This window comes from Oncorhynchus nerka, linkage group LG22 (assembly GCF_034236695.1).
Source record: "Oncorhynchus nerka isolate Pitt River linkage group LG22, Oner_Uvic_2.0, whole genome shotgun sequence".
NCBI classification, from domain to species: Eukaryota; Metazoa; Chordata; class Actinopteri; order Salmoniformes; family Salmonidae; genus Oncorhynchus; species Oncorhynchus nerka.
Window position 1 is genome coordinate 44,711,323 of NC_088417.1, and position 72,089 is coordinate 44,783,411.

Consider the following 72,089-nt stretch of genomic DNA (forward strand, 5'->3'; position numbering starts at 1 on the left):
CAACAACATTTTGTGGAAGAGACTCCTTGACAGTGAACAGCCAACCTTAAATGGGTCTCAATCAAAACATCAAAGAGGCTCTCCATCTCTGTATGTCCCAATTATTTGTTGTCAACACAAGTATGCGGGCCACCATTTTACCTTAATTTGCTTGCGTTTTGCCTATGGTAGTTTGCTCTGCTGGCATTGCTCAGATGGGCTCTACGTCACGCTCTCTGACATCCCTCACCATTGACAGCTGACAAGTTTAAGCCGGCATGAAGTGTGAATTTCACTGTTTGTGTTATTGAAATCCTTGTGCGGTTCATCTCACAGAACTCTGGTGCCAGATTCTTACCCTGACAATAGATCACGTGACCTGCCCCAGTGTTCTGAACTGTTTCGCTGTTGGATTCAGTTGGAGGCTTGAGGGCACTGTATGAATGTTTTGGGATAGTCCTGTCACTCCCAGAGCCTGGGGGAGAGTGAAACATGAGACTGACACCTAATGACAGGCTTTCAATAGGGATGTGGACAAGAGGAGCTTCTCACTGAGAGGATCAATACAACTTTCCCATGACATTGTCAGATCAGCTCATTCCAATGCTGACATCATTGACTATTAGCGTGGCATGGAAGACAATGGAAGAGACTTAAAGGTTCATCTTCTCTGGACAAGCATCCTTCATGTTGCAAAGATGAAGTACCAGTCCACTAAGGCAGGATTGCCTTATCAACAATGAGTGGTCTCAATATTTCAATTTACTGTCAATCACTACAGTGTAGTGTCTAATCTATGCCACCCTTTCCACGCCAATAGTCTGACTTGAGCTAGGCTACTTTAGCTAGGTTGGCAGTTGGCACCATACTGTATTTGAAATGGCTGTTGCTAGCAGGATGGACAGACTGACATTTGAATAACCTGCTGAATATTTCACGGGATCTTTTAGCCCAACTCTGAAACCCAGGGACAGTTGACAAAATTGCTGAATAGATGCTGGCAGACTAATGTTTTGTGATGCTTCCGGTGTGGATTACATTAGTCTGTTCCTAGGAATGTCAGAGTGGACACATTGACACATTCCACTGTAGTCATATGTTCAATTCAACTCTGGTCAGGTAGTTTTGGGATATCCAACCAATGAGGAACACAGGGCTAGAAAAGTACATGTCTACCTAGAGCTTGGAAACAAGATCAGGCAGCCAAAAAAAAACAATTATGGAAATACCTCTTTAGTCCAGAATGCGGTGTCAGGATTTAGTAGGTTCCTAAACCAATTAATTGTTCCGACCTCTCAACCTGTAATTATTTCAACAGCCTGTCTCATGACATTTGTTTTCTTCTCTCGTTTCCCAGGTCACTGGGAACTGCTAATTTGACACACTATTAAAACACACCTCTCCACACAGAGACAGGAGGAAGAGTTGCCAGTACACAACTACTACTGTAACTGTAATACGTTCTTATGAACACAGTGCCTCCAGCATGCCAGAGGTATTTGATATGGTTGACAACATCAAATTAAGCAGTAATCATTTTTTCCCTGGATCATTACTAAATTCTGTGTTGAAGCATGCACACCTAATAGGGCCAAACCTACTCTTAATTGCAGGGATTATGACCTTAAAGCCACAAAGTCTTTGCTCAATGCCGTCACTAACATGACAGTAGGGGTAAGAAGAAAAATAAACACCTCAATTACCCATTCTGAGAAATGTGGTAGAAAAGCTCGCTATTCTCTTACCCTCTAACCAGTTCATTATTATTTGGCTCACACCTCTTTCATAGCCCAAAGGACGGCCTGCTTCAAGCCAATAATTGAACACACTGCTGTGCTTTTGAGCAACTAGTATGTAGACACAGTTACCAATTGATTCAAATTACTTGATTCAATTCGCCGTGGGTTGAATTGAAAAGGGGAACTAATGTCAGATAAGATGGCCTGAGATAAATGGATTTTGATTCGCTTTGAGCAAGATTAACATGTGATGCTTTCCCAGGCACTCACTTTTATAGTGCTAAACTGTAGTAAAGTCACTCCTGGCGAGAGGGCTGTCAGAGGCACAGCTGCTTAAAGAGAGCTAAATTATAAAGCTGTGTACTCTGAGCAAGGCACAGAACCATCCCCTTCCCATTAACCAACAGTGGCCCTGACCTCTTTAAATCTGCCCCAACATTCCCTTGACACCGGCCTGTCTGGGAGAAACACAGAGCCAGGGCCCTGCACTGCGATGACTCGCTGCTGCCACTGCTGCTGATTGGACGTGCTCTGTGTGGGTCAGAACATTTCCAGCTCTAAATCACGTAAGCGATGGGATAATTGCAGGCCTTTGGGCCGCCGCTCAACCCTCTAATACTCACGGGGCTCTGCTCAGGCGCCACTCGTTGCACAAGCGTTCGCTGTGCTCGGCGGCGGAGAGAGCCACAGGCGAGGGGGATGCCCCTCGGCACTGTCAAGGTTAATCTTCTAAACACAGGGTGACAAAGCAATACTGTCGAATGAGGGGTGAGAGGAGCAAGAGAGCTACTAAAGTGGGAGAGGTATTTCTGACAGCTTTGTAAGAGTTCAGAACAATGTCACACTGCCTTGGGGGTGAACTCAAGTTTTTTTTGGCACAAAACTCAAAAGGTGTCTCTGACACAACAGTCCCCTGGAATATTAATGAACATAACATTTTCATTGAATAAATTACAAGGTATTTGCATTGTTTCTGATAATATAAAAATGTGAAAATACTTTAAATTAACTCTATATTTCCAACATTATAACAAGTGCTAATAGATATTTGAGGAATCAGGGCAGTTGTTGAGGCAGATAGGAACTTGGCGCCATTGAGCCATAAATCACATAATGTACCCAGCTAGCACATTTGGTTCCTTGGAAGTTGTGGGAATGTACATTTTTGGTTACTGACCAGTTTCCTGACGTGTTTGAAGAATACACATGATCCCCCTCTTATCATTAAATTCAATAATAACAAAGTGCAAGGTCTCTCCCGCTTTTAATCAGGGGACTCCTTGACAAACCATCTCTCCTGTCCTCCATCTGTAGAAAAACAAAGTAGAGCTGAAACACACAGCACTGATCACATTATCAATGGTTATTAGGTGAATTCCAGGAGAGACAAGTGATAGTATTCTGACCTATGACCAGATCAAATGTGACCCGATTCAGGAAACTAGGCCTATGTCGCAAGTCACGACTTCACAGGAGAAAAAATATCTATTTTCAAAATGCGTTTTTTTGCAGAAATGCCTTCTCGAACATCTGAACCTTCATGTGCCTTAATAACACACTTTGTATGCATCTGTAAATCCGAAAAAATTGTTCAATTACGAGCCTTGTTGGTTAAGCCACAGAAAGAGCCAGAAACCTTCCCACTAGCCATGATTGGCTGAAATAATGAGTGGGCTGGACATGCTGAGAGAGGAGTTCAGATTGGTCTGCCATATAGGAAGGCTTCTGTCTATTTGAGCTCATCAGTCTGTGTTGGTAATCCTGTCGAACATGGCTTTAAAAAATATATATTGTGTAGTGGCACTGCATACAGTAAGTGTTGCTCTCCACTTTCTGGAGGATCAAGTTTTGAAATCAGTGGAATTAGAGTATGATAGCTAAAGAGATGGAGAAAACAGTATTTATGCTGCAGTAGTTTATGTGTCGGGGGCTGGGGTCAGTTTGTTATATCTGGAGTACTTCTCCTGTCCTATTCGGTGTCCTGTGTGAATCTAAGTGTGCGTTCTCTAATTCTCTCCTTCTCTCTTTCTTTCTCTCTCTCGGAGGACCTGAGCCCTAGGACCATGCCCCAGGACTACCTGACATGATGACTCATTGCTGTCCCCAGTCCACCTGGCCATGCTGCTGCTCCAGTTTCAACTTCCACCTGACTGTGCTGCTGCTCCAGTTTCAACTGTTCTGCCTTATTATTATTCGACCATGCTGGTCATTTATGAACATTTGAACATTTGGCCATGTTCTGTTATAATCTCCACCTGCCACAGCCAGAAGAGGACTGGACACCCCACATAGCCTGGTTCCTCTCTAGGTTTCTTCCTAGGTTTTGGCCTTTCTAGGGAGTTTTTCCTAGCCACCGTGCTTCTACACCTGCATTGCTTGCTGTTTGGGGTTTTAGGCTGGGTTTCTGTACAGCACTTTGAGATATCAGCTGATGTACGAAGGGCTATATAAATACATTTGATTTGATTTGATTTGAAAACACCTGTCTCCGGATTACATCTTCAAACTAAGTGCAACCATGGCATGGCATTCCTGACAAGGAGACGTGTACTTCAAGCATGATGATGTATACAGGTAAGATAGTCTAGCGATAGCTAGCTACATTTTCAGATATTACACATTTTCTATTTTGACAGAAAGTGGTTTCATTTCAAACCAAAGTGTATTATTAGCTAGCTAACATTAGCTGGCTGGCTCCCTAGCTGACATTATTTGTTTCCCAGGGACATTTGCTGTTCTAGCTATCATTGAACATGGTTGGTTAGCTCTCAGCACTGTGGCATTGTTGGCACTGTTCATTGTTGTTTAACTAGCTAATGTTAGCTGGCTGGCTCCTTAGCTAATGTTACGTGATGTGTGTGAACTTACACTTTGTTTACCTAGCTATGTACATTGTTTACATAGCTAGCTAGCTATGTCTTAAGCTAAAGTGTACTGTTAGCTAGCTAACATTAGATGGCTGGCTCCCTAGCTTATCTTATTATTCATTTCCCAGAGCTGTTTGCTCTTCTAGATAGGGCCTGGATGGTTAGCTCCCAGCACTTTTATTTATTTCACCTTTATTTAACCAGGTAGGCCAGTTGAGAACAAGTTCTCATTTACAACTGCGACCTGGCCAAGATAAAGCAAAGCAATGAGACACAAACAACACAGAGTTACAGATGGGATAAACAAACGTACAGTAAATAACACAATTGAAAAATCTATATACAATGTGTGCAAATTTAGTAAGATTATGGAGGTAAGGCAATAAATAGGCCATAGTGGCAAAATAATTACAATTTAGCAATTAAACACAGGAGTGATAGAAGTGCAGAAGATGAATGTGCAAGTAGAGATACTGGGGTGCAAAGGAGCAAAAATAAATAACAACATGGGGATGAGGTAGTTGGGTGGGCTATTTACAGATGGGCTATGTACAGGTGCAATGATCGGTATGCTGCTCTGACAGCTGATGCTTAAAGTTAGTGAGGGAGATATAAGTCTCCAGCTTCAGTGATTTTTGCAATTCGTTCCAGTCATTGGCAGCAAAGAACTGGAAAGAAAGGCGGCCAAATAGGAGTTGGCTTTGGGGATGATCAGTGAAAACGTTGTTTAGAATCAATCCTCAAGGTGTTTTTCACATATCTATTCGATAATATATCAGTCGTGATAGTTGGTTTCTCATCAGAAGCAAACGGAAAAATACTGCAGCTGGAGATTACGCAATAATTGCAACGGAGGACACCAAGCGACCACCTGGTAGATGTAGGCTCTTATGGTCAATCTTCCAATGATATGCCTACAAATACGTCACAATGCTGTCGACACCTTGGGGAAGCGACAGAAAGCCTAAGCTCATTCGTGGCCCATTCACAGCCATATAAGGAGTCATTGGCACGAGGCGGTTTCAAAAAATGTGGCACTTCCTGATTGGATTTCTATCTGGGTTTCGCCTGTAACATCAGTTCTGTGGCACATTTGTCACCAAGAAGTTAACCTCTCTGGGATAAGTGGGACGCCTGGCCAAAAGCAAGGGAAAATGCAGAGCGCCAAATTCAAATAAATTACTATAAAAATCAAACTTTCATTAAATCACACATGAAAGATAGCAAATTAAAGCGACACTTGTTGTGAATCCAGCCAACATGTCAGATTTCAAAAAGGGTTTTCGGCAAAAGCAAACGATGCTATTATCTGAGGATAGCACCATATTTCAACCCTGCAGGCATGACACAAAACGCAAAAATCTAAAATATAATTCATGCCTTACCTTTGACGAGCTTCTTTTTTTGGCACCCCAATATGTCCCATAAACATCACAAATGGTCCTTTGTTCGATTAATTCCGTCGATATATATCCAAAATGTCAATTTATTTGGCGCGTTTGATCCAGAAAAATCCGGTTCCAACTTGAACAACGTGACTACAAAATATCTCAAAAGTTACCTGTAAACTTTGCCAAAACATTTCAAACTACTTTTGTAATACAACTAGGTATTTTTTACTTTATTTTTTATATTTTTATATTTTAGGTAAATAATCAATAAAATTGAAGACGATGATCTGTGTTCAATACAGGAGGAAAACAAACTGTAGCTAGCTTTCTGGTCACGCTCCTCTATCTAACAGTACACTTCAAGTTACCATCGTTCAAGATGGCCGTACTTCTTCATTACACAAAGGAAAAACCTCAACCTATTTCTAAAGACTGGTGACATCCCGTGGAAGCGGTAGGAACTGCGAGAAGGTCCCTTAGAAATCTGTATTCCAAATGAAAGCCCCATTGAAAAGAGAGTGACCTCAAAATAAAAAAATCTGAATGGTTTGTCCTCTGGGTTTCGCCTGGTAAATACGTTCTGTTATACTCACAGACATGATCCAAACAGTTTTAGAAACTTCAGCGTGTTTTCTATCCAAAGCTACTAATAATATGCATATCTTATCTTCTGGGGATGAGTAGCAGGCAGTTGAATTTGGGCATGCATTTCATCCGGACGTGAAAATACTGCCCCCAAGTAGTTAAAGAGGGATATGACCGCGGCAGCTTTCCAATCTTTAGGGATCTCCGACGATTCGAAAGAGATGTTGAACAGGCTTGTAATAGGGGTTGCAACAATTGTGGTGGAAGATTTTAGAAAGAGAGGGTCCAGATTGTCTAGCCCAGCTGATTTGTAGGGTCCAGATTTTGCAGCTTTCAGAATATCAGCTATCTGGATTTGGGTGAAGGAGAAATGGGGGAGGCTTGGGCAAGTTGCTGTGGGGGGTGCAGAGCTGTTGACCGGGGTAGGGGTAGCCAGGTGGAAAGCATGGCCAGCCGTAGAAAAATGCTTATTAAAATTCTCAATTATCGTACATTTATCGGTGGTGACAGTGTTTCCGAGCCTCAGTGCAGTGGGCAGCTGGGAGGAGGTGCTCTTTTTCTCCATGGACTTTACAGTGTCAAAAAACTTTTTGGAGTTTGTGCTACAGGATGCAAATTTCTATTTGAAAATGCTAGCCTTTGCTTTCCTAACTGCCTGTGTATATTGGTTCCTAACTTCCCTGAAAAGTTGCATATCGTGGGGGCTATTCGATGCTAATGTAGTACGCCACAGGATGTTTTTGTGCTGTTCAAGGGCAGTCAAGTCTGGAGTTAACCAAGGGCTATATCTGTTCTTAGTTCTAAATGTTTTGAATGGGGCATGCTTATTTATTAAGATGGTGAGGAAAGCACTTTTAAAGAATAACCAGGCATCCTCTACTGACGTAATGAGGTCAATATCCTTCCAGGAAACCCAGGCCAGGTCAATTAAAAAGGCCTGCTCGCTGTAGTGTTTAAGGGAGTGTTTGACAGTGATGAGGGGTGGTCGTTTGACCGCAGGCCCATTATGGATGCAGGCAATGAGGCAGTGATCGCTATGATCCTGGTTGAAGACAGCAGAGGTGTATTTATAGTGCAGGTTGGGCAGGATGATATCTATGAGGGTGCCCATGTTTACGGATTTGGGGTTGTACTTGGTAGGTTCCTTGAGATTTTGTGTGAGATTGAGGGCAACTAGCTAATGTTAGCTGGCTGGCTCATTCACTTAACGTTCCGTGACGTGTGTACAACACCCGTTGAAATATGGCCGGTGTCAGTAAACGTCTGCAAAAAAGCGTTATGAAATTGTTGCCAGCAGAGCTGGTTAGGCTGTTTTCATGTTATCCAGAGGTAAACAAATCATCGGCCAGAGCGTCAAGTGTGCGCTCCGAGAGCGAAACGAGATGGGTGGGGCTATAGCTTAATATTAAGAGGGTGGGAACGATGCTGAATGGATGTAGACAAAGAAGAGCTCTCCACTAGACAGCAAAACATTCAAATGCGATTTTCTCAAATGTGATTATCTTTCAAAGAAGAATTACTTTCCCATTGTTCCTCAAATGTAGTGTATGATATACCATTTTGTAGATTTGAGTCTCTACTTTTATCTAATGTAAAAAACACTATTTCAAATTTTGCTACATAATACTGAATCCAGGTGGTGAGTCACAAATATGACCAACCTGGGACTGGTGCCTGGCCAGACACTGATGGACAACAAATCCACCAGCTTTTGCAAGTAGACTGTGAATGAAATAAAATATCATCACTCAATAAACATATAGCAAAAATGTCTCTAGTTTGGAAGTAATTATACTAATAGAGTGATTGTAAGTACAGAATAGATTCAGGCCAGTAACCCTGACACCATTATTATTGCCGCATTTGTTACAGGTCCAAGTTTTGGGACTGGTGCAGCGGATAATAGTTATTGTAACACAAAAATCGCATGTGCAGTTGAAGTCGGACGTTTACATACGCCTTAGCCAAATACATTTAAACTCAGTTTTTCACAATCACAATTCCTGACATTTAATACTGGTAAAAATTCCCTGTTTTAGGTCAGTCAGGATCACCACTTTATTTTAAGAATGTGAAATGTCAGAATAATAGTAGAGAGGATTATTTATTTCATCTTTTATTTCTTTCATCACATTTCCAGTGGGTCAGAAGTTTACATACACTCAATTAGTATTTGGTAGCATTGCATTTAAATTGTTTAACATGGGTCAAACATTTTAGGAAAGCTTCCATAAGCTTCCCACAATAAGTTGGGTGAATTTTGGCCCATTCCTCCTGACAGAGCTGGTGTAACTGAGTCAGGTTTATAGGCCTCCATGCTCGCACACGGTTTTTCAGTTCCGCCCACAGATTTTCTATAGGATGAGGTCAGGGCTTTGTGATGGCCACTCCAATACCTTGACTTTGTTGTCCTTAAGCCATTTTCCACAACTTTGGAAGTATGCTTGGCGTCATTGTCCATTTGGAAGACCCATTTGCGACCAATCTTTAACTTCCTGACTGATGTCTTGTGATGTTGCTTCAATATATCCACATAATTATTTTTCATCAGACCAGATGACATTTCTCCAAAAAGTACAATCTTTGTCCCCATGTGCAGTTGCAAGATGTAGTCTGGCTTTTTTAAATTGTGGTTTTGGAGCAGTGGCTTCTTCCTTGCTGAGCAGCCTTTCAGGTTATGTTGATATAGGACTAGTTTTACTGTGGATGTAGATACTTTTGCACCTGTTTCGTCCAGCATCGTCACAAGGTCCTTTGCTGTTTTTTGCACCAATATTTGTTCATCTCTAGGAGACAGAACGCGTCTCCTTTCTAAGCGGTATGATGGCTGTGTGGTCCCATGGTGTTTGTACTTGCGTACTTTTGTTTGTACAGATGAACGTGGTACCTTCAGGCATTTGGAAATTGCTCCCAAGGATGAACAAGACTTGTGGAGGTCTTACATTTTTTTTCTGGGGTCTTGGCTGATTTCTTTTGATTTTCCCATAATGGCAAGCAAAGAAGCACTGAGTTTGAAGGTAGACCTTGAAATACATCCACAGGTACAGCTCCAATTGACTCAAATTAAATGGCTCCTGACATAAACCAAAACTCAAAATCTAAACCTCAAAATCTGAAAACGTATTTTTCATCAATAAACATATGTAGTGTATGTGTACAGCATGTAAGTGGGCCACATGTAAGGTGCAAGTCAGTAAGGTGGAAGAATGTAGTAAGGTCTTTCCCATACTGGTAAGTAAGTCGCACTGAATGTTACATCGAGTGTGTTAACTGTATGGTGTGATTGAGAGTGGGCGGTCTACTAGAGATAGAAGGCCAAAGCAAATGTTCACATATGAGACACTTGGTCAACCTTCAATGCAGTGTGCACATCAACTACAGGGGAGGTCCTGGGTCACTCTTCCTGCTCATGTTCTAAATGCTCCTCGTGCTCATTCTCTGGCTCTGGTTCGTTTCGATCAGGTAAGTGTTCGTTCTCAGCTTGTCTTTGTTCTTCCATTACAGGTACTCAGACTGTATCTCTTTGTATCATGGGAGGTATTGCAGGTACTTGGATTGGAGCTCTTTGTTCTGTCCTAGTCACTGGTCTCCTTAACCAATAACCTCCTGCCCATTCATCACCCGAGTCAGATGTATCCCTGTTGGGAGTGTATTCTTCCACATCACCGACTCTTGACTGTCTGTTTCTCTGCATAGATCGCTTCTCCGGTGCCAGTTTAGTTGGACACAGTGGTGGAGGTTCAACTGGTAAGTCATTCACAAGTAGGAACAAGTTTCGGGGGAGTGTTTTGGTTTTACGCCTGTCTCCAACCTCGGGATGAACTATGTATACAGAATTGTCTGCAAACCGTTCCTTCACTAAGTAGATCACTTTCTCCCAGTATGATCTTAGCTTCCTGGACCCTCCCCGCTCACTGAGGTTCCTAACCAGAACTCGATCTCCAGTTTGCAGAACTACCCCTTTCATCTTCTGGGCATAGTAGGATTTGCCTCTAGCACTTGACTGCTTTCTGTTCTTGTTTGCGATCCGATATGCTTCAGTCACTCTTCCTGCCTACTCTTCTGCATATCTCTTGTGTGACTGGGTCTACTGGAGGGCGTGGATGATGACAGTAGAGCAGATGGTAGGGTAAGTAACCAGTGGACTCATGTCGGGTGCAGTTGTATGCGTGTTCCGTCTCTACTTGTCTTTGTCTGCCAGCGTTTGCAACATCTGTAGCAAGGTGCGGTTAAATCTCTCAGCTGGGTTAGCTTGAGGATGGTATGGTGAGGTTCGGGAATGGCCAATCCCTGACAGCTGCTGGAGTGTACGGAATGGAACACCTCATTCTCATTCTCAATCTCCCAACCCTGATCATGATGCTGTTTTGAGGGGTATCCAAATCTAGTAAAATGATCAACCACCACCAGGATGTACTCATCCTCGGCTGGTCTCCAGATGTAAGTAATCAATACAGATGAACTCCACTGGTGAGCTAGATGTGATGCTACCCATAGGTGCTCGCACATGCATGGTGAGTTTCTTCCGCTTTATGCACAGACATTTCCTTGTGACATAGTTCTCGATTTCCTTCTTCATAAATGGCCAGTAGAACCTCTCTCTCGCAAGGTTGAGTACTCTTTCAGGTACCAACGTGCCCCATGTCGTCATGGAGATGTTTAAGGGCTACCGGGTCTATACTTTACAGGAAGGACGAGATGTTGTCTCTCATTGGTCCGTCTATATCGGAGCCCATTTTCCAGGTTCAATTTGCTCCACTCGTAGAACATCTTCCTTGTGACGCTGTTCACCACTTCTCTCATTTCATCAGCAAGTAGTGTAGCAGTCTCCTTAAGTTGTACAATCTCTCCAATGGCTGGGTCTTCACGTTGGGCTTTCACCAGCTCGTCATGACCTATTATTGGCAGAAGTGCACTGGGCTGTTGACTGGAGCCTACAGAGGAGATGTGGAGGGCAGCGATCCAGGCCACATCCTTCCTCTGGGCTGCTTGGCTCCCTTCCAAAGTTGCACGCACAACAAGTGTGCTCTGGTGTTCGCCTGTCCAGTCCACAGGTGTCCTGGAGGACAGCTGGGGGCCTTTGGTCTTTTCTCTGTGCGGCTGAACTTGTGGCCAGATTTCACTTGGAGCAGCTCATAGAGTTGCTTGGCTATTCCAGAGAAGTCCTGGAAGTATGATCTGTAGTAGCTGAGGAAACCAATGATCCTCTTGATGTCGCCCACTGTCTGTGGCGTCTTGATTTTCAGGGACAGCAATGCATCCAGGTCCTTAGGGTCAATCCTCACCCCTTCGGCCAGACACGAGGCACCCCACGTACCGGACCTCCCGGAAGAGGTTGCACTTCTCTGGCCGGAGTTTCACTTCATGATGTTGGAGAGCTTTGAGGACTTTGCGGATTTCATCCACATGCTCGTCAAAAGACTTTGTGTAGCAAAGGAAATCGTCCAGGTATGGAATATAGGATTTGTCCCTAAGGGAGCTCAGCACCTCTTCCATGCTCCTCTGCAATGCTGCGAGTGCGTTGGAGAGTCCAAATGGAATTCTCACCCATTTGTAGAGTCCCCAGGGGGTGATGAAGGCTGTGAGATGTCGGGAACCCTCTGCTATGAAACCTTGATGGTAGGCTTTACCCTGGTCTAAGATGCTGAACCAGGGGTAGCCACCAAGGGTGTCTATCAGGTCTTGAATTCTGGGTAATGGGTGCCTGTCAGGTACCATCTTCTGGTTTAACAGGTGGTAGTCAATACAGAGGCGCAACGTTCCATCCTTTTTACGGACGCACACAACAGGCGCGGAGTAAGGAGACTTAGATTTCACTATCCACTCCTTCATCGGAAGATATTGAATATACCCCTTAACTTATTGGAATAATGGCTTCGGGACTGGTGAGTACGCTCTCTGCACAGGAATGTCATCTTTGAGGTTGAGTGACATTTGCAGGCTTGGAATACTCCCAAGGTCATTGCTGTCTCGAGCGAACGCTACCGATCCTTCATATAACGTCTTATTGGCTGTCTCTTGCTGCCTGTCGTCTAGGTGACTGATGTCAACTGGCAGGTGCCACAGTGATGGGTTTCCATCAGCTGGTGGGGTGGTAAGACTGTTGACCTCCACATTGAACCCTAATTTGCTTTATGAGTCTGTTTCAACCACCTTCTGGATGGGCTGAATACTGACCAGAGCTGTCTTTTGTGGCAGGTGGATGCTGTGCTTTGTTTTGTTGCCTACCAGCACTGCTACATATGGCCTCCTTGGGTCCTGGATTTCTAGCCAGCCTTCACCCATATCCAGTTGCTGTAGTGGCATACTGTTTTCATCTGGCTCAAACAACACTGGGGTGTCGGATTGGTCTATACTGAGCGGAACTCTACACTTAACCCAAGCTACCTGGCCAGTGGCCTGTTGGCCAACTCTCAGGCGTTCTTGCTGAACATTCGGTTTTATGGTCTGCATACAGCTCACAATGGTCTTTGCTTTGTCAATCTGGACAGAGATGGCCCCACAGAGTAGGGTAATGAGGGTAGGTATGAGTCTCTCTTGTTGCCCTTGGACTAGTTCTTGCAATGGCCTCTCCAGTGGTAGACTACTCACTAGGAAAGGGATTTTGATTGACAGGCTGGGGTTCTCATTCCCAGGTAAGTTTACTGTTATGGTAACCCAACCATCGAAAGGAACAAGGTTTCCATTTACTGCATGCACATCTAGCTCATCACCATTAATGATATCAATGAGTGGTCTAATATCAAGATCAGGTAGGTATTTGTCTTTCAAAATACGATCTATCATGCTGAGTTGAGCTCCTGTGTCAAGCAAAGCTGCTCCTGTGTCAAGCAAAACTGCTAAGCCATTCAAGTTACATTGGGTCAGGGCTCTTTCCCTTGTGACAATGTTAATTTTTAGCAGCTGATGGATCTAGTGAGGTAAAGTGGAGATCTTACTCGGCCTACGTATCTTTTGTATGCTGACTACTTCTGGCGTGATACAGAGAGGAGTATTGGTATTACTACATGGCTCTGTAATAAGCGCAGTTCTTTGGACACTATTAGCCTGGGACGGTTGTCGGGGCCCGGTCACTGGGCCCCTGCAGTGACCGGCTCCAGTTTCCCTGGCACTTTGGGTATATTTAGACAGCCCAAGGCCCTGTGACCTTCCTCACCGCAACATAAGAAATGACTACAATTAGACGGACCCTGTTCGACACATTTTGGTACAGACATAAGGTTTCTCTCTTCCAGGCTGCATTGTTCTACTCGTAGAACATCGGCACAGATGATCTGATCGCCGTTGTGGTATTGACTGTTTAATTGAATGGATTATGCTGGTGAGTGCATCTATTTTGGCTGAATTGTATGCATGTGACGTGTGTTGAGAAGGCATGGGGCCTATCCTTCCTTGTCTCTCACTTTCCTCACTCATTATACTCATCACATCTCAATATTGTCTCGTCACTGACATCATTACCTGAGAGTAGGGGTTTTAGTTCGCTGTATTTACGCCCAAGTCCCTGGTGCACAGTGTGTAGGAAAATATCTTGAACAGTGGATGCACTGTATTTTATGCCTGCATCAGCTAATTTAGATGAGAACAGGTGTCACAAACGTTGTTGTAAGAATCGGACCAAAATGCAGCGTGGTTTGGGTTCATCATCTTTATTACGTGAACCGGCAAAAAAACAATAAAGAACCAAACAAACATGAAGCTATGCAGTGCTCAAGGCAACTATACACAAACAAGATCCCACAACAAACAGGTGGGAAAAGCTGCCTAAATATGATCCCCAATCAGAGACAACGATAGACAGCTGCCTCTGATTGGGAACCATACCAAGCCAACCTAGAAATAAAGAAACTAGAATGCCCACCCACTAAAGTTGCGGACTCCGGCCGCAAAACCTGACTCTATAGGAGAGGATTCGTTGTTTTAGTCCTATTACGCGGTAGAGGAATTGTTGTGGTGTCTCTTGCTCATCTTGTCTAGCGTACATTAACTCCTGGAATAGTTCAGTACTGTTATTTTCTCTTAAGTGGGTCTGGAGGAACCCCTTGAACTCCGCTATTGTCATTTCCTCTTTATTCATCAACATGTCTTTGAAATTTCCTGGTTTTATTATTCTGAGCATGCCTCTGACCATTTCCGAATCACTGAAGTCTTCTTTGATTCCTTACTCCATCTGCTTACACGCGCTGTTGTAGGTGATGTCTGATGTCACCGATTTGACCCCCCTGTATTTTGAAATCCCTACGGTGGAGGTAGGAGAGGTCTCTTAGGTGGAGGTAGGAGAGGTCTCTTAAGGAGATCACCTTCTCGTGTTTTGGGTGTGTCGTCAGCCCAGACTGCAGGCTTCTGCATAGCGTGTCACTGTACTGTGTTGTAGAAGGGCGGTGTGGACATCGGCTGTGAGGTAGGTATGGTAAGATGTTGGAAAGTGTCTTGCTAAGCTCCTCATAATTTGCGAGCACTCTATGTAAATCAGTATTTGGTGTCGTTTTGACTGTGCTAGCTGTGACTGCATAAGCTATTTCAGTAAGTGGAGGGATTGTTAATGTGTCACATGGCTCAATATTATCACTTGGGTCGAACAGAGGTGTTACATTATGAGTCTGTATAACAGTATCAACATTATCTTTCAAAACCAACAATTCAACCATACCCCCATCCTCTGACTCATGTAATGACTTACTGTACGTAAAGGTGCCGATGTATTCAAAGCAACCTTCATGATCACCCTCTTCGAGCTCTGACTGGTCTTTGTCTTGCACTTGACCCATGGTATTGGCAATTTGAAAAAGTTCCTTTGCTGACAGGTTGAGCAGGCTCTTCCTGACGTCCCACACCAGGCTCTTCCCCCCCACTGTCTGACATTGTAACTTCTTCCTTTTCCTTATGAACGGTTAACACAGCCCAGAATCAAGAATCTGTCTCTGCTCACATCAGACTGCCTGCAACATGGATTTCAGCAGCTGATCCGTCTTGGTCCCAGATGTTATCTATCACTGGATCAGCTCCCGCCCAACAGGTGGCGCCTATCAAGGACGAGCCCCCCAAAATTGGTTGCAGGTCCCAGATTTGGGACTGGTGCAGCAGATAATAGTTCCTGTAACACAGGATAAATGATGAAACAGGAGAACGTGGCTTCTCTTTCAAAGGTTCTCTCAATTATGAGAACACACAGTTCCAGGATCGCATATAGTCCCAGTGTGAAGCGAACACATCTCACTGCCCACTACTGGCCAACAGTAGTATAAATGCCTCACAATGGTGAAACCTTGGAGGACTGACCATACATTGTGTGTGTCACACATTCAAATCAAGGCTGATTGCTTGCTGACACATAGTTGTAGCACGTTAGTTAAAAAGACTGGTATTCAGGATAGACAAGTAACATACTTCATTTAGTTTTGTCAAATACAAAATAGAATTTTATGAGAACAGTCATGTTGTTTTTAGTACTAGTAAAGACGAAGCCTCTGAAATGCTAGCTAGTGCTAACTAACTTAGTCCTTTATAATGACTCCCAGTTCCATCACAGTAAAGCCAGATAGCCACCAGGGTCTAAGTTATCGAGGGCAAGTGTTAACCCAAACAAAATGTCTATTTTCATAAAACTAGCTAGCTACCTAACTTGCAAATCTGGGTTAGTTATACATATCTTTGTCCAAGTTTAAATGAATTGGCTAGGTAGCTAATGTTAGCTAGCATAGGGATCTTCTTAGCTAGCCAGTTAAACATTATCAATAGCAAGCTGGTCTAACGTTACATCCTATCAAACCGTATGGTCAGGGGCAACTTTAGCTATGCAAATCTGCCTGTCTATGACGTTATATCAAATTACATATTAGGGAGAGGCTATGTATTTAGCTAATTACATCACAGTTTCATAGCTAGCTGGCAAATCATTAGTCACGGTCATCATGTTGTATGTGTGTTGTATGTAATCCATTCCTGAGCAATATTGTTGAATGCATTAGAATGTGGCACCAACTTTATGGAAGCACATCTTCACTCCTTTGCTTTTCAAGTATGTGTGTGTTGTGACTTGACAAAATGTTCACAAAGCAACTGGGGGTGGACCACACCTTGTTGTCTCTGGGCATGTAACTAATCAATACCCAACCCATCATGACACACTCACTTCCAAATCTTATTTGGACTAGACTGACTTTATGACCAAAACTATCCTATTTACACTTTGTAGTACATTTTGATAGTATTGATGCCACTTATAACCAGATAAATTGGCTCTAGGAGGAAGTTCCCTTTTAATAACACTGCTAGCACAGATAGGACAAATGGAAATTCATTTGCTTAGGCATTAATCATGCAAACACAAATGTTTTCATTGTGGCACAGCATCAGTGAGAGTCGAACCTATGATTTTCTGTTCTTTATCCATGGAATTAGTCCACTGCGCCACCAGGATGGAGCTAGCATACCATGTTTTTTTTTACTTTTACAAAGCTGTTCATTTTAGTCTATTCAAACAAACCCCATTTCAAAGGAAACAAGCACTCATTAAGATCAGGTGTGGCCAATTAGTGGGCGCAGCCAACACACCTGAACACACTTAAAAAGACAGAGGAAAGAAAGAGTTTTGTTGACTCTGAGAATGGAATGTATCAGTGGTGGCTGGTGGGAGGAGCTATAAGAAGGACGAGCTCATTGTAATGGCTGGAGGGGAATTAATGGAATGGAGTTAAACATGCGGTTTCCATTTGTTTGATACGATTCCATTCCAGCCATTACAATGAGAGTCCTCCTATAGCTCCTCCCACTAGCCTCCTCTGGAATGTATATGTTTTTAAATAACATTCTCAGATTGTTTTTTTGAATGTTAGTAATGTTTTTTTGTGGTTTTAATGTTCTGGGAACATGACTTTAAATAGAATCATGAGGAAACCAGTATAGAAAACTTATGCTGAAGTACGGAAAATCCCGCAGAAGAACATTGTTTCTTAACGTTCTCTGAACTATTTGAGAACGTTCCCAATGTCAAACTAGTTGGAGAATATTCCTAGAACATTACCAAAATTGAAATGAAACGTAAACCATGTTTGAACTTTCTGTTAAATTAATGAAATGCCAAGAAAATCTATATATTTCTTTTGTCAAGTTCCTTAAATGCGCTGAGAATGTAGGACAACCAGGCTCTCACCAAGCTCTAAGAAACATATGGTTCTCAGAACGTGATGTGCTAGCTGGGTAATGATTTAAAGCCACATGAAACCATCCCTTATAGTGACACTGATTATTTAGTGATACGGAGGTGAACAGAAGGTACAGTTAATATTGACATTCCTGGAATAACCCCTCGGAAACATGTCTGCACAATCTGTTGCAAAGACAAGCAATTTTCAACTCACCTTACCTGGAATTACAACCCATTTTATTGGATTTATTTTTAAGTGCTCAAGTCGCTGTGTAGGCAGGGAGAACTCCCCTCATCCACTACAAACCCATAATGCTATCCTTTGGTAGAGTTTTATAAGGCAATGGGTGTGATTACTTGTGATCTTAAGCAAATGGAGTAACAGAAGAGACACGCACATACAGTACATTCCCTTTGCATTTAGCCCATTTATAGAGTCATTGTTTAGTGGATATGTAACGTATTGGTATACGTGGGTGTGCAAGTACGGTAGTAGTCAAATGTATAACACTAATTGTACCAGCATGATGAGTCAACCAGAACAAAGAGATTCAAACAAGGTGTCACCTCACCGCTGTTCTATAAACCTCAGTTACATTCCATATCACATCCATCTTTATTTTTCAAGTAGCATGCCACAGTGCTTTCCATTATGAGTAAGATAAAGCGCAGGTCGAACATATCAGTTTACGCAAGGACAGTTTCCTCACCACTCATCACAACTTGCACCTCCATGATATCCAATCTTCATCGATATCAGGATTATGTGCTTTTTAATGGTATAGCTAGATATGGCTGCTATTTGCATAGTGTGTCCACACTGACACCACCAGCAACAATACATTGGCTTGTTTATCACATAGGAATAGAGCACCAGAGAAGGCCCACGCCTCATTAAAATAATGGGATGTCATTACATTTATTGTCAATATCCGCTTGTTATCACAGTGGCAAGGTGTCAGGCTATTTGGAGAAATTTTTTCGCTCTCTATTTCACTCACTCACTCCTTCTCTCTGTCTCTCTCTCTCCTTCTCCATCTCTCTCTCTCCCTCTTGCTCTTTCTCACAGATTAAGCAAAGCTCCCAGGATGCTGTGTGTGTGTGTCGTGTGGAGGTAATTACCTGCACAGACATGGCACAGAACAAAGCAATCAGGGAGGGGCCCTAAATACAGGGTCTAGACTTGGTGTCTCTCTCTATTTCTCTCGCTCCTTTTCTCTCCCTCTCTCTCTCTTCTCCCCCCCCACCCCACCACACCCTCTCTCATTTTATTGTTTGGCCCTGAAAACAACTTCAAACTCAATCAACAAAAATTAGAGGAAAAAGAAATTCACAAAAAACGCTTCGCATTGTGTTCTCTTCTTTTCCGAAGAAAACATGAGAGAATATGAAATGCTCTTGGTAACCGTCAGATTATTGTATTACATATAAAGACACATCTGTTTATACGCTGAGAAGCATGAACATATCTAGCTGGCATAATGCTGAGATCAGCTAACCAAACAACTTCTCCGTCCTCCCTTTTTAACGCGCACTACAGTCAAGTCGGCTCTAAAAAAAAACTAGCCAATAGTTCTGGATGTAGAGAAACACCAGACTTCCAACACAGCATAGTCTCGCAAAGAGACAGTGGGTCTGAACTCCCGTAATAGCTTCCTTTGAAGACATTTAGATAGTGCTTGTAATCAGCCTAATTGATTGTAATAAGGCACCGGGGGCATATTGTTTTTCTGTGGGAGAGAGGCTTTGGGAATCAGATGTGTTTTGCCAGAGCTACAGTATAATTTAGTTAATGACACCCATTACTCCAAAGCCAAACAGTGTCACTCACTTAGGCCTCTTTAGGTCAGCCTGTGTAGACCATGTAATTTCACTCCAATATGTACAAACTAGGTGATTACAAGCAAATACTGTGTAAGTGCAACACAAACACTTACTACCAAGAACAGTCAAATACATGTAAGTTTTTTTTAAATCAAAAGGCAAATATTGCCCTTGGCATCGATGACTACAAGTATAGATAACTGCCGGGACACGCGGAATGACTGTTCTCATTCACAGGTCAATCTTCTATGAATTATGAATTCAAAAATCACGTTGAAACCTTTAATTGAAACCTTTAATTGTGGAGGTTAGGTTAGTCTCTCTCTCTCTCTCTCTCTCTCTCTCTCTCTCTCTCTCTCTCTCTCTCTCTCTCTCTCTCTCTCTCTCTCTCTCTCTCTCTCTCTCTCTCTCTCCTTGTTTGTGCATCTGGAGTTGATCAGCTCACTTCCTGGATAGTATTACAGTGAACAATTATGTTCAGATCAGGAGACAGCAGTACTTAAAAGGCCTGAAATTGCAGGGGGGAAACCAGTAGATGAAAAGGGGGCAGATGTGTCCTATCACCGTAATGAAATCAACCTGACTGTCCTTTAGAGGACTAACACAACACACTGTCACCACTCAGCTTTACCACAGACAGGAACGGTAATAATCACATTCACCACCAACACAAACAAACAGCCTCGCCGGCTGCCACAAAGGAAATGGATGAGACTGAACTAGCATTACATTTTATAACCTCTTCAATGCTCTGGAGAATTGAGGACCAGTTTAGAACTGCGACAAGTAGGCCAAGCAAACTTAATGAGATGAATAATGCAACTATTTGGAGAGAAGATAGCATTCATCTTAAGCTACAACAGGAACATATACAAAGGTTCCCACAGCCGTGAAATCTTAGCGCTCTCTGTGTTGGGGTCCTATGTGAGGCCGTAAAAGCAAGGCATTGGTAATTGCAGAGCTGCCAATCAATTACAGCCCCAGTGTCCCCTGTTTCAAAGGCGCGCGCCGGGGCCCTGACATTTGAACTTGTGGGCGGAGGGTCCCGGCCAGGCCCCTGTGGGGGCCGGGTGGAGACGAAAGGGGGGCGGGGTACAGGGGGGACGGGGCAGAGGGGCGTCCAGTCAACTGGGGCTGGTCCCACTGTGCCTGGCGTCTCTCTTTCTCATTAAACAGTGGAGAGTCAGAGGTGCACGTCTGCCCTGGCCAGGGGGCAGGAAGGATCGTATTAATACAGAGACGCTCTCTGTCCGGGTGTCAGATGACATGGTTTTGCACCTCATTTTGCGTCCCTTTAGTCTCTTTTATGATTGGTGCCTAAACCATTAAGATAAAATTGATGTTTTGTCTTCCTTATTTGCTGGAGTCATTTGTTTATTCTCTTAAGTGCTTTCTTTATGGTTCGGAACCACTCAGCACATGTCAAATGCCTACCTTTGGACTAAAGGAGAGCCCCCCCTCCAACCATACGGTCTAAAAATTAGGGGTTCTTTGAAGAACCTTACGGTTCTTGGCACTGAAAATGACCCCCAAAAGGTTCTTCCAAGAACCCCATAGAACGTGGGGTTCATAGAGGAACTTCCTTAGTTGGTGGGGGTTCTTGCAGGAACCTAACTGCCCAACTGAGACATTTGGATTTGAAAGGACAGCAGGTGCAGGCACCTAACTGAAAAATGTAAAGATCTGAATTTAAGGTACAGTTTGTCCCTTGTATGATCTAAACTGATGTTGTTTTATGATGACATCTATATTTTCATACGTGTGCAAATCTTTCTAAAAACTGATATGAATCAACACAGATGTAAGAATATGTACTGTAGGCTATAAGAATATGTTGAAGGCTAGCTGTATAGCGTGTAGCGACTGAACTGCTCACTTTTGTGCCTGTGTCTGCAGGTATACAGACGAGGAGGCATACAAAGGCATGTCAATTGCTATTGGTACGTTATGTTATGCAGATCCCATTTACCATCCTCCTCCCTTACGTCTTCAATGAATATCCCATAGGCCTCTACATTATGGACAAGGTATGCGTATGAAAAGCATGATCAAAACAGTGTGCGTGTTTTGTTAATCATCTGTATAACTACAATTGTTTGGACTCACAGATTTTTTTGGATTCATTTCACAGGAAACCTGTTTGATCACCACGCACTGCAAAATCATTCTGGCTATAGATACGGAGAACATCAACACATTAACATCAACATACCAGAGGATTTACCCATTGGACTTGTGGCTCTGCTGGGAGTTTACCTCGTATTTGAATTTTAAATTCTGCTTTGCAACTAAAATCACAATAAACACTGAGAACTAAAATATTGTGTTATTGTTGTTATTGTTATTATTGTTATGTGTATGATTATTAACAATAATAATAGGGGAGAGGGGGCAGTTAAAGAATTTACCCCAAAAGGTTCTTCAAAATGTTCTTCAAGGATCCATTAAAAGGGGTTCTTCATTTAAAGCGTTCTTCAAAGAACATATAGGGGTTTGCCACAGTTTCAATTTGAAGAACCCTTAAAGGATACTCCAGGAACCTTTTCATTTTAGAGTGTGGGCCAGCTGAAAACCGATAAACAGACTAGGACACTAAGCTAGGATGTTGAGACGACATCTTCTGAGCAGTCAAGGGGTATGGTTGGTTTGTCTGCTGGGAAAGTTGTGGCCCTTCAAACCATCATCCACCATCGACTTTTAACGATGCTATGATTTCTTTTTCAGAGATTCCTGCTTTGTTTTTTGTTTTTTTGTTTTAGAGGTACATTTCCCTGAAATCTGGAAACTGCCTCACCAACATTCATCCTTGCTTGCCCATTTAAAAACAATTACACCATCTCAATACCACTACAAAATAACAAGCATCGGTTTATTTTGTTTTCTACCCCTGTCGTAAATGAAGAGCCGTCACACATCATCAAGACATTGTCTCTCAGGAATCAAAGGATGTTAGAGAGAGAGAGAGGCCCCTTGGTTTACTCCTCCCTCCCCCTGGCTGACACGGAAACTGGAGTCATGAACACGGTGAGTCATAAAACCTAATGGCTCCATCAGCCGGGACGCAGCGGCTGGGCTCTGATCGTGCCCTGATTACAGAGCATGGCAGATCTCCAGGCCTTTAATATGAGGGCTCCAGCCCAGGCCCAAGGAGCTAGCTAGGGGCCCCTACCCTCCACTCCTCAACAATGTTTTTTGTTTGGAATGGGAACCCTGCTTGGGTTGACTTGAGGCCTCTTGGCACTGGCATTTCCCTCCTATAGATCTTCACTCATTCATTTTAACATTAGAACATTGTCTCTGCAGACTCTGGTAGTGGTTGCCTATCAGTCATGAGTTGCCTGTAAGGCCTACACTCGCTGAGCTCTTTGCTGTAACACCTCGAACCGGTAATTGCGATGGGTAATGACTAGTTTGTAAAGGGAAGAATGCACACCTTTTATATGTTGGACAGTGATGTTTCAGTAGATGCTCTATTTAAAGGCCCTAACTTTCTGAACCCTGTAACAATAGCTAATTTATGAAATGGTAGTAATGTCTGATAATGATGGGTTTGGAGCTGTTGGTGTGTAGTAAAGATATGGACCTTAATTGGTAGTGACTTACACAGTACCACAGTATTTTATTGTCAGGGAGAGTTCCAGAAATGATTTGAGGTGACGCTTGGCAGGAATACTATTTCCCTGAGAGAACAAGTTTGCCAAAATACTACATGAGAGCTTTTGCCACAAGTCCAATGAGAGTTACCTCTTTGTTGGCAATGTGCACTGTTTCTATATCACCTTTACAGCTATGAATAAGGCTAATATTTTTTTTTTAAACAGCTGATTGTTGCCCTGCAACCAGCAGCTGACTTAACCACAACAATGGAGCCGAGGCTAACAACAGATTACATCTTCAGATGTCATTAGCAAAGTGAGTATCCATTTTTTTTTTTTTTTTACATTGCAGAATCATTCTTTGCCTGCTGAATAGCAGTCTCCTCTGCTTGCAGCTAATAGGAGCTGGAGTCATTCACCTATTGAAGGTAGTAATTTAGGTTCATTGCAGCTAAAGCTTGTTTGAAAGACCAGGGCTCCTGAACATTAAGGTGTTAAGGAAAACAATGTGATGACAGCGATTGGCTTAACTGAGCGCCCTTCATTTAAACATGCTCTGCGAGTTTGACGAGGTGCCTTTCTGGAGAGAGAGGGCTACAACACAGGACTTGTTTTTCAGGCCAATATGCAGCATTATTGTCATGTATTATGCACCTTATATCAGGTAAATACATTTTCCGGTATGTGAGAATAAGAATGATATACTGAAAATAAGTGATATCTGGGCAAATAATGTATTCATTGTCGGTATCACGTGTAACAACACTCTTTCCATGTTATTACCACTTTATTGTGTGTCAATGTAAAGTCCCCCCTTTTTCCCCATAGTTTCAAATATTAGTTCAGGGTTATATTTTGATCTATCAAAAATCATCACTTCTTAGCTTGCAAGATGTATGTTTCTATGCAACGATAGCGACAGTAAAGTGAAGTATTTAAGTATTTGGCACAGCAACAAACCTACCAAGAGAGATGAACCTCCTAATAATATGGTACGTTCCTATTTGCACATCAGTGGAGGCTGCTGAGGGGAGAACGGGTCATAATAATGGCTGGAATGGAGTTAATGGAATGGTATCAAACACATTCCAGACATTACTATGAGCAGTCCTACCCTGAGCAGCCTCCACTGTTTCACACGTTAAAAACTATACCAATCTTCCAACATTACACATGAGTTTATCTAATGAGAATCCTTTAAAGTATCAGTATGCACTTAGTGTGCTTTTGGGTCAGAGTGTCCATAAAGTGGGCCCAATGGCTGTGAGTGCAAGAGACCCAGTTTATTACACAGTCCTTCATTTCACACATTCAAAGTGCAGACTGTAATTACAATGCTCGAGGTGTGTCCAAACATACCAACAAAACCAGAAGCTGTTTTCTGGTGTTTTTCCTCCTCCGCTTTTCAGGGAGATTGTTTCCCCCCCTTTTAAAAAAAAATCAAACCCAAAGAGATTATGTTAAAAGGAATGATTTTTCTGAGGACCGTAGGCTACCGACACTCAAGGGGATTCCTCCTGCTGAAAATCACCTTGGTCTATGTTCGGTTTGTACACGGCTTCAGTCACTCTTTTTCATTACTCGCATATCAGTTTCCACAGCATTATTGCATTGAGCTGACTATAGGCTACGTGTAGTTTACATGTCTCACTACCACTTAATCCTATGACAGGCTGTGTGTAGCAGGGCCCGGGACTGTGATCGACAAGGTGCCTGAGGGTGGGGGCGTGACCAGAGCAAGTGGGGAGGTGGCTCCTGAGTGGAGCCGCAAAACTGCAACAGTTTCTCCCCTGAGGAGCGAGGCTTTCATCTGCCCGCTTACTGGCGCCTTCGCAAACCTCAGATTATCTGTGAAATCACCCTGTTTAATAACGCACAGCCTCATGGGAACGGCGCCCTCGCTCAGTCCCAGCCCTGTAGGCCCCCAGCGCATGCATGACTGCTCTTACCAGTCAAACTGGGCAGTTGAGTTTGGGATAGACCTTGTGATTCTCAAATAGTGGCTGTTTATTTCCCGCGGAAACAATTTGCAAAGGTTTTTGTGTGGAAATGTCATGTTACATAATAAGAGCAACACATTTGATCATAGTTCATTATTGTCAGGAATTTGATTAAAGTTGTTGTTTCATCACACTAACTTAGTTGGCTATTGGAATCAGGGCTGTGAATCTTGAAAACATAACCAAAGTGACTGAGATTTTTTTTTGCACTGAGCAAATTCTGTAGTCTACTGTATTTTCATAGGTACAGCCTACTGTAGGGATCAATGATTTTTACAGAAACATTTTGTAGAAATCAGAAAGTCTGATGTAAAAAAACTAAAACAACACAAAATCTGCCTATGGTATGAATAAGTATTTTGGCAGTCTCAAAAATGTGCTTGAATAATGAAACAGTGATAAAATTGAAGTCAAAATGAAATAAGGCAATTCCATGGTGACAGAGTAATGCTGAGACTCAGATGTTTCACAAAAACCTATGATTGCAAAGTTAAACAAACCATACAACTCTATGCAAAACTCTATGCAACTCTATGCAACTCTATGACCAAAATTTCCACAGAAAATTGCACAAAAACACATCTACTTGAAGAACAGTGCAGATACAAATGATGGGACAAACAGCACAAACCGTCCTTCTGTTAACAAACTTTGCATCTGCACTGTTCTTCAAGTAAATGTGTTTTTGTCAAATGTTTATTGGACATTGCTAAAAGTAGCCATTGTGCATAGAGTTCTATGGTTGGTTTAACTCTGCAATCATTGGTTTTTGTTTGGAATACATTTGAAAGTGACAAATCTGAGTCTCAGAATCACTTTCCAATAGCAGTTTTTACTAGTAGATTAATTCAAGACTTCTCTAAAAATTGTACCCCCCAAAAAAATGTATGTGAGGGTATTCACACTTCTTCAAAGGTCATGCATATTTGATGAAGAATAACTAGGCCTACTTTGTTTAAAGCTAGAATGCTTAATTGAAACAATAAAAAAGCGTTTGAATAAAAACGCTGAGGGCTAGGCCTGGAGAAATGAAACCACACGTAATAGGCAAAGCTATGGATGCAAGGACTGACCATCCATGATATCAAAATGATAGTTATAACCATGTTATGTGGCTATAACGTGTTTTTTCTTTACATTTACATTGTTTACAAACAGTAAAATAAGCTTATATTTTGGGATCTGATTCTGATGGGGTACAACATTCTTCAAATATCAATAGTTATATATAATTGATTCAAAAGTTAAAAAAAAATGGATTTAGCAACTAAGGATTCTAGTTTTAAAGATGCACAGTGTAGAAATCGCTCCACCATTTCCTGGATGCTAACATTCTAATAGTTCCCTTAATTTTAGTTTGTGACAAAACAAGCAAGCATAGTGTAGAGAGTCATTGTACCATCTAAACTACTGTGAAATACATGATATTTTCCATAACCAGAAATATTGTATTTTCAGCTGTTTGAAACTTAAGAACAAGAAACATAGAAATATCATACATAGAACATATCACTTCCGCTTCTTAGACTTGCTTTCAATGAGAATGACAGATCTACAACTAAAATGTCTGTGTGGATTTGTTGGGGTCGCCCAAAAAGTGACATATTGCAGCTTTAAGAGAGCATGATACAGACTAGGGCTGCAAGAAATCATTTTCCCACCAAATGTGTGTATCCTGAATTGAGGCACCAACAACGTTTTGCAATCAGGAAAAGGCATATCCCAATGGAGATTGTTAATTTGTGTTTATCTCTTCCATAATTATCTGCATGGGGCCTGTGTTTACATCTCTTGAGGTTAGGTTTGAAGTTATCCGTCACAGTAAATGCATGTGATATACTACATATATTTTGAACTCTTGTGTGAGAGAGCAATCAATGACCAATCGCCTACATTTTGGCAGCGCTGCGATTGGCCGAAAGTTCCACTGGCGTCACGTGATTCTTTTACTCACCCCCACACTTGACAGCTTGGGTCCTGATATCTGAACGCCACCTGTAGCTACGACTGTCAGTCAGTCTTGCCGAGTGCCTTTGGGACATACATAGGGGGAAATGTCTACCCATGTGAGTTTGAGGGATAGCAGTTCATCGGAGGAGGACAGCCGACCCGAGCGGGAGAGCACGATGGATGACCGCAAAACTCAAGTGACTACACACCATCATCCCTTCAGTGTAGAGGCTATAATGTCGGGTAGAAAGACTCACAGTGAGTTTACAAGCAAACCCGACAATGTCTCTGTGGTTACATTTTCAAAGACTCAGAACTCTCCGTACCTGTGCAGAGAGACATACAGCCCTCCCGAGGGAATCCGAAAGCACTTTATTCCACCATCGCCCGTAAAGTCGGAGTCCTCCGAGCCGGATGACTGTGCTCCCTGGGTTATGAGCCCAAGATTCTCAGCGCAAACTCGTGAGTAACTTTTGGAGTCTCACGTGAAAGAATTTCATTTAAATTAAGATATACAAATCTGCTTCTTTTAAGTAATTGGAACACATTTGGATATGTATACACGTGTACTTCTTACCTCACTATTTATCATAAATTATTTGTTATTTAGAGATATAAAAAAAATCATATATATATATATATCATATGGTATAATACAAATCAAATCGACCCATTTGAATTGGTTGGTATGTGCTGTCTCACAATATTGCATGGCTATACATTCAATTTATTTGACAGGGTGTCAACTAAAAATATTTTTGCAAGTAATAACTGTTATGTACATGCCTAATTAATTAGGCTATATCTGAATGCTTGTGTAGAAAAAAAAGTACGATCATTTAAGTCTTGACGTTCCATTTATGAAACAATATGTGAAAAAGAAGTATTAGGAAAAACAGGCCTGGGTCTTTACAACATTAGTTGAGTTAATAAATGAGTTAATAAATGGCTTACTGTGGGTCTATCATGACACATAATCTTTCAATTTGTACTCTTTATTTGGGATAATAAGATGTATTTCTATGTATCTTTATTGGCATGTCAGGCAGGTCTTCAAACCCTTACATTGATTTGTGCGTTTTATTAATATATCCACATACATTTTTGTTTATGTGGTTTGTGTGTAATTCAAATCAAATTGTGTTTGTCACCACAGTGAAATGCTTACTTACAAGCTCTTAACCAACAATGTGGTTCAAGAAATAGAGTTAAGAAAATATTTACTAAATAAAATAAAACAAGAATTCTATTAAAAGTAACACAATAAAATAACAATAGCAAAGTTATATACGGGGTACCGAGTCAATGTGGGGGGGAACAGGTTAGTTGAGGTAATTTGTACATGTAGGTAGGGGTAAAGTGACTATGCATAGATAATAAACAGTGAGTAGCATCAGTGTAAAACAAAGGGGGGTCAATGTAAATTGTCCGTGTGGTCATTTGCTTATGGCTTGGGGGTCGAAGCTGTTAAGGAGGACTCTATGAAGTCTATGACTTGGGCCAGAGAGTCTATGACTTGGCGCAGAGAGAACAGTCTATGACTTGACTGGAGTCTTTGACATTTTTTGGGCCTTCCTCTGACACCGCCTAGTATATAGGTCCTGGATGGCAGGAAGCTCGGCCCCAGTGATGTACTGGGCCATACGCACTATCCTCTAGTGCCTTACGGTCAGATGCAGAGCAGTTGCCATACCAGGCAGTGATGTAACCGGTCAGGATACACTTGATGGTGCAGTAGATAGAACTTTTTGAGGATCTGAGGACCCATGCCAAATCTTTTCAGTCTCCTGAAGGGGGAAAAGGTGTTGTCGTGCCCTGTTCATGACTGTCTTGGTGTATTTGGACCATGATAGTTTGTTGGTGATGTGGACCCCAAAGAACTCTCGACCCGCTCCAGTACAGCCGTACCACTGTTGTGTCGTCAGCAAACTTAATGATGGTGTTGGAGTCATGCTTGGCCACGCAGTCGTGGGTGAACAGGAAGTACAGGAGGGGACTAAGCACGCACTCCTGAGGGGCCCCTGTGTTGAGCATCAGCGTGGCAGATGTGTTGTTGCCTACCCTTACCACCTGGGCCCGGCCCGTCAGTAAGTCCAGGATCCAGTTGCAGAGGGAGGTGTTTAGTCCCAGGGTCCTTCGCTTAGTGATGAGCTTTGTGGGCACTATGGTATTGAACGCTGAGCTGTAGTCAATGAACTGCATTCTCACATAGGTGTTCCTTTTGTCAAGTGGGAAAGGGCAGTGTGGAGTGCGATTGAAAGTACTTGAAATCATTCCAACAAATAACACTAATCTCCTCCATTGATATGTGTTCCCATTCCAATGTTTGACCATTTCCATTTTAAAGTCTAAACAGTCTAAACAGTTGACCGCGTCAGATATGAAATCTCTGCTCAAAATCAGTCTATTTTATGCAAAGAAGAAGTTCATTTCATGCATGGTCATTCACTTGTACAGTGCTTGGGTAAACTAGTAAGCCTACGTTTCAGAGTTTAAAATCGCTATCAGCCTCCAACCAAATAACTTTGGGCCCACTCAAACAGCTTTCTCTCTAACATTGTTAGTTTACGTATCAGAATGATACTACAGATTTTCTATCAGATTATTAGGGCTACCAGGATATTAAGTACATTTACTTTCTCACTTAAGTATCCATTTGTTACATTAAATCAGTATTGACTCTGATCCTGTCTGTCTGTCTGTCTGTCTGTCTGTCTGTCTGTCTGTCTGTCTGTCTGTCTGTCTGTCTGTCTGTCTGTCTGTCTGTCTGTCTGTCTGTCTGTCTGTCTGTCTGTCTCTCTGTCTCTCTGTCTCTCTCTCTCCAGGGCAGGTGAGTCCTACCTGTCCGCTGAGAAAGCACAAGAACAATAGAAAGCCTCGTACTCCTTTCACCACCTCCCAGCTCCTGGCTCTGGAGCGTAAGTTTCGTCAGAAGCAGTACCTGTCCATCGCAGAGCGGGCCGAGTTCTCCAGCTCTCTGACCCTGACTGAGACTCAGGTCAAGATTTGGTTCCAGAACCGCCGGGCCAAGGCCAAGAGACTACAGGAAGCCGAGCTGGAGAAGCTCAAAATGGCTGCCAAACCTGTGCTGCACCCGGGCTTTACGTTACCCATGCCCCTGGGTGCCCAACTTCACACAGCTGTCTCCCTGTATGGACAGTCCTACCCCTACCACCGACCAATGCTGCCCCTCTCACCTATGGGACTGTACGCTACGCCGCTGGGATACAGCATGTATCACCTAACATGAAAATAGAGAGGAATATAACCTTGTTCTGTTGATATTAGTGTTGGACACTTGGACATCACTCTTTATAATGCTATCTTTTTCTCCTTGCTACAAAAACAACACTGAAATGGAGATGATTTTCTTTCATAAACACACCTGAAAATACAGTGCCTCACTCACCAAAGAGCCTTAAAGACCTCAATGAATTGTTTTGCTGGTTTCTTATTTTTCTTCTGTGGATGGATAACAATTTGGCTATCCAGGCTAAGTCAACTAGTGGTTCTGTTTTACTTTATGTCATATATTCCAATGCAAATGTTCCCTTTATTCAATTGTCTCTGTGGTATTGATCAAATGTTGTTATATTACTGTCATTACACTTGTCAGTATCTAACATAGAAGATTCAGCTTACGTCTGACTTCACGTCTGCCTTGTTTGACCTCTCCTTGAAAACAGACAGATAGGTTGGATTTTAGACCACTTTCATTCCATACTGAAGGGTTGTCTTAGTTTTTTCACAATCTCAACTCAAAGTCAACTCATTCAAAATTGTTGATATTTTGACACATTCCAAATGGTTATTTTTTACATTAGATTTGACTTTAGCAACAAATTATATTCAGCACTTCTGTTTCATAAGACATGTGTAGTCTTAGTTTAATTTGTGTCTACTTATTTATTATACTTGTACTCGAAAATGTTTATGCAGGAAATGAATTTATTTGTGTGATTCATGTTTCGTATTTATAACATGTAGCTCAAATGTGGCAGAAGTTTCTGACCAAAATGTTATTTATACCTTTTATACTTTAATCTGAAGGTTCCATTGCAAGGAGCTACAGTATGTAGTTTTATAAATGTTTTTAATATCAGCAATGTATCTCATTTGCATGGACCAAAATTAAAAAGGCTTTTAAAACATGTTTGCTTTTTGAGATATCATGTTAAGTAAGAATATGTCGTTTACGTATCGACATCTTTGAAATTGAACACGACCTACATTTTGTCATGTGGTTGCATGGTGTGGTATGGTTGCATGGTTTCTAATGTTAATGTCAATATTTGACAACCCTCATGTAAGCACAAAAAAGTCAGCTATTCAGATAATTCCAGTTATTAGAACACTTTTGTAAACCATGTCAGTGAATGCCGTTTTAAAACAATGTTTGATGATATTTGCGAGGTTCTGCTCCCAGTAAGTAATATTATTGAATTCATTTCATATGACATATTGTGTTTAATGTCAGTTGAAATGGAGAACTACAGAGTCCCAAACCATAGCATGTACACTATACCAACTCTCTCCTCTCACCTCCGCCCTTCATGTTCTGAAAGCACTAAAGCACTAACTTCAGCAATAATCTGTGGAACGATAAGTAAAGCTGTACCTGTCTCATCAAACAATGCAGTTTGGGTTATTTCAATGACAAAAGTTGTTGGAAGACTGCAATTTAAACTCACCAGGTTTTAGATGGCAGTAGTAGGCCTATTACTTCCCCAGCAGCATTCTCGGGACTAATTGACCTTAATGTTATTGGTTTTAGTCAACTGTATCCGGCTTCCACAGCACTTCCAATTGTGGGAAACACCATTGGTTTGGAGAGCCAGATTGGTCATGTTTTATGGTCCTCCTTCCTGCCTTGTTATATATCAATCATCAGGGGACTAATCCCATAAAGGTAGCTGCCTTTGTGGCAATTGTAAGAGCTGCTTACAATTTCCGTGTGACTTTGATGTAATGAGGAAATCATTTATAGGCAGCACTCTATTTATGAGCTTCCCTCTAATCAAAACAAGGCAGCAGAGGCAAACCCTCAGCGCAGTCAAGCAATCAGTTTAATGAACAGCAGATTGGCAGAGATGTTCGAGGATCTGTTTGGAAATGTCAGGTTGGTGCTATATTACTTGTGAGTAGTTCTTTAGCTATTGAAACAATGCTCTATATTTGTACTAAATAAATCCAATTGTATTTGTCACATGCACCGACTACAACAGGTGTAGCCCTAACAGTGAAGCCCTTAACCAACAACGCAGTTTTAAGAAAAAAGTGTGAAGAACGTATTTACTAAAATAAACTGAAGCAAAAAAATTAAAATAAGAAATACAAGAAATTTAAAATAAGGGTTTAACCATTATTGTGATTTATTGTGATGCCATGCTCTTTTGACACGTTGACCATCAATGTAACGTTAAACAACTCTCGAGGCAGAGGATGTGTGACATTTCAATGTTTGTGAACTTGTCATTCAACCAAGGAGAGTGTATACTTATACTTCCTCTAGTGGTGGTGTTGGATATGGCACCTTGGGTGGAGTTCATGACCAAGGTTCTCGGTAGGTGGTGCTATATGATTCCAATCTAAAAGGTCAATTGAGAATGGCAACAAACACACCCACCCACACGACCCACACGCACGCACGCACTCACTCACTCTCACAAACAAAACACACTTTGCATTTGCATGTAATGTATTTCATACTGTATATGTGTGTACAAATGGCGGACCGGTTGCATTCTTGAATATTCTGATTCTATTTTTTTCTTCATAACATCACGTTAAGTCAGAAATAAGTATTTTGAAGAACTTCTAGAAGTTAGTATTGGCCGTTGCCTTGTGTTTGTTTTCATAAAAATTTTATGAGCCCATTTCTTTCCTCTTGGTGAAGAACCTCAGGAAGCTGCAAGCCCAGCATTAGGGAAACATAAGGGTGTACTCTGTTTATTAGTCTGAGAGGCACTCTTCCACACAACAGAGCACACATTGTTCCAATGTATTTTTAATGTCATCTCTCTATCTCAGGGTCGGTTCCAGGCATAAGCCCTTTCTTTGAGGCAGGGGGAACTCAGTCGGGGGTCTCAACTTACTATTGAGAATAAGAAAAGTAGAATACACCACCTGCAATTTTTAAATTTGGTTGTGTATCAGCAGTTTTTCTCTTGTTTATGTCAGTCACTGACAGTCACTAAATTATCCATGTAAGCTAACAATTGTTAGATTGGTAGTTAGTCCAGTCAGCTACATTATCTAAACTTGTACTAATTATGGCTGAATACCTACCAGGTATTCAGGGCATGTGCCCAGGGGCCCAGACCTCCGGGAGGCCCCCATTGGTTTTGTTAGTAATTTTCACTCAGATATCATATTAACATGGCATAAGTCATTACAAAATGTGTAGATTCGCAGGAAATATGCTTTAAAGCTGTAAGAATGTATCTCTGCACCATGGCAAAATGTGCAGAAATGTAGAAAAATTGCTTGAAAACTGCAACTTTTCTCTACGCCCGATGGCAAAATGTGTAGAATAACAGGAAATTAACTTTAAAAAATAAATGTTTTCCTCCTCCATCAAGAGGGGGGGCCACAAAAATTATTTACTACGAGGTGCCCCCCCCCCCCAACAAAATCTTGCTTAGGGCCTCCAAAAGGATAGAGCCCTGCTCCATCTCATTGCATCGTAGAGGAGAGGAGCTGGAGAGAGGAACAGAGAGGAGCAGAGCTAGCCTTTGTTTGAACATCACATTCTGATGAGAGGATTTCATTGGTTCCACCACTAGGGACAGAGAGAGGCAGTCTGCTTAGCAAATAAGGGGCTTTGACCAACCACATACACATTGATTTTCCACCAAGGGATTGTGTTAGCTTCTGGGAGTATTCTACATGGTACATCAGGGTTTCCCAAACTCAGTCCTCAGGACCCCAAGGGGTGCACATTTTGATTCAAATAATCAACTAATCTTCAAGCTTTGATTAATCAGCTGTGTAGTGTTAGGGCAAAACCCAAAATGTGCACCCCTTGGGGTCCCAGAACCGAGTTTGGGAAACGCTGTAGTACATCATGTAAAAGTGTGTATTGTCATGATATAATTATCTAGGCAAGGAACAAGACCTCCCATTACGCTACCAATTCATTAGTAGTATGTTCTTCGTCCTTGTGGAAGCTGATGTGAGGAATCAAGTCGTCTCTATATTATGTTTGAAATGTGTACTGAAAAATAAGAGAGTATGTCAAAAACATGTACACGCAATGTACTATTAAGCCTGTGAGACCCACGGTTGCTGCCTAAATTGCATCCTAAACGTAAAAATGAATGTCAAACACTACATACTGTAGAGCAAGGGTTCCCAAACTTTTTAGGCCCACGACCCAATTTTAGTATCTGAAAATTCTCGAGACCCCACCCATGTAATTAACAGTCCATGTTTACTTTTTTTTAAATTTGGGGCTATGGCAGTCAATTGAAAAACATTATAGCAGCATTTCTGATTGTCTTCACAACTCACCATCTCATACTGTTAATGTGGGGCAGTCAATTGTGAATTAGTCTGACATACAGAAATGTATCTTATCTTACCACTACTAATGAGATGGATGTGTTTGAAGCATTTTGCGTCAGAGCATCTCAAAGTCAGGGGGCATGATCAACAGTGCACACCTCATCTCTGCTGCCACATCCAACCTGGGTCGATATTTGGTTTTAATGTAGAAGAGAGCACTGAATCTAGTTTCACACAGATATGAGCTGGTGATGGGTAGCCTACCATGAGTTTTATGGTGTTTTCAAGACAACTGGGAACTCTGAAACATACGAGGTCAAATCATGACGTCAGTGATCTTAAGGTCGAAAGGGCAGACCTCTAGAAAGAGACCCGAATTCCCAAGTTGGATGACCTTTCAAAAGATTTTTCCCAGTCGGAGCTCATTTCTTTTCAAGTTCCTAGTTGTCTTGAACGCACTGAATTCGGAAGTAAGAGTTTTCCGAGTTCCCAGTTCCGAGTTTGCCAGTTGTTCTGAATGCAGCATTAATGCTCAGAGGAAAATGGCAGGGTATTCCATTTGAGTCAGGAAACAAAACTCCTCCATAGTGACTCGTGAATACGTTGTCTGCAGCATTCGGTCGCATAACAGCTCGATCAACTGTTCGATTTCACTTACCGGCATGTCAACTTAGCCAGGATCACAGTCAAATGGATTGGGAAGTGGGTCCGTCCCAAAGTGCTCTTCCAAACATTGGAGGTGAGCAGTCATCACTCGTGTGGGACTTACTAATGCTGTTTTCAGTTCTTTTCTTTTCATTACACAGAAAGTCCTCCATTGGGAATGCCAACAGTTCCTCTCTCAATTCGAAAACTCTTTCCAACCCTCCCCCTTAATAACCACCAAGCCTCGATGTGAAATAGAACATTGTCATGCTTAGACCCCATATATCCACATAGTTTTGCATCAGGCGTGCGTGTAGTGGATGTGGTGTACAATCGAAGTTACCTGCTGCAGTATATCTCTGATTTCTGTGTTCACTTCTTTTGCCGCCAGTTGCTCTCGGTGTATCATACAATGAATCCGTATGGCAGAAGGAGACACGTTCATTACTAGAGTGTAGCGACCTGCCCGCCGTCCCGTGATAGATGGAGCCCATCTGTGCAAAAGCCCACCATTCGATACCATAAGGAATCAGCACACATCAGCACACTAAACATCCGTTATGCCGTTTCATGATCGGGAATTGTAAGACAGAACAATATGTACTCGTTAATAGCCCCCCCGCCCCCGACATGTATAGCAAACAAAAGTCAATGCATAGACATCTTGGTCCTCATAACTAACGTCCATTTGGAGAGCATAAGCTGGGGAGTTTTTGAGTCATTCAGTTTGTCACTCTTAATTGGTTGCAATAGCATAAATTCTTTGTTAACAGCGTTATCTGACAAAGGTATTGATGTGAGTTTCTGTGCCTCTACCCCCCCACACATTGTTTGGCGATTTTAGCATGTACATCTTTGTGGGGAAAACATTCTGAAAATTGTGTGATGCATGCTAGCAAAGCCACTACACAACAGAACACAACACAACACCAAACAATACATGAATTGGACTAATACAGTGACAAACTGTTTGTGGGCACAAACTGTCCCAACAGCAGGGTCCAAACACCTTACCACAGCTACACATTGTCACACCCTGATCTGTTTCACCTGTGTTTGTGCTTGTCTCCACCCCCCTCCAAGTGTCACCCCTCTTCCCCATTGTCCCCAGTGTATTTATACCTGTGTTCTCTGTTTGTCTGTTGCCAGTTAGTTTTGTTTCGTGAAACCTACCAGCGTTTGTCCCCTTGCTCCTGTCTGTTCTTGTCCCTGTTTTCTAGTTTTTTTCCGGGTTGGACCTTTCTGCCTGCCCTGACCCTGAGCCTGCCTGCCGTTCTATACCTTGTCACACCTCTCTGGATTATTGACCCCTACCTTGGAGCTTTTTATGTCTCTATTTTGGTTTGTTCAGGGTGTGATTTGGGTGGGCATTCTATGTTCCTTTTTCTATGTTTTTGTATTTCTTTGTTTTGGCCGGGAATGGTTCTCAATCAGGAACAGCTGTCTATCGTTGTCTCTGATTGGGAACCATACTTAGGTAGCTTTTTCCCACAGGGTTTTTGTGGGTAGTTAATTTCTGTTTAGTGTTTGCACCTTACAGGACTGTTTAGATGATTCTCTTTGTTATTTTTGTTATAGTGTTCAGTTTTAATAAAGAAAGCATGAACACTTACCAAGCTGCTCTTTGGTCCGATGATTCCTCATTTTCTGCGAACTAATATCATTACACTGCCGTTCTGGACCTTTGCACCCTTTCTGGATTACTGACCTCTGCCGGCCCTTGGCCTGTTGTCTGCCTGCCCCTGTACTAGAAATATACTTTTCTTACTTCAACACTGTCTGCATCTGGGTCATACCTGAAACCTGATGCACATGGTTATCAGCAGAGCCTTGCCTGGAAGCAAAACAGTTCATTCAGCCTAATTTACTACCTTTTAAAAAACATAGCTGATATGGCTGACTTGCTTAAGCAAATGTGTTTTCTACTGAGAATTGAGATGTACAAACTATGGCATAAGGGGAAGACTAGCGGATAAGAGACAATCCATAATTTCAATTAAGACATTAATGAGCGAGCTAGGACGGACGTAGTCAGTATACCTATTTGTTCAGCACTTTAACAAATGCACGCTACAGAATTCAGAACCTGGTCCGTTCTTACAGTATTCTCCCTGTACACCAAGTCAGAACCGTAGGATAAATAAAAGGTGCATATAAGCAGACAATGAAAGCTCTTACAATATTAGATTATGAAATTTCTCTAAAACAGGGTATGGGCTACAGGTTCACCACCAAATCAGAACAGTAGGCCAAATTATGAGGGGTAAAGGGGCCAAAGTATTAGGTTGAGGCACATGGGCTTCTAACAGCTTACTACTCAACATACTCTTAGTATTACACTCTTGGCTACAGTATACATATCTTCCTGGCATATTACATCATTTATGCAACAGCTCACTTGAAAAGGAAGGTGGCGCGGCAGTCCTTCTTGTGGGTTCTAGAAAGAGGCCCGAAATCCTGACTTGGAATTCCGAGTTGGGTGACCATTCAAAATGTTTTTCTGTATTTTCCCAGTCGGAACTAGTTTTATCCAAGTTCCCAGTTGTCTTAAACTCACTGAAGTCTGAGATTTCCCAGTTCTGAGTTTCCAGTTGTTTTGAAAGAGGCAGAAGTCATGCTGGATTGACAGCATGGCCAATGTATTCAAACTCTTCTGGCCCATAGCGTTATCCCCTTTTTAATGATATCTAATTGGCAGTTACGGTTTTGTCTCATCGCTGCAACTCCCCTAGGGACTCAGCGAAGGTTGAGAGCCAAGCCGCACTGCTTCTTGACCTGGAAGCCAGCCGCACCAATGTGTTGGAAGAAACACTGTCAAACTGACTAACGAAGTCAGCTTCTTAGGCACCTGGCCCGCCACAAGGAGTCGCTAGAGTATAACGAGAAAAGGACATCCTGGCCGGCCAAACCCTCCCCTAACCTGGATGACTATGGGCCAATTGTGTGCCGCCTCATGGGTCTCCCGGTCACAGCCAGCTGTAACACAGCCTGGAATCTAAAAAGTGCATTGGCACTTTAGCACCCATTGTTAAATTTGCAATTTCCAACTTGTTGTGTAATGTTTATGTCCGATACATTTTATCTATAAGTTCTCTTCATATGACAAGGATTGAAAAGGATTTGCCAGTAGATTGCTGACTTGATACACAATGATAACTGCTTGTTTAGCTTTCTAGCTAAGATTTTGAAAGTATGAACTTGATATGATCAGTGCAATCAACGCTACAATAGATATAACGTGATTGGACGTCATTTTATCTGTGGCCAATGACCTTGAGCCTTTTTTTGGATAGGCACTTCTAATGTAAGTCTATGGCAGCACCCAAGGAGCTTGAATTTTCGAGCTCTACCCGTATACATTTTTTGGTGTGTCAGTATGATTTTGTGGCATCAGTAACCTCTGAAACATTAGAAACCTGTCCGCTCGTCTGAGGCCGCACTTGTCGCCTACACAAGCATATGTTGTTAGCCACCCATGCAAGTGCAAATGTAGGTTCTTAATCTGTCAGTTTGCACCAGCATGAAAATAATCCTGCAGCAACAGAGAATGTGAATAATTATGTGGATTATAATACATTTTTTTGTAGGGGTTGATACATTTTTTGTTAGGGCAAATCAAGTCTGAACCTTCAAAGTGGAAATTTCAAGCCTTTTAAAAACTAAAATACACTACAAGTTTGCATTTCCTACCATGCAGGAAAATTCACAGCAACAAAACAGTGATGAAATTAAGATTCTACATCTGTATATGACAAAACATTTTACCAGTCTCCTCTAAGATGTAATGATTATGAATAACAAAAGAAATTGAGAGACAAACATTCTGAGCCAGAGCTAGAGGTAGTTTTGTAAGAGTTACCAAAACGCATCATTGGGCTTAAAGGTTTTCCAAACTGAGACAAATGTCCACATTCCTATATTGATAGGAAGAGAGATTATTTCCCATCCAAATAATGTAAATATGGACAACCAAATACTTCAGGAGTAACAAATATTAAATATCTTTAAAAAAAATATGGTGGTTTATGAGGTCAGAGTATTGGCATTGACATTAAATGAAACCCGAAAGGACAACCAAATATGACAAAAAAATAATTAAATGTTCTCCATACATAGAAAACACAAAATAGTTGATCCTTTCAGAAATTTGTTTTTGAAAGTAAAATACAAATATTTTGATAGATCAAGTTAATCAATTTAGCTGTTTTTGACAAAATACGACTTAATTTCAGATGTACAGGATATACAGTACCAGTCCAACGTTTGGACACACCTACTCATTCAAGGGTTTTTCTTTATTTGTTCTATTTTCCTACATAATAATAGTGAAGACATCAAAAACTATAAAATAACACATACTGTATGGAATCATGTAGTAACCAAAAAAGTGTTCATCAAATCAAAATATATTTTATATTTGAGATTCTTTAAAGTAGCCACCCTTTGCCTTGATGACAGCTTTGCACACTCTTGGCATTCTCTCAACCAGATTAATGAGGTAGTCACCTGGAATGCATTTCAATTACCAGGTACGTTAATTAGTGGAATTTCTTTCATTCTTAACGTGATGAAGCCAATCAGTTGCGTTGTGGCTACTTTGAAGAATCTCAAATATAAAACAAAGAAAACCCCTGGAATGAGTGGGTGTCCAAACTTTCAACTGGTTCTGTATATATTATCATAATAATTATTTTGATCCCTTTGGATGTGATTTGTATAGAATTTCACCGTTTTATTACCAAATCCTACCATTGAAGCCCAAGGTGCATTTTTGTAACGTTTCCATAAAATGATTCTACAAACTTGAAATTCTAAAAAAGTATTATTTTCATAATCAGAGGTCTATTATTGGTGAAGGGTAATATATTATTTTCCTTATTTGAATCTATGCTTGGGTCTCACAGAGATGTATGGAAAACACTCATTCACAGAGATGAAGAGATGAGATGTAACAGTATAACTTTAGACCGTCCCCTCGCCCATACCCGGGTGCGAACCAGGGACACTCTGCACACATCAACAACAGTCACCCACGAAGCATCATTACCCATCGCTCCACAAAAGCCCCGGCCCTTGCAGAGCAAGGGGAACTACTACTTCAAGGTCTCAGAGCAAGTGACGTCACCGATTGAAACGCTATTTAGCGCGAACACCGCTAACAAGCTAGCCATTTCACATCCGTTACATAGGCTTGTCGTGACTTACAGGGATGTTCTGTCGATGTGTCCCCAAGCAGCTTTTGAACCTTTGGTTCTCCCACTCATCCTCCCAGCCCCAGGCTCTTTAAATCAATGCATCTGCTACTGAAATTGTCTGGTTCTCCTGGGCACCCAAAAAACATAGACAAGGTCAGTCAGCTTGTCTCACACACAACCAAGAACCAGTGTGAAGTGAAGACAGTCTATCAGTGTCAGCCGAGTCAGCCCAGGAGTGCTGGGGAAAAAACAGGCCAGTCGTGCTCTGAGTGGACAAACTTGTTCTGAACAGAACATATTCTAAACCCAACAGGACTCCTCTTATGTTCTCTTTTGTACAGTACATGGGCACTTACATTTAAAAAAAAGAAAGGTATGTAAGGCCAAGCCCTGCACTTAACTTGTCTGTGTAAACAATGTCAGCACAGGGAGACATCGCTGCACAAAACATTTCATAAAATATTGGTTGTCTAGTATAGCTTTTGTTGAGAAAGGAGACAGTTTATCTGACAGGCTTGGCCAAACTCTGACTGAAGATGACTGTCTATTCAGACAACCATGACGCAGATGTGGTTTGGAGACTTTCAACAACAAACCAAAAAATATGCAGGCACCTCGAGCCTGATAATTCATTCAAACACTCCAGATTGAGTGTGACTTCATCACGATCCACAATGTTGAGTAAAGTTACTGGTATTACTGGTGTTGTGTCTTGATCATGAAAATAAATTAACTGACTTGCCTAGTTAAATAAAGGTAAAATATAATTAAAATCAATAAAAATCATGCAAATCACAGGAAAATTAGCTCATGATCTGTACAGACAGAGTGCATAGGGCTTAATTGGTGTAATATTGTAACATAATATACAATGGATCATATTTAATGTAGAGATGATTCAAGATGTCATGGCACTAAGCTTGGAGAGGGTTTTGAGAGGGGAACCATCCCAATGGTTGCTAGCTTTATTCAGTCTCGGCAGAATTGAAAACCAATGCAGATCTCCCTCTCTTTCTCTAGAGAAAATGAACAAATCCTTGTAATTATACCATGATCTGGTATGTCAGGTTCCTATCGACACTCATTCACCACTTAACCCCCCTCAGTGCTCAATTAAACACAAGCATGGGATCATACAATACATCTCACAGAGGCGGAATGCAATGGAACTTATTGTATAGCATTTCCTTACACATTTTACATTGACATTTTAGTCAGTTAGCATATGCTTTTACCCAGAGCGATTTACAGTTGGTACATTCTTAAGATAGCTAGGTGAGACAACCACATACCTCAGTTATAGTGAGTATATTTTTCCTCAATAAAGTAGCTATCAGCAAAGGCAGTGCTGGTAGGAAAAAAGTGAAGTGCGAGTGTTAGCTCAAGAAAGGCAAGGGTTAGTCTTTGTTGTTTCTTATAGGCGGGGGGGGGGGGGTGAATGGGGGTTTGGTGCTGTGGGATTAATCAAGATACTTTGTGAAGAGGTGAAGAGGTTGGGAAGGCGAGCAGGGAAGCTCGTTCCACCATTGGGATTCAAGGACAGAGGAGACCTTTGACTGGGCTGAACGGAAGCTGACCCCATCGTACAAGCATTTCACTACACCCACAATAACATCTGCTAAATATGTGTATGTGACCAATAAAATTGGATTTGATTTAGTGATGGGAAGGCCAAGAGACCGGAGGTGGCAGAACAGACTGCTCAGGTTGGGGTGTATGACTTGAGCATAGCCTGAGGGTAGGGAGGGGCAGTTCCCCTTGCTGCTGCATAGGCAACCTAAATGTCAAACCGGATTTATTTGATGCCGTGACATTCAATTAGTTCTTTCTCCAAATAATTTGGCGGAAAGATGTGACATGAATTGATTCATTTCTAGGACACTGTCCATTTGAAATAGATTTCCTAGAATTGTCAACAGAAGAACTACCTGACTAATGTACAGAGATAATGTTTCCCAGCATTCAATATGAGTTGGTAATGGACCTTTGTGACATTGGTGGATGGAGAGGGAGGTGTGAAAGATACAGCAGAGGATGTGGACTGAGGGACTGGCTAATTGGCCACTTATGCTAACACGCCCACAAATACACCACTGATTTCACTGATGTGAAGGTCTAATACGAGGTGTCATCTACTGTATGGACTGGTGACAACGTCTTCCATGGTGCTACGCTGCTAACGCAGCACACTGTGCAACGCTCAGGGAGATGTATGGTGGCGTAACACTGTTTGACCAGTAGATGGCAGAAGAACAACAAGAGTAAACAACGTGAAGGAGGCTCCAGCCAGCAGACATTAGAGAACAACTGAGTTTGTTAATCAAACATAAATAAAATGTTGCTTTTTCCAAAACAGAAAATGAATGAATAATGAATCATCAATGAGTTGCAAATGAGATAAGATGATCCTTCGGACGAGGGCTTGCAGTCGTATCCATTACAAACGACTGATTACCTTCTTGGGACCATGTACGCGTGAGGCTGGATTACTGTGCAAGATTTTGAAATGTAAATGACTGTATCTATAAATATGCAAATTAGGCTATGTTGAAAAATATACCAAGGCTTATTTCTACTTCGTAAACTCCCAATGTAACACCTGGGGAGCTAGACACACTCCTCAGCAGAAGGCACTTTCCCTCTGTAGCGTGACATGGATCAAAGTGCCATATGTGCTCTCAGGCAGAGCCCTTTCTCCAATCACTGATGTCACTCAAATGCAGTGTGACATTACATGCAAGGTCAGGCCTGGCACTGCACACCATGCTGTAGAGAGAGGGCTTCTCACTTGCCGGGGGCTGCAAATACAGCACTATAAGAGACTGATTAGCATTTAATAGACTGGTATTAAACAGGCTCACACACTGACATTACACACTGCTAGAGAATTGAACTGTTTGAATCATTCTTGTTTTCTCGATATGCTTGAAATGCAACGATCACACATGTTACTGTATGTACTACGTCCACACACATGTACTCTTTTGAACATAACAGCATGATTTGTGGTATTTAGAGTAATATGTAGGTAGAGAACATTGAACCGAAACAATGTCAAAAACTACATTTGGACAAAAATGCAGCTAACTGAAGAATCTTGTAGTCCCAAACTCTCGATCTGCTCCGAGAATCTGATTTTTTTAGACCCATATACAGTATGTATGTTTTTACACGATTACCCTTCATAACACTCTTCCTCTTCCCCGAGCCATGAATTATTTCACATGGATTTACCCTGTCTCTCATTATACAGTGTTGGAGGTGAAGGGAGACCACAAAATATGAAAATGAATGCAAAAGGATGTATGCAGGATTTTCAGAATTTGCACATGAAAAGACCACAGGCCGCAACGTAATCCCTAACATAAAAATATTATACGGACTCAAACAGTAGGAACAGTTCTTCTGACTCTCGGTAGAGACAATAATAGAGGAAGAACTGCAGTTTGTCACATGCAATGTGGATTATGACTGCAGCGTTGGCCACGCGGCATGTGAACAAAGAAAGAGACCGTAGAAAGGTGGAGAACGTCCATGTAATCAAGCCGTAGTATAATGGACAGCGGATTGACAGCACAAAAGCATTGATGACTGAGTTATGGTGATGATTGAGCTCTTGAAGCCTCGCCCACCTGTCGATACTGAGTCACACAGCCTTTCTCGGAAGGCTGTGTGACTCAGATATCGTGGGTCAGCATCGGATTCGATGTAAATTCATCTGCTGCGTATTCATTTTTAATCAGACAGTTTGACTGAGACGAGAGTGGTATTGTTATTCTCGTTTGTTGCGTTGTTTTTCAACCCACCCTGAACTCTGACCAGATACATTCAAGTTCATGTAAAATAACACTATTACCATATTGAAGATGCTTCCTAGTTTTACACCACATGGAATTAAACAATTTGCATAATGGAATAACATTAACTGAAATGTTTGATTCACATTCTCCTGTAGGTGTTGTTTTTATTATCCACATAAATGACCCCTTACAAAGATCACATTTTCATTTACCAGACACCCTTATCCAGAAGGACTTACAGGAGCAACTACGGTTAAGTGTATTGCTCAAGGACACAGTCGATAGATTTGTCACCTTATCAGCTCGGCATTCAAACCAGCAACCTTTCGGTCAATTGCCCAATGCTCTTAACTGCTGGACTAACTGCTACCCTGCATTTTCACATGTGTAAATGAGCTAATTTCACATGTTGAGCTTAAATTTGACACCACGTATTACATTTAGAGCTCATGTTAACGCCACATTGTCATGTGAGGAGAATAACATGTTTACACCTCACATGTGAATTGCACCTTCACGTGTGAAATTTGCAGTTTCACACCTTCAAAACATTCACATGTGAAAATCGGATATGCAGTTCTCACTTTCACATGTGGAATGTAAGAAAACTCCACATGTGAAAATCTGTGATTGTTTTTTACAATGAGGCCCTATCAAGTATGTTTTCATGAATCATTGGGTGCAGTGCAAGAACAAACTGTCAGTTAATGACAAGGCATTAGTTGATGTTCACATTTTAAACATGACATGCATGGGCATTTCATCAATAAGACCTTTTGAGAATAATGTCTGGAGGGTGAAAATCCCCAAAACATTCTCTTTTGCTCAGATTTGAATTTATATCACCTTCCCTCCTGTCTGATATCTTAACTTTCTCTATGCCACAAAATTTAAAGATAGAAATGTCATGTTTTAGGTCATTAAAATGTACTTCTGTCGTTTCTCCTGATTGAACTTTTATGTTCACTAATTCTCTGTTTGAGAGAACGAAAGGTTTTTAGCTACATAGCACAACCCACATGGACATTTAGTCATGAGGAGCACGTAATAATGTCATTTATTTCACCCACCACTAGGAGTGTCACCTCTTAATGTGTATTCGGGGCGGCAGGGTTGCCTAGTGGTTAGAGAGCTAGACTAGGAACCGGAAGGTTGCAAGTTCAAACCCCCGAGCTGACAAGGTACTAATCTGTCGTTCTGCCCCTGAACAGGCAGTTAACCCACTGTTCCTAGGCCGTCATTGAAAATAAGAATTTGTTCTTAACTGACTTGCCTAGGTAAATTAAAAAATAAAACAAATTATTGTTTGCTTATGGCCCTATACAGCACCCTGCATCCCACAGCTGGTTTACTTCTGAAGCTATTCAGGGTCTGTCCTGGTTGGTCCCTGGATGGGAGACAAGATGTGGTGAAAAATTAAGACCAGATTTTTGTAAAGGGACATCTAACTCTTAAAGCAATGGACAGGTTTATGTAATGAAAGGAGTTTAGAGGTCATTGTTCATTATGGTCTGTCACTGCCAGGTATTTCACTGCTTTTACAAGGTGGCTGGAAAACACAGTGCATACAGAGGGAGGGAGAAAACTTCACCTGATAAATGGAACTCTCATAAGTAAGAGTTTTTTCCCCCACTCTCTGCTCTTGGTACACACTCTACACCATAGAAAGTTATTTTCATAAAAGAGGTACACCCACACAGAAGTATGGTATAGAATGGGATTTGGTGAGAATTTCTTGGACATTTTCTTAGGCTGGATTTAATAAAAAGCCTTTAACCTATTGTGACCTGGATTACCTATAGACAGGCTAGAATAGCTGTTTACTCCTCTTCCTTAACTGCCAGGATAGAGTGGTTCTCATACAAGTACCTAGATCCATGATCCCAGGGACACAGTAGCTGTCTTCATCCCTAATGGCACCCTATTAGTGACTGTATACAGGATGTAGGATCTTAATTTGAGCCAGTTTGCTTTAGCCAGAAAATAATCCTACAGCAACAGCAAATGTGAATTATTATTTGGATTATAATTAATGCAGAAATGTGTATGGGTTGATACATTTTTTCGTAAAGGAAAATCACGTCTGAAATTTCAAAGTGGAAATTACAACCTCAGAAGCCTTTTTAAGCCTCAAATACACTACAAGTTTGACATTTTCTGCATTGCAGGACAGTTCTCCTGAATCAGGGTGATCAAATTAAGACCCTACATCTGTAGGGAATAGGGTGCCCATTGAGATGCAACCATTGTCTGTCACATACCTCCCCTCCACTCTCAACGCAGGAAGTAAGTCATTAAACGAGGAGGCAGGATAATTCTCCCTCCCGCATGACTGACCCAAGGAGTCAGGGTCCTACTTTAGGGGTCAATCCTGAGCTCACAATCAAGTCCTGCACTAATCTAGCTGTCAGATCTCATCGGCATGCCAGTGGTCTCACATGTTGGATTATCTACCATGACGGTGCTCCCTGCTCTGTGCCCCCATGCCTCCCCATCTGTCACATTGAGATTGTGTCCGTTTAGAGAGCAACCTTTTCCACTGTCATTATGTATAATGTATAATTAATAGCTGTGCTTGCTTTGCTCTTTGGCAGTATTTAAGAGCTGTTTGCTCCCAGGCAGGTATTATTAATGTGGGGTGAGGCATTAGAATACATCTCTCATTGCCTGGCTGGCTTTGTCCATGCAAATGTGAAGTCTTTGACATCACTTAAGGTGAAATAGCCAACACAACCTAAGATGTGCCCATCTCTTTGGAGAAACCGTCTCTGCTGTAATTGTGTCAAGTCTGGAGGGTTGCCAGAGGCAAACCTGGCACTTTAATTGGAAGGCAGGAATCTATAATTAACATAAATAACTTAGAGTTGCTTCCTGCTTCTTAGAATGGAATAAATGAGAAATAAAGAGAAAGGAATATGTGAGGTATCAGTGGATGATGGATCATTTAAGTAGCTTTATGATAGGGCGGAGTGGAGTAAATTGAGCTAAAGGGTTAGTTGAGCCACCCCTTTTTTCTTGGAAACCCCAGACAAAATGATTCATGTTACCAAATATTTAGGAAGAGGTCATCATTTCAGTCTGTGAAGGAAGAACCAACATGGAAAAAGTGATAAGCAAGTTAGGTACAAAAATATGATTTTGACCAAGTCAAATAAATGTATTGTGTTATATAGGTTTCATGACGCTTGTAATCTAAACCAAAGTAGATATTTTTAAGATTGTTTTGTACATCAGCTGGGGTCTGTATAAGCTACGATGTGCTCTCTTTGTAGCTGTGTGGGCTGATATAGTCCAAATGATTGCCTTGGGGAAGGTTGAGCCAATGGCCACCATACCCCATACAAATAATGATTACTGTCAGTTTTAAGCATAATATGCATAGTATTTTTGCAATGTGTCATGCGTATGGACTTAACTGCATTGTTATTGTTACAGAGCAGACATCATCATGCCCCATGTCTACAAATGCAAAAGAACAGCCAAGGAAGTGAAAGAAGGGAAGAAGTCCATTTGAACAGCAGTAATGGATGAAGACATAGACTGAATGACACTGAAGCGGTACATTGACCAAGAAGAAAGCGAACACGAAGCTGTCCGAAAGAGAGGCTCTGACAGAGTAGCAGAGACACAGAGGTCTGATGACATTGGCAAAAATGTCAACAAAAGAAATCAACGTGATGGCGTTCAATCAACGTGGGGAACTGATTGGATTTGAAAATAGTCGTCATCGTAAGGGGCTTTCATATTCAGAACACAGAGTAACTAGTGATCTAAAGTTTTTATTTTTTTTATTTTCACACATATACAGTTGAAGTCGGAAGTTTACATAGACGTTTTTGAACCACTCCACAAATTTCTTGTTAAGGCATCTACTTTGTGAATGACAAAAGTAATTTTTTCCAACAATTGTTTACAGACAGATTATTTCACTTATAATTCACTGTATCACAATTCCAGTGGGTCAAAAGTTTACATACACTAACGTCTTTAAACAGCTTGGAAAATTCCCGAAAATATTGTCATGGCTTTAGAAGCTTCCGATAGGCTAATTGACATAATTTGAGTCCATTGGAGGTGTACCAGTGGATGTATTTCAAGGACTACCTTTCAACTCAGTGGCTTGACATCACTGGAAAATAAAAAGCAATCAGCCAAGACCTTGTAAAACAAATTGTAGACCTCCACAAGTCTGGTTCATCCTTGGGAGCAATTTCCAAATGCCTGAAGGTACCATGTCCATCTGTACAAACAATAGTATACAAGTAGAAACACCATGGGACCACGCAGCAGTCATACCGCTCAGGAAGGAGACGTGTTCTGTCTCCTAGAGATGAACGTACTTTGGTGCGAAAAGTGAAAATCAATCCCAAAACAACAGCAAAGGACCTTGTGAAGATGCTGGAGGAAACAGATACAAAAGTATCTATATCCACAGTAAAACGAGTCCTACATCGACATAACCTGAAGGCCACTCAGCAAGGAAGAAGCCACTGCTTCAAAACCGCCATAAAAAGCCAGACTACGGTTTGCAATTGCACATGGGGACTAAAATCGTACATTTTGGAGAAATATCCTCTGATCTGATGAAACATAAATTAAGCTGTTTGGCCATAATGACCATCGTTATGTTTGGAGGAAAAAGGGGGAGGCTTGCAAGCCGAAGAACACCATCCTAACCGTGAAGCACAGGGGTGGCAGCATCATGTTGTGGGGGTGCTTTGCTGCAGGAGGGACTGGTGCACTTCACAAAATAGATGGCATCATGAGGAAAGAAAATTATGTGGATATATTGAAGCAACATCTCAAGACATCAGTCAGGAAGTTAAAGCTTGGTCGCAAATGTGTTTTCCAAATGGACAATGACCCCAAGCATAATTTCACATTTGTTGCAAAATGGCTTAAGGACAACAAAGTCAAGGTATTGGAGTGGCCATCACAAAGTCCTGACCTCAATCCTATAGAAAATTTGTGGGCAGAACTGAAAAAGCGAGTGCGAGCAAGGAGGCCTACAAACCTGACTCAGTTACACCAGCTCTGTCAGGAGGGATGGGCCAAAATTCACCCAACTTATTGTGGGAAGCTTGCGGAAGGCTACCCAAAACCTTTGACCCAAGTGAAACAATTTAAAAGCATTGCTACCAAATACTAATTGAGTGTATGTGAAATTCTGACCCACTGGGAATGTGAAGAAAATAAATAAAACCTGAAATAAATCATTCTCTCTACTATTATTCTGACATTTCACATTCTTAAAATAAAGTGGTGATCCTAACTGTCCTAAAACAGGGAATTTTTACTAGGATTAAATGTCAGAAAATCTGATAAACTGAGTATTTGGGTAAGGTGTATATAAACTTCCGACCTCAACTAAGATATCTTCAAAGAGATAGCTAACAACAGCAAGCGAGCTGCAATAACAGAAAAAAAACTGTTCCACTCAACGGATGATGATCTTTTGAATCCCAATTTCTTGCTGTTAATCTGAAAAATTAATGTGAAAAGTGCAAAACTAACAAATTAGCAACAACATCCTCTTCGATAACACCTGCTGCAGCCGCTGCACAGTAACCTACAACAAACGCTTGCTAGTTAGACCTTGGGAGAACTACGGCTTGCTGTTGCTCAGTGACCTGTTGTCCTTCGAGAAGTCAAAAGATTCCATACTTTTGGTAAAAATGGTCGCACCCATTACATGTCAAAATATGAATTAGCTCTAATACAGTTGAATGGCAGATGCCTTCTGTTAAACTACTGAAGGCCTAGGCAAGGGTTGACTTAGCTAGCTAGATTTACCTCTCCAGACCACCCAAAAAAATCCTGATTGGATATTAACGCTTTCCTTTCCAACAAAAATTGAAGAGATTAATCAGAATTTCATTGAAAATAATAATATAATTAGAATATTATTGAAATATTATTGAAAATGAATTCTAACTAAATGTATTTTTATAAACTACAACAATTATTGTATTAATCGTTAGGCCTTCTCTGAAGGCGTAGAAGGCCCTCACGATTTATTCCAGCCTACCTACCTGCCCCCTCCTGACTGACAGTTGCAACGATAGCTGCAGACAGAGCAGTTAATTGATCTCCTCAGTAGTAGGAGGAAGAGTAGCTTGTGGTTCCCAATGAACCTCAGGCTCACAACCTGGGGCAGTCAGCCTACAGCAAATCTCATGTGAGAGAGATTTGCTGTGTTGATAAATTAGACAAAATGGACAGCTGAGGCATGGATGAGTCAGACAGAGCCGTGATCTGATGTTGCCATAAAAATAGCCTTTCTGATACCTTCTGCACCAAAGCCCTCCTCCCTCCACCAAGGTTATCAACACTAAACAGTCTGATGGAAAATGGGCCCTTTGTCAAAGCCTGCTTGAGAGCCAGCCTTCTCTAAGGAGTATAGACTCAAGAGACTTCTTAAGAGTTCCGACCCAACTTTTTTCGTGTTAATATTGACTTTTTGTTGACCGCCAAGCACTTTGGACATCAGATCGTCTGCTACTAAGCCCGATTTCCACTCAGCTGTTCTGGACTCCTTGTTTACGTCGGACCCTATTTCCCCTCTACGGACTACCCAAGAAGGTGACAAGGGCTACCGTCTTGTTTAGATTGAGATGTAGAGAAAATCATCCAGCACTCGGTTTTATTGGCAAATGTTCAATCACTTGAAATAAGATGGATGAGCTCCGATCAACAGAATCCTTTTTGGGGGAAACAATTTACTGTTTTTCCATAGCAACCCACAAAATAACACAACACAACACAAAAACAAAAACACCCACGATACAACACATTCCCCAAGAAGATCAACATGTGATTTCAACATTTTGTCAAAAACGTTGTTTTTTTTGTTTAACTTTTAATATACAAAATCCATGTGGCTAGATAGTGCAGTCCTCCAGTTTGTTATTGAGGGTGAATATGAGGCTATCCAATTGATGGCAATAAAAAAAAATTGTAGCAATGAGACCTAGCTTACAAAACTGGTATTGATCACCAATATTTACATTTCCCAACAGACATAATCGTGGAGATGGATGGATATAAATTCCTAGACACAATGAAATGATAACACATACATTATCCCAAAAATGGTGTCAGTTTATCACAGGACCACAGCATTTGTGCTTGTTGCATCTACAACAGAGATGTGACATTTCTGCGTGCATTACATGCATTCTGGCATGAGTGTAGTAAATCCTATGAATGATCTTAAATAGCAGTAGTTTATGTCTTAGGGTTTAGGAGCAGGTATGAACATTTTCACATGTCCGTGACCAATGGTTCTCCTCAGTTTCTTCCTTTAGATCTGTTTCCCATTTTGTCCTTCTAGGTTCTGAACCATCAGGTAGAGTTTCAATCAACCGTTGACATAACTTGGCAATCAACTTTTTTGACATAGCAGCATCTTTCAGTATTTTATCTACACTAAATCCTTGAGGTTCAACCAGTTTCTGTTGAAGCAATTTAATACGATTTTTGAGTTGTAAGTATTTGAAGAAATCGGCCTTGGATAATCCAATTTTTTTTTGTAATTGATTGAATGACAGTAGAGATCTATTATAGCACACATGTTCAAATTCATGATGCCACTTTGGGAAACAGGACTTGAAGGCAGAGGTGTGGACTCGAGTCACATGACTTGGACTCGAGTCAGACCAGAGACACAAATATGATGACTTGCAACTCGACTTTGACTTTAACACCAATGACTCGTGACTTGACTTGGACATGAGCCGTATGATTCGACCTGACTAGATACCCTCCCCAAGCCCAAATAAAAATTATTCTATTTAAAAAAGTGTGCAGCGCATCAACTCTTCATTTAACGGATTAAAGTTTGAATCGGACAGCAGTCAATCAAATTGTGCCAACGGAGGAAAAGTTGCGCCTGGCTATGCAGAGGAAAGTCAGCGGGTGAATTCAGATCGAGCCATTGGAAAGATGATACCCCAAATTATTATTTTCGAATATGCAGACTACGCTGTGTAGTCAACAAAAAACGGATTGCAACTTTGATAACATGAAGAAAATAACAGATGGAGGCGCAACAACTTCCAACTTTGTTCGACATTTGAAGCTGCACAAAGAACAGTAAGTCGTGGCTAATATAGCCGACAGCTATATATAACTTTGCTAGTATAGCATGTAGGCTAACATAACGTTAAATCAATGAGCCTCCACACAGTCAGCCAGTGGGGGAACGTGATCATTGCACCCAAGATTGAGACCAGGCAAGATTGTGCTACAGCCCCGCTCAATATTTTCTTTTATATGCTTATAGATTTTAACAATACCAGATGCACACAAGTGTCACAAGTGAACCACAACAGTCTCCAATCTCACAATTCATGGAGACCCATGTAGGGCAGTACAGCATGTTTCATCCACAGCAGAAAGCTTTCAACAATGCAATACTGTCCGACCTGGTTATCGATTGCAACTTGCCTCTGTCTATTGTGGAAAACAAGAGTTTTCGTCACCCACTGTCAGTGGTTGACAGTAAGTACAGCCCAGTGTGTCGTAGAACATTGACATCAAAAGTAGAGAACCTCGCTACAGAGAGATGTTCAAAACTGAAAACTCAGTTGAGCAACACAGACTATGTTTCAGTCACAGTGATGTGGGTGGAGCACCATGTGCTGGTCAAGGAGGAGGTCAAGGAGGAGGTGGCAGAAAGAGTGAAAGGTAAATATTATTGAGTTTAATGTAACTTTTTCTCATAATTTAATCCAATTGACTGCAACAATAATACTTGTTCAGTTTAACCCACTGCATCACTCTAATACCAGACTTTTTGTTTCTGCTATGCTTTTACATGTTTTGCCAGAACTGATTCTGCAAGGTGTTACAGGGACTGAACAAGCTGTGCCTCTTGTTGATGAGGAAGAGCGAGAGGACCATAGTCTTGGACAAGAAGAAGGGCTGTTTGCAGCACACTGTAAGAGGCAGAAGAAAGCTCTTGGGACCACTTCAGCACTACAGCTAAGTTACTACCTTGACATATGTGAAGGACAGAATGCCCTCTTGTTCTGGGCAATGAACAGGAAGGCTCTTCCTTCACTGTCCAGTGTGGCCATCATCAGGGTCTTGGCAGTGCCTCCAGTGCTACGGTGGAGCGTGTCTTCAGGCATGGTGGCATCATACTGCGGGCCTTATCGTGCACAAATGACTGACAGACTTTTATCGAATTTGGTCTTTTGCAAATGCAATGCATCATCGGGCCCTGAGATAAGAGAAAAAATGAAACTGTATATATATACACACACACACACACACACACACACACACGTAGTCTTCATGTTCAGGTTTTATCTCCCATCTTTGGGATCTGTATTTTGTTCTCAGACATTCAGGCCGGTGTTCAAATTGTAGGAAGTTCTACTTGAAGTTCAGTGTCAGTTGTTTTAATGTACCTTTAAATAAATTATTGTAACTTTATAGCAGGATTGTTTTAGGTGTCTAGAGTATATCTGAAGAGAGAGAGAGAGAGAGCACTACAATATTTAGTTTTTGTTGTCATATTGATATCTTTCTCATGGCTACCCTTGTATTTCCATGGAAATAAATATATATTTTTAATAGCATTCGTGATTTGCCTACATTTAATATACTACTACTCTTGTTAAATATTAAATGGTATTACATTTGGTGAAGAGCACATTATGACTTGTTTAGGACTCGTAAATCAACGTTTAGGACCTGAGACTTGATGCTTGACGGTCTTGACATGAGACTTGATTCGGACTTGCCTGTCTTGACTTGTGACTTGATTTGGGACTTGATTGCTAAGACTTGAGACTTACTTGTGACTTGTAAAACTATGACTTGGTCCCACCTCTGCTTAAAGGTGTTTCTATTAAACACTGGAGGTAAAGTGGGGTTATTCCAAATGGGGTGACTGGTGATATTGGTTGTTTCCACCTCATGAATTTATGTATATTTTCCCAAATACAAACAAATTGAGTCATTGAGAGTACGAGACTTAGAAAACAAATATTCCATGCTTAACCTGGCTCTGCCACATGATGGATATACAGTTTGTGCATTCTCCATGCTTCATCACAATTTGTATTTTTTATTTTATTTATTTAACTAGGTTAAAAACAGTTAAAAACAAATTGTTATTTACAATAACCCACCTCTTTCTCTGAAACCCCACCTCTTTCAGGAATACCTAGGATAGGATAAAGTAATCCTTCTCACCCCCCTTAAAAGATTTAGATGCACTATTGTAAAGTGGCTGTTCCACTGGATGTCTTAAGGTGAACGCACCAATTTGTAAGTCGCTCTGGATAAGAGCGTCTGCTAAATGACTTAAATGTAAATGTACAATGACGGCCTAAGAACAGTGGGTTAACTGCCTTTTTCAGGAGCAGAATGCCAGCTTTTTACCTTGTCAGCTCAGGGATTCAAACCAGCAACCTTTAGGTTACTAAATCAAATCCAATCAAATCAAATTTTATTTGTCACATACACATGGTTAGCAGATGTTAATGCGAGTGTAGCGAAATGCTTGTGCTTCTAGTTCCGACAATGCAGTGATAACCAACAAGTAATCTAACGAACAATTCTAAAACTACTGTCTTATACACAGTGTAAGGGGATAAAGAATATGTACATAAGGATATATGAGTGAGTGATGGTACAGAGCAGCATACAGTAGATGGTATCGAGTACAGTATATACATATGAGATGAGTATGTAGACAAAGTAAACAAAGTGGCATAGTTAAAGTGGCTAGTGATACATGTATTACATAAGGATGCAGTCGATGATGTAGAGTACAGTATATACGTATGCATATGAGATGAATAATGTAGGGTAAGTAACATTATATAAGGTAGCATTGTTTAAAGTGGCTAGTGATATATTTACATCATTCCCCATCAATTCCCATTATTAAAGTGGCTGGAGTTGGGTCAGTGTCAATGACAGTGTGTTGGCAGCAGCCACTCAATGGTGGCTGTTTAACAGTCTGATAGCCTTGAGATAGAAGCTGTTTTTCAGTCTCTCAGTCCCAGCTTTGATGCACCTGTACTGACCTCGCCTTCTGGATGATAGCGGGGTGAACAGGCAGTGGTTCGGGTGGTTGATGTCCTTGATGATCTTTATGGCCTTCCTGTAACATCGGGTGGTGTAGGTGTCCTGGAGGGCAGGTAGTTTGCCCCGGTGATGCGTTGTGCAGACCTCACTACCCTCTGGAGAGCCTTACGGTTGAGGGCGGAGCAGTTGTCGTACCAGGCGGTGATACAGCCCGCCAGGATGCTCTCGATTGTGCATCTGTAGAAGTTTGTGAGTGCTTTTGGTGACAAGCCGAATTTCTTCAGCCTCCTGAGGTTGAAGAGGCGCTGCTGCGCCTTCTTCACGACGCTGTCAGTGTGAGTGGACCAATTCAGTTTGTCTGTGATGTGTATGCCGAGGAACTTAAAACTTGCTACCCTCTCCACTACTGTTCCATCGATGTGGATAGGGGGTGTTCCCTCTGCTGTTTCCTGAAGTCCACAATCATCTCCTTAGTTTTGTTGACGTTGAGTGTGAGGTTATTTTCCTGACACCACACTCCGAGGGCCCTCACCTCCTCCCTGTAGGCCGTCTCGTCGTTGTTGGTAATCAAGCCTACCACTGTTGTGTCGTCCGCAAACTTGATGATTGAGTTGGAGGCGTGCGTGGCCACGCAGTCGTGGGTGAACAGGGAGTACAGGAGAGGGCTCAGAACGCACCCTTGTGGGGCCCCGTGTTGAGGATCAGCGGGGAGGAGATGTTGTTGCCTACCCTCACCACCTGGGGCGGCCCGTCAGGAAGTCCAGTACCCAGTTGCACAGGGCGGGGTCGAGACCCAGGGTCTCGAGCTTGATGACGAGCTTGGAGGGTACTATGGTGTTGAATGCCGAGCTGTAGTCGATGAACAGCATTCTCACATAGGTATTCCTCTTGTCCAGGTGGGTTAGGGCAGTGTGCAGTGTGGTTGAGATTGCATCGTCTGTGGACCTATTTGGGCGGTAAGCAAATTGGAGTGGGTCTAGGGTGTCAGGTAGGGTGGAGGTGATATGGTCCTTAACTAGTCTCTCAAAGCACTTCATGATGACGGAAGTGAGTGCTACGGGGCGGTAGTCGTTTAGCTCAGTTACCTTAGCTTTCTTGGGAACAGGAACAATGGTGGCCCTCTTGAAGCATGTGGGAACAGCAGACTGGTATAGGGATTGATTGAATATGTCCGTAAACACACCGGCCAGCTGGTCTGCGCATGCTCTGAGGGCGCGGCTGGGGATGCCGTCTGGGCCTGCAGCCTTGCGAGGGTTAACACGTTTAAATGTCTTACTCACCTCGGCTGCAGTGAAGGAGAGACCGCATGTTTTCGTTGTAGGCCGTGTCAGTGGCACTGTATTGTCCTCAAAGCGGGCAAAAAAGTTATTTAGTCTGCCTGGGAGCAAGACATCCTGGTCCGTGACTGGGCTGGGTTTCTTCTTGTAGTCCGTGATTGACTGTAGACCCTGCCACATGCCTCTTGTGTCTGAGCCATTGAATTGAGATTCCACTTTGTCTCTGTACTGACGCTTAGCTTGTTTAATAGCCTTGCGGAGGGAATAGCTGCATTGTTTATATTCGGACATGTTACCAGACACCTTGCCCTGATTAAAAGCAGTGGTTCGCGCTTTCAGTTTCACGCGAATGCTGCCATCAATCCACGGTTTCTGGTTTGGGAATGTTTTTATCGTTGCTATGGGAACGACATCTTCGAAGCACGTTCTAATGAATTCGCACACCGAATCAGCGTATTCGTCAATATTTTCATCTGACGCAATACGAAACATGTCCCAGTCCACGTGATGGAAGCAGTCTTGGAGTGTGGAGTCAGCTTGGTCTGACCAGCGTTGGACAGACCTCAGCGTGGGAGCCTCTTGTTTAAGTTTCTGCCTGAAGGCAGGGATCAACAAAATGGAGTCGTGGTCAGCTTTTCCGAAAGGGGGGCGGGGCAGGGCCTTATATGCGTCGCGGAAGTTAGAGTAACAATGATCCAAGGTTTTACCACCCCTGGTTGCGCAATCGATATGCTGATAAAATTTAGGGAGTCTTGTTTTACTAGCCCAACACTCTAACCACTAGGCTACTTGCCGTCCAGAATCAGACAATAGATTCGGGCAAATCTACAGTGGGAGGGATGTATTTCTTTGTCAACAACAACTGGTGTGCTGCTTCCAGTGTAAAATAAGTCTCAAGCTTTTGCTCACCTGACCTAGAATACTTCATGGTAAATTGCAGACCCTCTCACCTTCCGAGAGATTTAATATATTTTCATCACTTCTGTCAACATCCCATCACAAGCCAACAACCACCAGGCTAAACAAACATGAAACTGGACACCCAGAAACGCATATCCATCCATACAGATGAAGATTTTAACTTGAGAAATGTTCAAACGTTTTATCCAAGTTTTACCAACACGTCTCCTGTGCCACAAGAGGCGCTAAAACTATGGACCAATTTTATTTTACCCACAGAAATGCATCAAAGGCCTCAGAGCCGGGAGGCCCTATACGCTCACTACTCAAGTTGCGCAGGGCGGCTCAAATTACACAAGGGCCCCGCCTCCCCCTCGTGTCAAAGCGAGCCTCCCCCTCGTGTCAAAGCGAGTGTCAATGTTTACAACTTCGATGGGAGGATGAAACGGAACTATCCATCTGGTCACAAAAAGAGAAGAAGAAAATTGTGAATTGCGGGAACAGCAATCAGGTAAACTTGTGTTCTTCCTCGCTAAGTTTAATGTCAGCAAATAACAGTAACGTTAAGTTGATGTGCTAGCTTGCAGCTCTAGTCTGTCTGTCTTGCTAACCTAGCTGGGCAGTGCATCCCCTGGTCTGTCTGTGTCTTGCTTGCTTGCCAGCCACTTCCAGAGCTGTGTTCTGTGACTTTGTGCCTGACAAAAGTGAGAGTGAAATACAACTATTTATTACTTTTGATAAACGCCAACGGGCAATGGCGTTTATAAACTGCAGCTCGGAAAAGATAACCACGTCGCGCTTGAACATGCGTTCTTATGCGCGTGCACAAAATGGAACTCGCGCTTTCCAGAAGCAACCTCTGTGGGGACCAGTCCAGACAATATATGGGCATGATGGCACTCCTCGTAGGCACACATCATTTTAAAACAAGTCAATGATTATCTAGTCTCTCAGTCAAGGTTTAGATACAACTCTGGACTAATGCATGATGGAATGCAATGGATTGACATTGACTATCGATTTATATATTGAATTTAAAACGTTGATTAGCTGGGCATACTGGGCAATGTGGATGCACATCTCTCAGTATATATTAACCTCTTGCTCCTACCCGACACGCAGGCGTCCCATCTAGACACCTGGAAACGCAAATGCGCTACGCTAAATGCTAATAGCACTCGTTAAAACTCAAACGTTCATTAAAATACACATGCAGGGTACTGAATTAAAGCTACACTCGTTGTGAATCCAGGCAACAAGTCAGATTTTTAAAATGCTTTTCGGCGAAAGCATGAGAAGCTATTATCTGATAGCATGTAACACCCCAAAAGACCCGCAGGGGACGTAAACAAAATAATTAGCATAGTCGGCGCTACACAAAACGCACAAATAAAATATAAAACATTCATTACCTTTGACCATCTTCTTTGTTGGCACTCCTAGATGTCCCATAAACATCACTATTGGGTCTTTTTTCCGATTAAATCGGTCCATATATAGCCTAGATATCGATCTATGAAGACTGTGTGATCAAGGGAAAAAAATTGCGTTTTATAACATAACGTCATTTTTTTAAATTAAAAAAGTCGATGATAAACTTTCACAAAACACTTCGAAATACTTTTGTAATGCAACTTTAGGTATTAGTAAACGTTAATAAGCGATCAAATTGATCACGAGGCGATGTATATTCTATAGCTGTACGTCTGGAAATAATGTCCGGGTAAATCTCAACCAAAATATCCGGTCGGAGACCGGAAGAAAGGCGCTGCCTCGTGTCCCTTTGACCAAGAAACAAATCGTAGGCAAATGACAAGATTGTTGACATCGTGTGGAAGCTGTAGGTATTGCAACCTCGGCCCCATTTAATGTGGTTCACGTTTAACAATGGGTTCTAGTGGCGCATGGATATATTTTTCCATTTTCAGTTATCAGATTTTCCTGCACTTTTCGATGAAACGCACGTTCTGTTATAGTCACAGCCGTGATTTAACCAGTTTTATAAACGTCTGAGTGTTTTCTATCCACACATACTAATCATATGCATATACTATATTCCTGGCATGAGTAGCAGGGCGCTGAAATGTTGCGCGATTTTTAACAGAATGTTCGAAAAAGTAGGGGGTAGGAGTAACAGGTTTTAACAATCAAGTATTCAGCCAATCTGTAGTATTAATAGTATTTTATATTTGAAAATGTATAAAAGGAAATATGGGGGAGGCAGTTTGAATGGGCCTGACGCAGCTGATAAAATTAATAATAGTATTGTTATCTATAATTTACAGGTTTGTCAGTAGAGGGGATGTTGGATCATCAGCCAGTACAAGCATATACTCAGTTGATCCACATCCAGCCTCAGCCAGTACTAACACAGACCCAGTACAGCCGGCTTCAGCAAATACTAACACAGACCCAGGTGAAGTACAGGCAGCCTCAGCAAGTACTTGTCACACCCTGATCTGTTTCACCTGTCCTTGTGATTGTCTCCACCCCCCTCCAGGTGTCGCCCATCTTCCCCATTATCCCCTGTGTATTTATACCTGTGTTTTTGTTCTCAGCTCCTGCTTTTCCCAGTCTCTTTTTCTCGCCCTTCTGGTTTTGACCCTTGTCTGTCCTGACTCTGAGCCCACCTGCCTGACCACACTGCCTGCCCCTGAGCCTGAGCCTGCCTGCCTGCTGACCTGTACCTTTGCCCTACCTCTGGATTGTTTGACCTCTGCCTACCCTGACCATGAGCGTGCCCCTGTTGGAATATTAAACCATTGTCTATTCGACGTGTCTGCATCTGGGTCTTACCTTGATTCCTGATAGTACGAACTGGACATGGCTTACCCAGCAGACCCGGGCCAGCTGCACAATGCCATCTTCACCCAGGGAGCCACCATTGGTAGGCACGAGGAATTGCTTTGTGGTCATGTGGAGGGGGTCCAAACGTTGGATGAATGCCGGGCATTTGACAGTTTGCTGGAGCAATTCCACGGGTTGTCTGGGAGGTCGCCTACCACGGTGGTAACCCCACAGCTCCTCACCGTCTCATCTGCCACTCCACCTTCTCGGGAGCCCCGCTTACCTCCTCCGAAACGCTTCAATGGAGAGCCGAGCACCTGTCAGGTATTCCTAGCTCAGTGTACCCTCGTCTTCAGGCTTCAGACCTCCTCCTTCCCCTCGGATTGCTCCAAGATAGCCCACCTCATGTCCAGCAGGGCTCTCACCTGAGCTACTGCCGTGCGGAAACAACAGCCGGCCATATGCGCTAGTCTGGAGGGGTTTGTGGGAGAAGTGAGGAAGGTTTTTGATGCCCCGTTCTCCGGGCAAGAGGTCGCCCGGTAGCTAATCCAGCTTCGTCAGGACTCCCGCAGTAATGCTGATTATGTGGTGGGCAGCGAAGAGTGCTTGGTATCAAGAGTCAATGTTCGATATGTCCCTGCATGGCGTCTCGAAGGAGGTCAAGGACGAGCTTGCAGCCCGAGAGTTACCTACGGAGCTCGATTCCCTCATCGCTTTGATCATCCTTATTGACGGGTGACTACGGGAATGACAGAGGGAGAGGAAATTGGATTTAGCTTGTATGCCCAGGGATCCCACCTTGTTTATGAGTCATCCCAGCAGCACCCGATGGTGTCGATGCTGAGAGAACCCGAGGCTTCCCGACCTGCCCCGAGGGCTGCCGAAGACGGCCGAGTCACTGCTTCCTGAGCCTATGCCACTTGGCAGAGCTGGGCTGTCGCCAGCAGAATGGCAATACAGGATCGACAGGAAGAGTTGTCTGTATTGCTGGACTCTTGGTCATTTCGTGTCCGTTTGTCCTTTTAAAAAATCAGGCTCACCGGTAGGAGCGAGTTCTCTGGTGGGCCAAATGGAGAACGTTCCTGCTTCCCTTGCTTGCACCCCTTTTCATGCCATTCTGTTGTGGGGAGCCCAGTCCAGATTTCTCCAGGTTCTCATTGACAATGGGGCCGACGAGAGCTTTTTGGACGCATCCCTTGCATCTGAGCTGAACGTTCCCACTCAGCCCCTCTCCATTCCCATGGACGTTAGAGCGCTGGACGGGCACTCTATAGGCCGAGTCACCCACAACCCCACTCCCATCAACCTACGTGTGTCAGGGAACCACAGCAAGGCTATCCAGTTCCTGCTCATCAGGTCCCCTCAGATTCCCATGGTATTGGGATTCTCCTGACTCAAGCGACACAATCCCCTCATTAAATGGTCTACTGGTGCCATCATGGGCTGGGGCCCGTTCTGCCACACCCATTGCCTGATGTCAGCACAACCGGATGTCTTCCTGGGGCCCCGGAAGGTGCCCCGGACCTCTCTACCATCCCTGCGGAGTACCAGGACCTCTGCGAGGTGTTCAGCACGGCCCGAGCCACTTCGCTCCTGCTGCACCAACCTTATGACTGCGGGATTGACCATCTCCCTAGCACGACACCGCCTCGGGTACGACTGTACTCTCTGTAGGGACCAGAGACCATGGCAATGGAGACCTACATTGGGGACTCCCTTGCTGAAGGATTTATCCATCCTTCTTCTCCTGCCGGCACAGGGTTCTTCTTTGTGGAGAAAAAGGACAAGACCCTGCACCCGTGCATCGACTACCGAGGTCTCAACGACAGAATGGTGAAGAACCGCTACTCCCTACCACTCATCTCCTCGGCCTTTGATCCACCCCAGGAGGGCACTGTGTTTTCCATGCTGGATCTATGGAACGCCTACCACCTGGTGCGGACATGGAAAGGGGATGAGTGGAAGACCGCCTTCAACATGGCCAGCGGTCACTACGAGTATCTGGTCATGCCATTTGGCCTTACCAACGCCCCTGCTGTGTTCAAGGCTCTGGTCAATGATGTTCTCCTCGATATGTTGAACTGGTTCTTCTTTGTCTACCTAGATGACATCCTCATCTTCTCCCGTTCCACCCAAGAACATGTGCTCCAAGTCCAACAGGTTCTCCAATGACTCCTCGAGAACCAGCTGTTTGTAAAAGCAGAGAAGTGTGAGTTCCATCGTTCCACCATCCCTTTTCTGGGTTTCATCATCACCACAGGGATTGTGCAAATGGATCCCGGAAAGGTGAGAGCGTTTCTGTCTGTCTGTGGTGGAGGCCGATGCTTCTGATGTCAGATTGGGGGTGGTCCTGTCCCAGCTTTCTGCCCTGGATCTCAAACTACATCCCTGCACTTTCTCCTCCCAATGCCTCAACGCCACGGGAAATAACTACGATGTGGGGAATCATGAGCATCTCGCGGTGAAGATGGCGTTAGAAGAATGGAGGCTCTGGCCGTATGGTGTGGAACACCCATTAATCGTGTGGACCGACCACAAGAACCTGGAGTATCTCCAGGTAAGCCAGATGGGCCCTGCTGTTCACACTGTTCAACTTCTACCCTCTCGTACCGGCCGGATGCACTGTCCCGCCCCACGGGTACCATCCCGGAGCCCGATACCATCCTTCCCACTCGGGGGGGGCCTGATAACCAGATTTTTGTGCCTGATGCTGTCCGCTCTGCGGTCCTGGAGTGCACCCATTTCTCCAGGCTTTCCTGCCACCCGGGCTCCCGCCGGATGCTGGCCTTAGGCCACCAAAAGCATTGTCGCACTATGATGGTTCCGGATGTCGCAGCGTTTGTCTCCGACTTTGCTCAGAATAAGACTCCTCGGCATGCTCCGGCTGGTCTTCTGCAACCACTGCCTGTCCCTCACTGTCCCTGGTCCTACATATCCCTGGATTTCATCACGGGTCTCCCCCGTCTGACGGAAACACTGCCATCCTGATTGTGTTCGACCGGTTTTCCAAGCCGTTCACTTTGTTCCTCTTCCCAAACTACCCTCGGCCAAGGAGACTGCCCAGCTCATGGTGCAGCACGTCTCCATGGACTGCCCATGGACATGGTCTCCGACCGAGGCCTCAGTTCTCGTCCCAGTTCTGGAAGGCGTTCTGCACCCTCATTGGGTCGTCAGCCAGCCTGCCCTCTGGGTTCCACCCCTAGTCCAATGGTCAGTCGGAGCGAGCCAACCAGGACCTTGAAACTACTCTGCGCTGTCTGGTCTCCGCCAACCCCACCTCCAGGAGCCAGCAGCTGGTGTGGGTCGAGTACGCCCGCAACACCCTTCCCAGCTCTTTCACGGGCCTATCTCTGTTTGAGTGTTCCCTGGGGTATCAGCCCCCACTCTTCCCCAAGCAGGAGGAAGAGGTCGGCGTACCTTCTGCCCAGATGTTTATCCGCAGCTGTCGTCTTACCTACAGGAGAGCTTGGTCGGCCCTCCTCAAGACCACCTCCAGGTATCGACGACAAGCGGATCGCCATCGGACCCCGGTTCACCGGTATTGTTTCAGGCAGAAGGTATGGCTATCCCCCTGTGATCTGCCCCTCCGGGTGGAATCCCGCAAACTTTCCCTCTGGTTTATCGGCACATTTCCCATCTCCAAGATTATTAGCCCCTCTGCTGTTCGTCTTCTGTCACCCCGTACCCTTCATATACATCCCACCTGTCATGTGTTCAGAGTCAAATCTATGTCTCACAGCCCTTTGTCTCCTGCTACCGGTGGTCTCTGTTCGTCCGTTGCCAGTTTGTCTTGTTTGTCAAGTCAACCAGCGTTTTTCTTCTCAGCTCCTGCTTTTCCCAGCCTCTCTTTTTCTCACCCTCCTGGTTTTGACCCATGCCAGTCCTGACTCTGAGCCCACCTGCCTGACCATTCTGTCTGCCCCTGACCCTGTCTGCCATCCAGTACCATTGCCCCACCTCTGGTTTACGGACTCCTGCCTGCCTTTACCTCTCTATTGCCTGCCCCTGTTGGAATATTAAACCATTGTCTATTTGACGTGTCTGCATCTGGGTCTTACCTTGATTCCTGATAGTACTAGCCAGAGGTATACAGCCAGCATCAGATACTAGCAGCTCAGACCATATAGAACAGTTGCTGCTCCACCAAATGACCCAGCAGATTGGCCCCCAGTCTTAACAGACTTTATGAGGATTGGATTTTTCTTACCCTAAAGACAAGTCTAGAAGAGGTTTCCATTCAGGCTTATTATAGAGACAGCTGTTAAATGAGGAAATGATTACCAGGAGCTGGCTTTCATACTCAATCAAAAACAATGTTGTTTTTGCTGTTAGCTCATTTCTACAAAAGACTACAACATAATAAAGTAAGGTGTGAATGACTGGTCAAATATCAACGCCATTCTGAAACACCATGAGGGTAGTCCTTAAGACACAAATAATATGATTAAGTGGAGAGAACTTGATCTGCACCTAAGTCGGGGACAGACTCTTGACAAAACACAAATTACAATTTTGGAGGCTGAAAGAAAGAGATGGCGGGATGTCCTTACATGTTTAATACGTATCACCCAGTCTCTGGCTGAAAGAAACCTAGCATTCAGGGGTTGATCAGACAAACTCTTCCAACCAGATAATGGAAACGTCCTTAATTAGGTTGAATTACTGGCCAAATTTGACCCCATGATGGAAAATCATCTCAGCAAAATGAAAGATGGAGAGACACATGCTCATTACATTGAGAAGTGCACACAGAATGAGCTGATACAGATTGTGATTGACAAGAGTCTGGAAGCAGAAATGACTCATGTAAGAGACTCAAAGTACTTCTCCATTATCTTGGACTGTACACCTGACCGGGAGCAATTGTACATTATTCTGAGAAGCATGGCTTTAAAGGGAAAGCCAGAGATCAAGGAGCACTCCTCCACTTTGTGAATATTGAGGTTACAACAGGCTTGAATCTGTCCACTGTCATCTTAGATAAGCTGAACGAGCTGAAAATTCCATTCGAAGATTTGCAGAGGGCAAGCTTGTGATAATGAAGGGCAAGCACCAAGGAGTACAAGCCAGACTGCTCAAAATAAATCCCAGAGCCGTGTTCATCCCATGTGGAGAACATACTCTAATCCTTATCAATGCAGATGCTTCCAAATCTTCAAAAGATGCAGTTGGGTTTTTTGGGCATGTGCAAAAGCTCTTCACCTTATTTTCAGCTGGCAAACAAAGATAGTGTTTTGAAGAAACACGTGAACATAACCGTGGAGTCATGGAGTGACAAGATGGGAGAGTAGGCTCCAAAGTCCAATCAGGTATCAGGCTTCTGAGGTTTGGGAGGCATTACTGGAAGCCAGACAGACGATCAATGATCCTGTGGCCAAAGTGGAGGCACAAGCACTTGCAGAGGAAGTTGGGTCCTACCGCTTCTTGATTTGCTGTGTCGTATGGTGTGAGATACTGACATTGATAAACAAGGTGAATAAGCACCTCCAGTCCGCCTCAATGCAGTTGGATATCGTAGTGAATTAAATCTCAAATGCAAAGGCCCCCCACACAACTGTCCTGACGTTGGCCTGGGGGTAGGTTTATGACCGTCATAAATACCTCTTCCCCCCTTTTTCCTCTCTCTACCCTACTGATGTTACATTTGAAAACCCCTTGGTTAACATAGAGACTCTGAGAACATCAGAATGTGGGGGGAAATGAACTATATTCTGGTAATCCGACCAATTGAACATATGCAGTGGTACTTAATGAATATGATGTCAGTTCGGTTGTCATCTGAGACATTCTCATCAATGATAAGATGACAAACTCTACAGTGTAAAGTCTACACATCAGATGTATCGGATTCACATGGAATTGTTGTTCAATTTAAATGTTTGAATATAAAATTATTGGTGAAGGGATTAAATGTAATTTTAGCTTCCAAATGAGAGATTTGGGTTTTCATAAGGTTAGGGCTATGCTCAATCAGTGGCCCGCCCCTGTGAAGGGACATGGGCTATAAAACTTTTCAAACACGCCCTCCTCTCCCTTCCTATATAAATCCTTGACTACAATATAACCTCCTGTTCCGAGGATGTGAGGACGACGGTCCGATGTCAGAATGGTTCAGATAATAACTACAGAACGAAGCCAACATCAGCGTGAGCTTTGGTTGCGAATGGTATGAACTTTGAACTCTTATTCACTACAGAAGTGATGCCTCCTAGCCTTTGAGTTAGCAACAGCAGGTGCAAACGCAGGTTAGGAAGGAAGAGACAGAGTATCCCGTTTACAACACAACGACATTAATACAACGTATCCAATTTACCAGCAGAGACATTCCTCAAAGGACAAAGGACTCGGTTGGGCAACACGGCCTTCCATCTACGACCAACCTACCGAAGCGCAGCGCAGAGTAAATATTTATTGCATTTTCCTTTTCCAAATGGGCGGTAATTTAGAATGCATAAGATACTGTATTTACGATAGCACAGCTTCTCCCTGTGTCCCTCAGTCTTCCCGCTCTTTCACTCAAACCCAGACTCTTTTCTTTTGTGTAACCAGCTGTCATATCTGTTCCGCCCGCTAGAGACGTTTTCCTTTATGACGTAATTTGTAATCAAGTTATGATTTAATTATGTGTATGTGTAATTCTGTGTGATTAGTTAGGTATTTAGTAAATAAATAATTAAACCCAATTTTGTATTGCTGATTCAACTTGTTAGCCAGGGTTCGTGCAGATAACCAAGAATTTACAACTTTCAGATGAGACTGAATTAAGGTGACGATTAATATTGACTGCTATTGATATATAATATTACTAGGTCTTTAAGAGTTTATTCGGAAGATAACAGCTCTATAAATATTATTTTGTGGTGCCCCGACTCTCTAGTTAATTACATTTACATGATTAGCTCAATCAGGTAATATTAATTACAGAGAAATTATTTCATAGAATAGTATGTCATATCATTTAATCCGGCATAGCCAAAGACACAACACTACATACCGGGAAATCGGATTCTCTGAGGCCCAGACATAGGCCAAAATAATTTGTGAAGAAATTAACGTGGAGGCTGTTCTGAAAGAGAAGAGAATGAGAAACAACAAGAGGCATTTCAGCTACGAGGCTCCTGATGAACCAGTGACTGATGCACTGAATAACTACTTCAGCATTGTGGTCGACTCTGCTGTGACATCCATGGATGAGAGATTTGAAACACTCAACCAGGTGAAAACTAAATATGGAATGCTGCTGAACGTCAGCACTGCCTCACAGATCTTTAAAGGCTCACGGCATGGAAGTTGAAAACACTCTAAACTTCAGAGATGACTGTGACATCAGTGGAATGGATCTGGCACACGAGATTCAGAATTTACCTGATCTGCCATCAGATAAGATGACTGCCTTTGAGCTGCTTTCCTTTCTCTGTGAGAAAAACCAGGAGGAACTCTATCCTAACCTTTGGACGGCCCTAAGAACTGCAGTCACCCTACCAGTAACAGTAGCATCGGCAGAGGAACTTTTCAAAATGAAAGCTCATCAAAAGCTACCTGAGGTCTTCCATGTCACAGGAAGGTTTGAGTGGTCTGGCCATCATGAGCATAAATCATGAGCGTTTGAGTGGTCTGGCCATCATGAGCATAAATCATGAGCGTTTGAGTGGTCTGGCCATCATGAGCATAAATCATGAGCGTTTGAGTGGTCTGGCCATCATGAGCATAAATCATGAGCGTTTGAGTGGTCTGGCCATCATGAGCATAAATCATGAGCGTTTGAGTGGTCTGGCCATCATGAGCATAAATCATAAGCGTTTGAGTGGTCTGGCCATCATGAGCATAAATCATGAGCGTTTGAGTGGTCTGGCCATCATGAGCATAAATCATAAGCGTTTGAGTGGTCTGGCCATCATGAGCATAAATCATGAGCGTTTGAGTGGTCTGGCCATCATGAGCATAAATCATGAGCGTTTGAGTGGTCTGGCCATCATGAGCATAAATCATGAGCGTTTGAGTGGTCTGGCCATCATGAGCATAAATCATGAGCGTTTGAGTGGTCTGGCCATCATGAGCATAAATCATGAGCGTTTGAGTGGTCTGGCCATCATGAGCATAAATCATGACGTAGGGAAACACATGTCCTATGATGACATCATTGATGATTTTGCCTCAAGAAAGTGCAGAAGAGGAATATCTCGATGGTAAGATTTTAATTCAAACATTGAAATGTTTACACACTTAGTAACATTTAAGATTGCATGGCAGGAGTGCATTTGCGTAAATGACTGCTTATATAACTATGTGATATACTATCTCAATTTCTTCCAGACAGTCCAGATAGACTGGTGCCCATGCTGATGCTGAAAATGCCCAGGCTGTAGAGGGAACCAAAGTTAATCACACAGCTGTATAGGTTTTATTGGACTATTTTAAGACGTATAGCTGCAGCCATAGCCAATAGGCTTACAGTATGTTTACATTGCATAGACAAAGCTATTTGTATAATATTGTTAGGACTGAACTAATTACCAGGCAGCAGAGCCAAAGCTCAGTGTTATATTTTATTATTTTCTACATTTTATATTTTCTACAATTTCTTATTTATGTTAATGTTAATATTCACTTATCTTAAGATTCTATAGAATATATTCTATTCAATAAATATGATTTGTTTATACCTCATTCCATTCTGTATAGGTCTACTTATTCTTAGACCGACAGATGGAGCAGACTCATCCAATGACACCGAGGAGTTTATTACAGTAACCGCAAGGACGTACCCAAACCAAAAACCATGGATTACAGTGGGCATCCACGCTGGGCTAAAAGCTAAAAGCACCACTTTCCAGGAAAGGGACACGGACATGAACACATACAAGAAATATAGCTACGACCTCCGATGAATCATCAAACATGCCAAAGGACAAAATAGGATTAAGATGAAATCCTACTACAAAGTCTCCGATGCTCGTCAAATGTGGCAGGGCTTGCAGACTATTATGGATTAACAAAGGGAGACCCAGTCATGAGTTACCCAATGACAAAGACCTCCCTAGCAAAGTGAATGCCTTCTATGCTTTGCTTCGAGGTAAACAACAATGAGCCATTCTGTTCTGTACGACTATGTGATCTTGCTCACCATGGCTGATGTGAGTAGGACCTTTAAACGGGTTAACACTCGGAAGGCCGCTGGGCTAGACGGAATACCAGGGTGCGTTCTCAGAGCATGCACAGACTAGCTGGCAAGTGTCTTCACAAACATTTTCAATATCTCCTAGGCCAATTCTGTAATCCCAACATGTTTCAAGCTGACCACCATTGTTCCTGTTCCCCACATACCTAAATGACTATCACCCCAAAGCACTCACATCTGTAATCATGAAGTGCTTTGAAAGGCTGGTCATGGCACACATCAACACTATAGTCTCAGACATCCTACACCCACTCCATTCACAGATGACTCAATCTCGCACTTCACACTGCTCTCTCCCACCTGGACAAGAGGAATAACTACGTGAGAATGTTGTTTATTGACTACAGCTCTGCGTTCAACACCATAGTCCCCTCAAAGTTCATCAACAAGCTCAGAAACCTGGGACCTCCTGGACTTCCAGACGGGCCACCAACAGACAGGCCGCGCACAGGACCTCTATTTCAGGCGGTGCCAAAGACTTCAGCCATCCAAGCCAGCACTGTTCTCTCTGCTACAGTCCGGCAAGCTGTACTGGAGCATCGGGTCTTGGATCAACAGGCTCCGAGACAGCTTCTATCCCCAAGCCATAAGACTGCTAAATTGTTAATCAAATGGCGACCCGCACTATCGGAGTCTATTTTGCACTCACTCCATGCACACTCACAGGACTCTATGCACATACTCACACACACTTACACTCTCACAAACACACACGTACATACACGCTTATCTTATATGCTGCTGCTACTTTGCTTTTTAACTTCTATTACTATTATCTATCCTAATGTCCAGTCAATTTGCCCTATACTTGTCACATCCTATTCTGTTTCACCTGTCTTTGTGCGTGTCTTGTCAAGCCTACCAGCGCTTTTCCCCTACCAGCGCTTTTCCCGTATATTTTTTCCCTAGTCCATGATTTCTAGTTTTCACGGTTATGACCATTCTGCCTGCCCTGACCCTGAGCCTGCCTGCCGTTCTGTACCTTGTGACACTGCCCTGGATTACTGACCTCTGCCTGCCCTGACCCTGCCTGCCGCTCTGTACCTTTCGGATTCTGCTCTGAATTACTGACCTCTGCCTGCCCTTGACCTTTCGTTTGCCGACCCCTTCTTTTTGTAATAAACTTTTGTTACTTTGAATTGTCTGGATCTGGGCCTTCTCCTGTGCCGTGATAATACTGTACCTGAATTTATAGACCTACCTCAACTACCTCATACCATTGATATGATACTGGGACTCCCTGTACAGTATATACAGTGCATTCGGAAAGTATTCAGACCCCTTCACTTTTTCCACATTTTGATACATTACACTTATTCTAAAAAGTATTTAATTATTTTTGTTCTTCATCAATCTACACACAATACCCAATAATGACAAAGCATAAACAGGTTTTTAGAAAGGTTTGCAAATGTATAAAAACAAAACAAAAATACCTTTTTTACATAGGTTTTCAGACCCTTTGCTATGAGACTCAAAATTGAGCTCAGGTGCATCCTGTTTCCATTGATCATCCTTGAGATGTTCTACTACTTGATTGGAGTTCACCTGTAGTAAATTAAATTGATAGGACAGGATTTGGAAAGGCACACACCTGTCTATATAAGGTCCCACAGTTGACAGTGCATGTCAGAGCAAAAACCAAGCTGTGACTTTGAAGGAATTGTCCGTAGAGCTCCGAGACAGGATTGTGTCGAGGCACAGATCTGGGGAAGGGTACCAAAAAATGTCTGCAGCATTGTCCCCAAGAACATAGTGGGCTCCATGATTCTTAAATAGAAGACGTTTGGAACCATCAAGACTATTCCTAGAGCTGGCTGCCGGGCCAAACTGAGTAATCGAGGGAGAAGGGTCTTGGTCATGGTCACTCTGACAGAGCTCCAGAGTTCCTCATTGGAGATGGGATAACTTTCCAGAAGGACAACAATCTCTGCAGCACTTCACCAATCAGGCCTTTATGGTAGTGACCAGATGGAAGCCACTCCTCAGTAAAAGGCACATGACAGCCCGCTTTGAGTTTACCAAAAGGCACCTAAAGGACTCTCAGACCATGAGAAACAATATTCTCTGGTCTGATGAAACCAAGATTGAACTGCGTCACGTCTGGAGGAAAACAGGAACCACTCATCACCTGGCCAGTACCATCCCTACGGTGAAGCATGGTGGTGGCAGAATCATGCTGTGGGTATGTTTTTCAGCGGACTGGGAGACTTGTCAGCATCAAGTGAAAGATGAACGGAGAAAAGTGCAGAGAAATCCTTGATGAAAACCTTCTCCAGAGCGCTCAGAACCTCAGACTGGGGTGAAGGTTCACATTCCAACAGGATAACGACCCTAAGCACACAGCCAAGACAACAAAGCAGTGAATTCAGGACAAGTCTCTGAATATCCTATGGTGGCCCAGCCAGAGCCCTGACTTGAACCCATTCGATCATCTCTGGAGAGACCTGATAGCTGTGCAGCAACCCTGACCATCCAACTTGACAGAACTTGAGAGGATCTACAGAGAAGAAAGGGAGAAACTCCCCAAATACAGGTGAGCCAAGCTTCTAGCATCATACCCAAGAAGACTTTAGGCTGTAATCACTGCAAAAGGTGGTTCAACAAAGTTCTGAGTAAAGGGTCTGAATACTTATGTAAATGTGAAATGGAAGTTACATTTTTTTTTATACATTTGC

General features: G+C 42.7%; 1 protein-coding gene across 1 annotated transcript; it reads left to right on the plus strand.

The window, feature by feature from the left end:
* Positions 1 to 27,088: 27,088 nt before the first annotated feature.
* LOC115104620 (homeobox protein MSX-2-like) lies at positions 27,089 to 31,228 on the plus strand. The gene is made up of 2 exons (XM_029625978.2): positions 27,089 to 27,539; positions 29,903 to 31,228. The coding sequence occupies exons 1-2, from the start codon at positions 27,182 to 27,184 to the stop codon at positions 30,325 to 30,327; spliced, it is 783 nt and encodes a 260-aa protein (XP_029481838.1). The 5' UTR covers positions 27,089 to 27,181; the 3' UTR covers positions 30,328 to 31,228.
* The last annotated feature ends 40,861 nt before the right edge of the window (positions 31,229 to 72,089 follow it).

What these genes read in the sequence shown, in the direction of transcription:
- LOC115104620 (XM_029625978.2), top strand. Translation starts at nt 27,182, where the DNA reads ATGTCTACCCATGTGAGTTTGAGGGATAGCAGTTCATCGGAGGAGGAC. An exon ending in AAGATTCTCAGCGCAAACTC is followed by an intron (nt 27,540 to 29,902) that starts GTGAGTAACTTT and finishes CTCTCTCTCCAG; the next exon opens with GGCAGGTGAGTCCTACCTGT.